A 72,089-nucleotide genomic window follows, 5' to 3' on the forward strand; every position below is an offset into this window, starting at 1 on the left:
GGACGCAAAAGAATTAAGAAGTTGATAAAGAGGCAACCTGGTGCATCATCAGACTGAGCAGTCCCAGAAAACCACCTTGGTGCGATGACCTGAAATCCAGACCGCCAGCCCTAGGCTAGAGGGGAAGCCCAAATCGATGACTGCAGATCCTGAACCATCAGCCAATCCTCAAAGACCAAGGAACAATCTGTCCCAGCCTTATTGAACTGGTATTGCCAGTCTTTTCAGATGAACAGTTCAAATACAGTGATAGGGACCTGTGGATAGCGTGTAGTGAAGCATGTGCAGAAATAGATACCTAGTGTAGATTTGAGACCATTTACTTACATATTTAAGACTGTTTACTGAAGACTTCAGTGAATAAATTGAGAGAGTTCAATTAAAGTACAATAGAGAGTCTGATAAATATTGTTTATCCTTGATAAATCAATAACGCTGTGTTGGGTTTTCACCCGACTCTTGTCCCTTTTGTCTATCTCACCACTTAACGCGCCGGAGTTGAAAAGGGTTACTGCAAACAGGTCAAAGTTAGTCGGGGTACATTTACCCACCTTTCACTTTACAACAGCACAGATCTGAGCAGACCTTTGCTGAAGCCACGGGGATTGCCCCATGTAGAATTGCTAGAAAGAGAAAGTGACCTTCCCACTTGTAACGAATGGCAAAACAGGAAAGCAAAGATGAACAAACCTTGCCATTACAAGGAAGTGGTGATTAGTGTAAATTAATTAATTAGAGTAACCCCATACTGCAGTTTAAGGGTTGGATAAGTTTATTGAAGAGATATTGATCGATTGTTCAACAACACGTACTTTTTCATGAGTTTTAATTTTGAGGTCAAGTAGAAATGCATACTGAACAACAGTACAAATGGCTAAAGTACAAGATCCTTTCTATAAAACAATGCTTCATAATATTATACACAGGTCTTTGATGGAGCAGTGTTAGATGGTTAGGAAAACCCAGCATTATATACAAATAGTACTAAAAAAATGGGGACATCTAACCAAATAATGCAGGAACAAAAATCTTTCTGATAAGAAAAGCTATGAATCTTGAAATAAAAATTAAAAATGCTGGAAATGCACAGTAATTCAGCTGATATGTAGAATTTTCTAAAAAAAAGTATTCAGACATGCAGGAAATTTTTGCATGACAGTTAGAATCTTGGAATCCTTACAGTGCAGAAAGAGGCCATTTGGCCCATCACGTCTGCACCGACCCTCAGAATCAGCACTCTACCTAGGCCAACTCCCCACCCTATCCCCATAATCCCACCTAACCTACGGGTCAGTTTTATCATGGTCAATCCACATAACGGGCACATCTTTGGACTGTGGGAGGAAGCTGGAGCACCCAGAGGAACCCCACGCAGGCATGGGGAGAAAGTGCAAACTCCACACAGTCATCCAAGGCCGGAATTGAACCCGGGTCCCTGGCGCTGTGAGAAAGCAGTGCTAACCACTGTGCCTCCATGCCGCCCACGAGTTCCTGCCACTAAGTCAGCGTGTTCGCTGGGCTGTTGTAATATTCACTTTAATATTGTTCAGGCCAATGACGGGGCTCAGTGGGAATAGAATTCAGCTGCAAAGTTCACAATGTGATGACATCAATAGCAAGCTCATATTTTAACATTAAACCAAGGGAAGCCTTGCACCAGAACCATGGCCAGCAGAGGGCCGGTTATGTTTCAAAATTGCCTTCCTCTTTGCTTCGTGGGCAAGTAGAAGCAGGAATACACTCCCACGCCCCTCGTGAAGTCCTTTGGCCTCCTCAGCATTTTTGAGGCCAAATTTCCAAACTGGTACCCCAGTCAGGTATTAAACCTGATTTGGTGTCAAGCACGTTTCCAGAAAGTTCAATTTAACCAACCTCTCCAGCTAGAGCTTCTGCTACTAGGATTGTGCGCCACAGTCTTTACAACCCCGTAACATTAGAGACCAATGTCTTACATGAGACCCCTCATCTGTTCTGAAGACTGATATAACACAGATGGTAGTAGTCCTATATCAATAGCCCTACTCATATCCAGCATTTTTGTGTTTAATTTTGATTTAATTCAGTGTTTAACCAGCGTTTTAAAAATATTTATAAAACGGACACAGAACATATCTGTTAAAGATCAATTTTGAAAATGCAGAGTCCGGATATTGCTAGTTCCAGAATCCTGAACTAGGAGAGAATGACCCAGTCAGGTTTTCATTCCAGGGTAAGTGGGGTTCCTTGGGAGTCAGGTCGGGCAACCTCAGAATGAGTGTAGATGATCCGGTGTGGAGGCAGATTAGGCAAAAGGCACTGGGAATGTATCGAATAAGTATTAGAAAAACACTAAAACCTAAGCACTCATCCCCTTGACTCTCAAAGTCCCATCCATGCAAACCCATGCCATCAATCCCCCATGGCCCTTCATACATCCAGTGATAACATATGCATCTCTGTCCACTCTCCATGGCCCTTTATTGCTCTATGGTAACTTAGCACAAATTCATGCTAACTCATGCCCCATCCACCACCTATTGCCCTTATACCTACCATGCAGGGGTTGGTTTAGCTCACTTGTTTAGACAACTGGTTCATGAAGCAGAGCAAAGTCAGCAGCGTGGGTTCAATTCCCGTACCAGCTGAGGTTATTCATGAAGGCCCGCCTTGTCAACTTTCCCCCTCACCTGAGGTGTGGTGATCCTCAGGTTAAATCACCACCAGTCAGCTCTCCACCTCAAAGGGTCATCTGGGACTATGGCCTTTAACCTACCATACCTATGCAGTCAGCATCCACCATGGGCAGACCTCTTAACCCACGTGGAGGTTAAATACAGTTCAAAGTTCTAGTGCAGACTTTGTTATTTAAAAAATAAACTATTATTCATAAAACTCATTTACATTCCTGCAACTATGTTATCATTATAACAGCAAACATTTAATTCAATTGCGTAATCTCTTATAAAAACAAGCATTGCAATTCATAGTCCCACTTCAAAGAATCCATTGCCACTTTGAGCTGTCAATCAAACTCAAATGCCAGGCATCCAACTATGCTAAATCAACCATCATAAAATCAGTCATGCAGCACTAATCCAATAATGGCAGCCCTAAGGTTTATGTCAACAGAGTGAAATAATGAATAATTATTTCATTAACTCTCAAGACAGTTTTTTCAAAGAGTTGAAGGATAGGAGTTTCAAATGCCTCGGCAGTAATAATAGCTCCTTTGACAGTTCATCATGACACTTTTTTGAGTTATTTTTGAAAGTTTCAATGAGCTTGTAGTTCCAACTGGTTTCTAAACTTTTTACACACATCCATGCCTACTTTTAGTATCACAAAAGGGCACCTGACCTGCCCAAAAGGGCACCCTGGCTATTCAAAAAAATTCACAAGTTCAGACCTGCTCCTAGTAGATCTAATCTGAGCATGCGCCTCTGCATCATGGATGATGCAAATTGGGATCTCAGGCACCTCTCATCAAAATTACATACAAGTGTGGGTAGCTGCTGATTCTTATGGTCAGCTGCCTCTATGAAATCCACATGCACAAATGCCGATCTGGGCCTGTTACCATTGCTACAAGAATGGATGGTGTGGCGATCTGAGGTGAGACTTCGGGATTCTGATCTGTTTTGCCACTTCTGCAACAAAGAGGCTCTCCATCATTGTAAAATTCCAGACCCACGTTAATTTAATATTACATCACCAATTTAAAAAACTGCATCATATACACAAAGCATCATGGGTTGGATAACCTCAACCACAGTATAGATATTTTTAGCTCTAATTCAGTATATCTTCCAATTATTAAACATAAAAAATGTAAAACCAGTTGTAAATACAATTACATGATGCTATAATATGTGCATTATATGCAAACAATTCTCAATTTTAGAATTTAACATTAAAAACTGCTGTGTACCTTGGTGCCAGATGCAGGCATATTATCCAAAAATCCAAACGTTGAATTAACATTCAAAACAACAGTATAAAAACTGTAAAAGGCATTGGAGGCTAACAAAAAATGCTTCTTTAGCATTAATAAAACTTTTTCAAAGACGATGAACAATTTTACACTGTCACAACTGGTAAATGATTATGATACAACGGCTTGGCCTACTGAATTTTACTGGATCATTTTGCAACAAAAATGTTGCCTTAAGTTCGCATACAAATAATGCAATGAACTATTTTAAATAATTTCAAAACTATGAAAAATTTCAAATGTAATATAATACAATGTTGGTTGATGCATGCATTTCTACATTTATTTAGAAGAAAAAGTATAGATTTATTTGATGTGGTGTATTACAAACATTTGGCTATGAATCCAGAGCACTTAAGGATCAGGCTCGTTCGGAGGGCGGAGTTTGCGTGTGTTGAAGTAGCACACCACTTGCTGAGGCAATTCAGCCAGTACACTTTGTGCAAGAGCTTCTTTTGTTGCCTGTAGAGATACAATGTTAACCTAATTAATGTAACAAGTCAATTTAATTTGAAATCTGACATCAACAATTGGGTAATGTTTAACAAAGTGATGTTTCAAGTTCCCATTCAAACTCATTTGCATTGCCACAAACATAATGGTCAGAATTCTAAGTTTGGGAGACCATGTTCTGTTTGGATTGTTTACTTGCATTTCCCTTCACACTCAAGTGGATTTCAAGGTACCCTCCTGGGAAACTAAACGCAATGTTTATAAACTTCTAGCAATGATTGACAGCTCTTGGACCACAGCAAAACCAGTTAAGTGCTTTCACTTCCTCTTTTTCTCTGTAGAATGTACTTAACAATCCAGACAACTGGCTGTGTGTGCAAGCTGTCAGTCACAGCTCAGTAAAATCAATTTCACATTGATATGGATGAACGCATTGCAGATCAAAAATCTGAGGGGGTTTAAACCCAGCTGATGAGGTTTCCCCTTTCTAGGAATTTACAAGTGGTGCTTTCTCTGCCTGAGCCAGCAGGTGTATTGCCCAGTTGAGTTTTAACTCTTCTTTCTCTGTCTGGACTACTCTCTAACTGGAGGGAGTGAAAAGAGTTTCTGGTGGGTGTCCCTTGTAGGGGGTTTCTGGTGGGGTGCCCGGCGGCACTTCTAGGATGCCAGACTGGTGGTACCAAGGTGCCCTTGTATCAGGGGGTGTGCGAGGGTGCCACCCTGCCCTGTCCCAACCGCCCGGGTGTCAGCAATGGCCTGGGAGACCCCCCCAGGTGCCATTACAACTGGTCCATTTTGTGTGTGCGAAAACTAAACAGCACCCTGGCAAGGTCACCCAGGCACGGTCGGTGAGTCCCACAGTCCGGTGAATCCTGCATCCAGGTATTTAAATTTTCAAATCTGGATCTTGCCCAGATCACGGAGCAAGTCACGTGACTCGTACAAGGTTTTGCGCCTAGCGCAGAGCTCAATTTTGTGCTCGACACGATTCACCCATTGAGCCCAGATCCGCGGCAGGCGCAACAGGGTTGATGAATCATGCCCTATAGCTAGCCTAAGCTTAGGCTATTGTAATGCAAGTTCAAATGTGGTATCCAAACAACAAAATTATCTGAAAACCGAATTTACTTTTTAAATTCATTTGTGGTTGTTGCTGGCTGGGCTAGCATGTATTGCCCTGGAATTGAGTGGCTCAGTCATTTCAGAGGAGGGACATTTAAGAGCCAACCACATTGCTATCGATCTGGACTCACATATAGGCCAGACTAAGTAAAGACAGCAGATTTCTTTCCCTAAAGGACATTAATGAACCAGATGAGCACGATCCTCCACTGTGCCGGAAAAGCAGCTCGCCACAGCACTGCGTGGCCTATGAAAGCTGGTCAACCCCACTCTCGGGATCACCCAGCTTGCAACGCCTCGTGAGATTCAACACAATCTGCCCACATTGGACAGGATGATTTTTTGGCAAATCCGCATATTAGAGCGAGGCAGTAAGCTTTACTCTCATGTGCAGACTCCACAGGTATCGGAGGCTTTGGGATTCAACCACTTTCTCCTCAGAGACCTCGGGTGCGCGCCATTTGGTACATGAAGAACAATGTTTTACGCAGAGAGTAGTGGGTATCTGGAGTTTGCGGCCTGAGGCAGAGACCCTGAACTCTTTTTTAAAAATACCTGGATCTGCACCTTAAATGTTGTAAGATACAGGGCTATGGTCCAGGTGCAGGAAGACGGGGTTAGAAAGGGCACCTGGGTGTGCTCGGGATGGCATGGACAGGGCAATAGGAACATAGGAAATAGATGCAGAAGTAAGCAATTCAGCCCCTCGAGCCTGCTCTGCCTTTAAATCAGATCATGGCTGATCTCTTCATGGTCTCAAAGTTACCGCCTTACCTGTTCCTCATATACCTTTAACATTATTTTTTTTATAACCAAAAATATATCTATCTCCTTCTTGAAACTATTTAATGACTCAGATTACACCGTACTATGGGGCAGCAAGTTCCACAAATTCTCCACCCTCTGCGAGAAGTAGTTCCTCCTCATCTCAGTTCTAAATCTACCGCCTCTCAATCTATATCTGTGACCTCATTCTAGATTTCCCCACAAGGGGGAACAAACATTTGGTCTATGTTTACTTTATCAATCCATTTTAGTATTTTATTGACCGTAATCAGATCCCTTCTCATCCTCCTAAAGTCCAGCGAGTATAAGTCCAAACTTTTTATAATCTCTCATACGTCTGTCCTTTCATCCCCGGAATTGCCTCCAGTGCCACCACATTCTTCCTCAAATAGGGAGACCAAAACTAAACACAATACTCCAGATGTGGTCACACCAACACTCATATACAACACCCAGTTATGAGCCGAATGGCCGCTTTCTGTGCTGCAACAACACTTCTCTACTTTTATGCTCCAGTTTTTTTTGCTAACATTCCATTTGTCTTTTTAATTACATGCTGTATCTGCATACCGTCTTTCTATGATTCATGAACAAAGACACCCAGATCCTTCTGCCCAGACACATTTTGAATCTGCTTTCCATTTAGATATTAATTTGCTTTTCTATTTTTTCGGCCAAAATGGATAACCTCTCAATAAACTCCAGCTGCCAGATTTTAGCCTAATCTCCTAATTTATCTATATCATTCTGCAAAATCTTTATCTCCTCTTCACTGGCAGCTTTCCCACCTATTTTAATATCATCCACAAATTTTGCTATGTTACATTCTGTCCCAGTTATGGGCCGAACGGCCACCTTTTGTTCTGTAACTTTTCGGTCGCTCTACATTTTACAACTTTTTGTAAGGGAGTCAAAGATTATGGGGGGGGGGGGGGGGCAGAGGGAGAGAAACAGACTGTAGACATTGGTATGGTCCTTGAGATATAAATATTTTAATTTATAGTCAAGACGTTGATAGGGGCAGACAGCCGAATACACGCAATGCATAATCAAAGAACACCAAAGGTATAATTGCCCAAACCGAGAAGCAGGACACGCAGTTACCATCCAGCAGTCTCTGAAAAGGAACAGGCCAGTTTTCAGCCACTAAACCTGAAGGCCAGGTTTACAACAAAAAGGGTCCGAGTCTTAGAGCCAAGGCAGTGCAGAAACCCTTAATTTATGAAATAAATTTAGAGTACCCAATTTAGAGTACCCATCGCCCTACTCTTAACATCTTTTGCGTGGAGGGGGGGCGGGGGGGGCGAAACCCACACAAACACGGGGAGAATGTGCAAAATCCACACGAACAGTGGCCCAGGGTCAGGATCAAACATGGGACCTTGGCGCCACGAGACAGCAGTGCTAACCACTGCCCCACTGTGCTGCCCAGCAGAAACCCTTCATAATACCTTCTCTGGACCAGGAAAAAGTCAGTTCCCAGATTTGAGTATCATCCTGTATTGTGTGGTTACTATAGCTGGTTATTCAACTTGGATGTTGTTTGGGGAACAAAGGAAGTCTTAAGTGTTCAAGTATTGTGCAACAAGGGGCATATTCTATAGAAACTGTGTGTTTAATAATTCATACATCTCAATTGCATGAGAGTAGAGTCATCCTGTCTGTGTGTATTTGCCTTTTCCTTACTTTCATAAATAGTGTTTAATAATTGTTACACAACTGAGCTATTTATTCTCATTGAAACCAACATCTATGCTTTGATATTTGACTAATCCAACACTCTCTTGATTAACCTCTCACCTCACATGTGCTGTAAAACTCTCAAGCACCTATCTTACCAGACACTCAATTTCTTATCTCATGTTTACTTTCCTACATTGGCTCCCAGTTCATCAAGCCTTGACCTGGAAATTCTTGTTCTTGTTTTCAACTCACCATGGTCTCACCATTTTCTAGCTTTGTAACCTTCTCCAGTCCTACAACTTTCACAATCCTCTTGAATTTTTCTGATTTTACACCTTTGTACATGCCTAATTTTCATCACTTCATCATTGGTAGCCATTCCTTCAGCTGCCAAGACCCAAGCTCTGAACTTCCCTCTCCGTAACCCTCTCTGTCCTTCAAGATACTCCTTCAAACTTGAATCCCCTGTACTAATATCTTATGTGGCGGAGTGTCAGATTTTGTTTACTAACACTGCTGTGAAGTGCTTTGGAATGTTTTGCAACAATGCTATATAAATATTAGTTATTGCTGTTGTTATACTTGACTAAAACCAGATGATGCCCTGGACTGTGCAAGAGCGCCTATTATAAATATATTTTGATGAATTCTACAGTTGTTTGTTTTTCTAAATTTTCTCAGCTCCAAGAATCTGGAGGTTTAAACTGCAATTTGGGCAACAATAGGACAGAACAAGATAAAAGCTATTGCAGCCAATGTGCTGGCAATATTGGAACAGATAAGTGTAGATATTCGCCAAAAATACCAATAATGTAATCTCACCCTGCGCAAAAATCTTTACATGAAATCAGTTTTTACAATTTTTAAAACACAATGTAAAATTAAATCTTGTAAGTGATGTAATATGTTGCACTGTAACCACGCAAGACTTACATTGTGAAATTTTCTAAACGGCACAAACTGGACAATATCCCGGATTGCTATTTCACCGGTGGGTGATTTCAGGACACAGTCATCACCGTCCAGAAATTCCATGGCACTGAAATCTGCTCCACCAACACCAACAATGATGATGGACATTGGCAACTTCGCAGCATTAACAATGGCCTGTCTTGTATCATCTAAATCTGTTATCACTCCATCTGTGATGATCAGGAGGATGAAATATTGCTGTTAAAGAACAGGAAAATGCAATTCAATATGCTGCAAATGCATTTTATTATCAGGCACATTAAATTTAATGGACACATAGTTTGAGGTACACAGTAAAACTGCATTTAGAGTACAAATGTAGTAACAGTAGAAGATAATTTTGTTTCACATTGCTGCTAACCCCTGTCAGAAGTAAAAATCATGGCTGAAATTTTAAACTTGGGAATAAAGGAATGATAGAGATATAAACAGGTACAGCAGCAGAGTAGGGAACTCGCAGGAATTCTAATGCATCATGTTCAGTTTTGGGTACACCATTTTAAGAAAGACAACAAAGTCATTGGGAAATGCACATGATTTACTCAGATTATGTCACAAAACGAGAGGCTTTAATTACAAGGAGAGATAAGGAAATTGGAATTTGAAAGAGACAAATATTTGGTGAAAATTGAAAAAAACGTATTGCGACAAAGTTGAAGATTGAAACTAATTGGACAACTCTTTTAGAGAGCCAACGCAACCGTGATGGCTGAATGGCCTCATTTTGTGATAATTAAAACTATAATTTCTGATGTACATTTTTAAATAGTTACAAAATAAGTGAAGTCAAAGGGGGGGATTTCTTTCTGTGACCACAACCAAAATCAGGTGACATTGCAGGGGTGTATGCTGAAAAATGCAGGTGAAGAAGCCAAAATTTGCTCGTGCTGACTGGGATGGTCTTCCCCAACGCCCGCTGCGAATGCTGCTGCTTCCCTTCACACTATGTGCAAATGAGCTGACTTCACACCAGATTTTCATCCTTTCCCTCCCCACTACTGCTGTCCGAGGCTGACAGGTAGAAGGTGAGAAGGAGGCCACAGATTGCTTCATTTTAGTAGCTTCCTCCTTCCCTTTGGCCCTTGTTACTTGAATCTTGGCTGCAGCCATCAACAGATGCCTTCATTCTGACCTTCAGGAGAGCTTATGCCTCTTGGGTTTTTCACTGCCAAAAGCTCCTCCCTTATCGTCTCCCCCTCATGAGGAGTCGTGTCATGTACATGCAATGACTCTTAGTTGAGGAAAATGGATCAAGATTGGGAAGACATACTTCTGCCCTGATGAAACTCTGCCTCAACTAGGAGGATTCATCTGCAGATATCCTGCTACCTGTATAGTTCCCAATTAATTTTAAGATTATCTGTTCAAGAAGAAAATCTTTACACAAGGGTTGAATGCCATAGCCTTTCTATCAGCCTCCAGCAGTACAGTGAGAAAGGAATTAACTTGCAAAGGCTCCATGTCGATATCTCTCTCCCTCCTTTAATGCAAGATAACACAGAAATATTGTGCACAACTTTTCTAGATTAAGCACACAGCAATACTTCTAACAGTAATCGAAAATACTCATTTTGAAACATTATTCGGGATTCCTTATCTCAACAAAGGTTTATTTTTCACACTGGCAGGTGAAAATCTCCAACTCTGACAAATAAGAGGCAATGTTAATAGATTCCAGTTTAACCCGCTACGCTCCAGTCCATACCAGCTTTTTGAAATTTCTCATTTGTAATGACATAATAGTCTCGTGGTTGTCAATGATGTCATCATGAAGCTATTCAATCCACAATGCATTTCTTTCATTGATAAAATATTCAAAGCCATAGACAGTAATATTTTGCTTCTGCAAGCATTTACCAGAAACTACATAGTGCTCCTTTGTCCTATTTTTGATTGTATGCACCAACATATATTACAACACAAATTGTGTGTTGTTTTTAAAAAATAAAATCTCATTATTGTAACAGTAGCAGCTTCCTGAGATAAACCTCATCAGACATACAGAGAACAACATTATGATGCCATTTTGATGTAGATTTTTTCTGCAGGCCCCCTGATGGAGCTTGCAGAAAGGAATATGTACATGGAGGAATACTCACTGACGCTATAGGCTGCTGTGCTGCTGCAGCTGCAAATCCCGCCACATGGTTTATAATGGGCGAAAAGTTTGTAGGTCCATGGAGCTTGACTTGAGGCAGACAGTTTCGATAAGCATCAATTATCCCCTCCACTCCTAATAAACACAATTCATAATGAGACATCAAATTTCATGCAAGAAAGAGAACATATCGTGCTCACCACAACGTGGCCCAATAAGTTAACAATTTTGCAGAACAACTTACTCAACACGCAAGCCCGTTTTGAATGTTTCAGGAAATATTTTACACAGATTTACCAGTTGGATAACATTAAACGAAAAAGAACTGCCTGCATTTATATAGCACCTTTAATGACCTCAGATCATCCCAAAGTGCTTTACAACCCATGAAGTATTTTGGAAGTGTACTCAGGATTGTAATGTAGGAAAATTTGTGCACAGCCAGCTCCCACAACCAACAATGCGTTAATTATCAGATTTTCTTTTAGTGATATTGGTTGAGAGAAAATTAATGGTCAGATTATACTGGGGAGAACTCCTTCGACATTTTTCAAAAATGGTACTGTGGGATATTTTATGTCCAATTAAGAGGGGAGTTTTCAATTATTTTAATCAGTAGCCAAAGCATATATAATATTTAAATAGCATCCTCTGTACTGTAAAATCCAATGTTTCCAACACCTACCACAACTTTTATTTCTATAGCACCATGTAGAAAAACATCTGAAGGAGGTTCACAGAGATGTAATCAAAGGCACCAATAGATGCCAAGACAAAGAATAAGATGTTGGGCAGGATGACCAAAAACTGTCAAAGAGATGGATTTTAAGGAGGATCTTAAAGGAAGAAGAGTTCGTAAGATCGGAATTACCTCACATCTTAATTTGAAATTTTACGAACTAGTTTTCCAAACCAGAAAGCACATACAGACAAATTGAATCAGGTTCTATTTACATAAACGGATCCAGGAAAAAATGCGCTTTTAAGCTTTCTCTTAGCATCAGTGCTAGCAGGTCATAAGCAGCAAATGATAGCACCACCACATAATCATTAAAAAAGATGTAAAGGTTAGGTAGATTGGCCATGTTAAATTGCCCCTTAGTGTCCAAAGGTTAGGTGGAGCTACAGGGATGGGGCGATGCAGTGGGCCTGGGTAGGGTCCGCAGACCCGATAGGCCTCCTTCTGCACTGTAGGGATTCTATGATGCCACATCATATGTTATGTTAATTATATTATTTAGCACAACACTGGGCATTTAATTTAAAATTTATTCTGGCATAATGATAACTATATGGCAACTTTTCACAGTGCAATGAAATACATGATACTTTTCCTCTTCCTCTATCCTTTCAAATAGTTCACAGTATTGTTATGCCATTAATAAAACCTTTTATGTTCTTTTCATATGATGCAACATTCCACACAATGTAGAACTGAAGTATATAGAGTGGATCTTCTAAAGTTATGTATTTTGTGTCTTTTAATTAATTAGATTTGACCATCCCCATCTTGAATACTTGATCATGAAACCTCTGTGCTACAAAATACCTCCATCTTACACGATACTGCTAAACACTTTGGGCGCGATTCTCCGCTGCCCATGACGGGTCAGAGAATAGAGGGAGGGCCTTCCCGACAATTTTCACGGCCTCCCGCTATTCTCCCCCCCCCCCTCCGGCCTCCCCCCGACACGAATCGCTGCTCGCCGTTTTTTACAGCGAACAGCGATTCTCCGCAGGCCGATGGGCCGAATACCGCGGAGTTTACGGCCGTTTTCACGGCCGCGATCACACCTGCTTTCAGCGTTCATGAAACGGCCGCAAAGTGCCCGTCCCGGACAACCATGGCACCGATTGGCACGACCGCACCACGGCCGTGCCAAGGGTGGCATGGGCCTGCGATCGGTGGGCACCGATCGCGGACAGCGGGTCCGATACCCGTGCACTATTTGTTCTTCCGCCGACCCGCAGGATCAGTCCGTGGGGCGGCTGAGGGGCATGACGGCCCGCGCATGCGCGGGTTTGACGCATCTGCGTGATGACGTCATCCGCGCATGCGCGGGTTGGAGCTGTCCAACCCGCGCATGCGCGGCTGACTTCATTGTGCGCATCAGCCGCCGTGACTCTTGGCGGGCGGAGTTAGCGACGTTCGCTAACTCCGCGTCGCCGTGATTCCCCAGGCCCCGATACTAGCCCCACCCGGGGGGGAGAATCGGGTCCCGGGACGGAGCTTCGAGGCTGGCGTGAAACACGGCCAGTTTCACGTCAGCCTTCACGGCACGCCGGATTTGCGGAGAATCACGCCCCCTTTGGAAAATGAGTTTATTATTGCCCCTACTGTCATTTTAAAACATGCTAAAAAATGTCAGAGGAGGAGAATGCCATACCTGCACAGAACGGATTGGTAGAGTTGAAATTAAGTGGAAATTCATGTGATACCTGCAGAGGGGAAAAGCCATTAAAGTATAAATTGTACACAAAATATAATATCAAATTAGTAATACCTTTCATTAATTGTTCCATATTTACCTGCCAATTAGGAGGTATCTGTGCACCAAATCCAAATGCCGGGAACAATTTGTCTCTGAAATAATCATAATCAGACATTCACCAGTAAATTGAAAGCAAAGAAAACAATCATAACCAGCAATGTGCTACAACAAATATTCTTCAAAAGCTCGTCCAGTGGTATATCTCCATCATTTGCATGGCAGGCCAAACTGTTCTAGACGTGTTTTAGCTCGTTTATAATGCTAGTTCAAATTGAAATTTTCTTGCCAAGAAAACATGCTGACAGGCAATTAAAGAGCTCCACTTTGATGAAAGAACAGCATTCAGGCGATCCAATAGAACTCAGACATAATCCTCCTGACCTAAAAAAGTTTTAAACTTTCAAGTTCCCAGACCAGCAGGATTGCTGAAGGCAGGGCTATACTCCTTCCAATACAAAGGCCGTAACAGTAAGTTCTTAATTGCACAAGGGAAAAAAACTGACTGTTCAAATTAAATACTGTTCCAACACTAGAATTAGAAATGATAAAGGAAGAGAATGGATTAGAAGTGTATGAATGATAAAGTACAAAATATAAAGATTATTCCAACGGTTATCTTGCTCTGGTTCTCATTTATTCATCACAAAGGGAATGACGGAAGGCCTATAAATGTTGGCCTTGCGCGAGGTGCTCACATCCCAAAAATAAATTTTAAAACGTATGCATAAAGGTATTGCACTGAAGTGACAAATGATGAGGCAGAAAGCAAGGTAACTATAATTTCTTGATAGGTGGGCGAATTTAGCAAAAATGTTAAATTTTATTTTTTAAATTAGTCAGGCCAATTGCTTTTTATAATATATTATAATATATTAATGCCGTAGGGTCCAATATTTGCCACTGAGGCGACAAGCTCCACAAGGACCCAGCTTAGTTTAAAAAGCTCCAAATCATATGATTTCTCACTCTTGAGGAGGCAGGTGCATGATCGAGTCAGGCTCGCCAACCCAGGAAGCAGATCATAGGCTGCCATGTGGGCAGGCATGTGCCAACGTAGGCCGGTTAGAAGGCCCACCTTGGTTCTCTGTGATTCCGGTTGTAATAAAAGTAGTCAGGCGCTGTAGCTGCTACCCTTCGTAGACCCTCACCCTCCCATCAGTCAGCCTCATTATGCATCCTTGGCTGAGGTCTCAAAACATTAAAAGTATAAGCTCAGCAGGGATTCTGTTATGACCAGTGGTGAATTGCCGACTTTGCTTAATTGACATCTTTAAGTGAGTTCAAAAGAGAGAATCTCAGCAGATCTGGCAGCATCTGTACGGAGAGAAAAGAGCTAATGTTTCAAGTCCAGATGACTCTTTGACCAGCTTTGACACTGGGCGGGGCAATCGCTCACGGCATCACCATGCCAACCTCATTCCAGGAGCAACCCTTGTCCCTGTCCGTCTGCCCCACCGATCACCCATAACCCCCACCGACTGCCGAGGACTCTGGCTGCACATCTGAAGGCTACCGCTAATCAGGCACCTCCCCTGGGTGGGCAGGCCACGTAGCATGTGGGGGTCATTGCCTAGCATTCCAATCGCCTAGACACTGTGCCTGAACAGTGCGGGAGGCAACACCACACACGCAGCAGCCAACATCCGAACACCCAGCGGATGGGACACAGGTCCGGGGACACGCCCACAACTGGAGCCTGGGTTAGCGCCATCAGGGGATTTGCCTGGAGAGTTGGGCAAAGGATCCGGGGGTCAACCCATATTGTGGAAGGAAGTGACAGAGTCACCATAATGTTTGTGCAAAATGTTGTTTAATGTGCTGTGCAATACCCCATTCCCGATAGTGCCGCCCCCCAACCCCACAGTTCCCAACCCCACCCCCTCCTCCCATGCCCTCAGTGATCCTCAACATGCTTGGCCCTCCTAGCTCTACCACTACGTCTTGGTGTTTCCCCAGGATGCACATCTGAGGTGGAGGCAGCCAGCTGCTTACCTCGTCCAATGGCCCTCAATGCCCCTGGCAGGCGATCTCTGGGAGCTCTGGAGCCGGAGGACCCTGGCTCACTTGCCGGCAGCACATGTACAGCCGTGCTGCCCTGTCCTGTGTGCTGCCTCAAGATGTGGCCTCATCAGAGGGATGGAACTCTCGGGAGCTGGTGGCCACCGTTGCCACTCCATGCGACAAGTCCAGGTTGGCACACAGGCCACCTCTTCCCGATCGGTGCCCATGGACCCTGGCGTTCATCTTGGGATGGAGGGGCAGCTAGTTCGAGTCCCGGCTACCTCTGCATCGTCTGGCTCTGCCAGCCCTGGTGCTTCCCCATGGTCTGCACCATGGTATCGACGCCCTCAGCAATGCTCCTCAGTGACTGGGGCATGCTCTGCAGTGCCTGAGCCATGCCCACCTATGACTGGGCCAAGCTCCGCAGCGCGACAGCCATGCCCATCTCAGAGTGGGACATGTCCCGCAAAACCTCCTCTAGGTTAGCCTGGTACTGGGTGACATCCCCCAGCGAGTCAGGCATTCTGCCGAGACCCTCAGCCATGGCCGTAATCGAAAGTGCGGTGCCTCTGGCCCCTTCACACAGGGTGCCGACGTCATGCATCAAGCTCTCCACTGCAGTCGCCACCCTAGCAATGTTGGCCTCAGTGCCACTCATTGCCGGTGTCATCTCCTGCGCCCGTAGCCTCTGAGACACCTCCAAGCGGCCTGGGGTCTCCTGGAGTGACGCTGACATCTCCCTCTTAATGTCCCAGCCGCTACCTATCATCCCCATCAGCTCCGGGTAACCCATTTACAGAAGCTCAGCATGCAGGGATCCAGCAGACCTCTGGCTGCTGTCCCTCCTGGGCGTTTCTGCCTCCACCAGATGCACATCAGCAGCATTGTGCTGCTCACCAGATTGTGCCCCAGGAGCCTGACCACTAACATGTCCCACTGAGCTGTGTGTATCTGTGCTGGTGAAGGGTGGGGATGACAGCTGTGCCGTGACCACAGTGGCATCCTCGGAGCTCTCCTCTGAGGTGTTCTCCTTGGAGTCGGAGAGTGGACCACCCGGCACCATCAGCTGGACGACCTGCAGCAGAATGGACATATGGTCAGTGGGAGGGATGGGTCAGTCAATTAAGGCAATTATTACTCACATTTGATAGGTCCTCCAGGTGGATCCCGATAGTTCCTTACCTCTGCGGCGTCCGCCAGCCTCCGCATTGGTGACCGCCCTGTGCTCGGCCACCCCGTCACCTCCAGGGCATGTTCCTCGTAGGTGCGTTGTGGCAGGTCACCATTCTTCAGCTGGTTAGTTCGTATTTCGTTGCAGGCTGATGGAAGGTTAGCTAGCTTCTCTCCAGAGATACTGCCTGACCTGCTGAAAATCTCCAGCTTTTTCTCTTTAGGTTTCAGATTTACAACATCCTCAGTATTTTTAGGGACTGGTTTAGCAGAGGGCTAAATTGCTGGCTTTGAAAGCAGACCAAGGCAGGCCAGCAGCACGGTTCAATTCCTGCAACAGCCTCCACGAAAAGGCGCCGGAATGTGGCGACTAGGGGCTTTTCACAGTAACTTCATTTGAAGCCTACTTGTGACAATAAGCGGTTTTCATTTTGTTTCAGGTGGTGAGGATTCTTATGTCTGGCACTCCTCCGGCAGTCTGGGCCCTCTCCCGCTGATTGTGAGAGAGTTTTTCCTGAGGAGACACAGAGAGAGCATCGTTAGCGACACACGTTGTTCATTGGTGGGAGAGGGGGTGTGAAGGCTAGGGGAAGAGGGAGGGTGGGTGGGGGTCACTTGAAGAGTTGGGGGGTGTGCTCCCTTTGGTGGGAAGTGGGAGGTGGTGGCGTTGGTGTCTACTCACTCTTACTGCCCGGTGTAGGTCGTTGACCTTCTTCCTGCAGTGGGGGCCAGTCCTCTTTGTCATACTGTTGGAGCTAATGGCCGCCGCCACCTTGTCCCAGGCAGCACTCGCTGCCTTGTAGCTCACCCTCCTGGACTCCTGCGGGAACAGGACATCCCTCCTGGCCTCCACCGTGTGCAGGAGCATCCCCAGGTCAGCGTCCCCAAATCTTGGGGCTGGTCTCCTCAGCACCATTACTGCAAGCTGGCTGGGGTTGGCCGAGCAAGGGCAGTTTATGTGCTATTCAATCTTGTTAACAGGGGGGGCTGGCGAGCGCAGTCTCGGCGAATCGGCAGGTGAGGTGTTATTTGCGGTGAGAAGCATGTGAGGCCTCCTTAAGTGGACCAATTAACGTTGAATTGCATTGTCAGTTTCCCTGCACCGAGCGCCGGGTAACGCATGGCAATTTCTGCTTGCTACAAGACTTGGAAATTTTTCAGGAGAATCGCGCCCATAGTGTATACTGGGTGAATAGGGATGGAAGGGTCATGAGTTGGCATTGTGAGTATGAGGGGCCATGCGGAAGGGAGGGGGTGGGGGTATGGGTAAGACCTTTTGAACTTGCCTATCAAAAGGTTGCCAAATTCAGACTATGGTTCAGGTGAACTACAGATCATGGAGAAGCATGACCCAACTCCACAAAAATTGCAGGGTGCTAGGAGATGATACCCTTTGCAATGGAGACAACCATGAGGAGAGTTCAGGGTGAAAGCTTTCTACCCACACCCTTATCTCACACAACAAAAACTGCCACACTGAAAAGGAAACAGGAATCCCAAATCTCCTTATCTCCCATTCTTACATGGCTCAAGCAGCAAAAATGTAGCCCCTGTAGTTGAACGTATAGAGTACTCTTTCAAAAAATTTCCAGATGTTATAAAAATTATAAGTGTAGTAAACAGTGATGTGGATTGTGATAGACTTGGGGGGTTAAGTGGGGAAGGGGGGGGGGGGGGGGGGGGTTGGACAGGATGCTTAGTAGAATGTGTGGTCAGCTGAAAACAAGCTCAGAAATCCAAATGGATACATTTTGCTAGAAAGAAAAATGTCAGGCAATACAAACAAAAGGGTACAATTCTGTAGGGGGTGAAGGAGCACAGATACCTGGGTGTATATATACATTGATTGAAGGTGGCAAGGTACTTAATAATAACAATAATAATCACTTATTGTCACAAGTAGGCTTCAATGAAGTTACTGTAAAAAGTCCCTAGTCGCCACTTTGGTGAAGAATTAAAAACGGTGTACATGATTCTGGTCTTTATAAATAGACAATGGCCAGAATTCCCCCGCCGTTGAGATTCCCTGTTCCCGCCGGCAGCGCATCCCCACCCGTAGGTTTCCTGGTGGTGTGAGGTGGCTTCAACGGGAAATCCCATTGCCAAGCAGCGGGAGTAGAGAATCCTGCTGCCAGTGAATGGCCATGAATCCAGCCCAATGAGTATAAAAGCAAGGAAATGATGATGGACCATTATAAAATACTGGTTCTGCCACAATTATATATTATGTCCAATTTTGGGCACCTCAATTTCAGAAGAATATGAAGGCCATGGAGCGGATGCAGAGTGGATTTGCTAGAATGATTCCAGTTAAGCAGATAAGACTGGAGAATTTGGGGTTGTTCTTCTTAGAGCAGACAATGTTGAGATAGAAGTGTTCAAAACTTTGGGTGGTATATAATGGAGGCAGCAGGGGTCTTGCCAACTGGCAAGGGGGGTTGGCAAGGGACCCACATTGTCTCTATAAAGGAGCTGGAAATGCTGCCCGTCAAGATCTACCCGCCAACCAGAGATGGCAGTTCTTCATGGCTTGGCAGTGCCACCAGTGAGTCAGTGGCTGCTGCCAGTACTGCACCTACACAAGGATCACTCATGGACCCAGACACAGGTGAGTGATGGCAGGACAGGGTCACAGGATGGTTATTGTGGCAGTGGGGGGATTGTTGGAAAGTCAGCAGCAAAGACTGTGGGATGGCTCTCAGCAGACACCCCCTTCCCGATGCCACGGGGTCCGATTGAATGAGAAACCCATCCCAAGAGCTGCCAAGCAGTAATAAGGAGGAAGAGAAGGCAAATTGCCTCAGTCTGATCCTACACTTACCAGACAATTTTTTTTTTTTTAAACAGGAAAATCGCTTGTGAAGGTTTGGGATCAGTTCGTCCATATGCCCTAGGGGCAAGGATCTAGGAGTAGTCCAAAAGGACCAATTGTTATTATTTCTTTTTAAAATTCTTATTTTTAATTTTTTCAATTAAGGAGCAATCTAGCATAGCCAATCCACCTACCCTGCACATCTTTGGGTTGTGGGAGTGAGACCCACAATAAAAATAATATTTTTATTGTCACAAGTAGACTTGTATTAACACTGCAATGGAGTGTTACTGTGAAAAGTCCCTAGTCGCCACATTCCAGCGCCTGTTCGGGTACACAGAGGGAGAATTCAGAATTCTCAGCTGGTACGCATGGGGAGAATGAGTAAACACCAGTCAGTGACCTGGGGCCAGGATTGAACCTGGCTCCTCAGCACCGTGAGGCAGCAGTGCTCCCACTGTGCCACCGTGCAGTCCCTAAAGGAACCAAATAAGGGTGCATAATAAAAGGCAAGAAGCTAGACTGATTTAAAAATAAAACAAGAATGCATTACGTATCGTAGTCTTGAATGATCATTCCAACAGACCAGATTGCCATCAGGTATTCATTAAATCCATTAGGGCTTATATAATGTAGAGAGTCAGGTTTACGAGGGTCTCCATTTGAGCCTGTGAAATCAATACCAACCTGCAATTAAGCAAGAAAACATTTGCTGGAAATGATTACAAAGCACAACACAGATCATCAACATCGCCACATCAATGCTAAATGGAGCTCACGTTGGTTGTATTAAGAGTGGAACCCTTTGCTTTTGTTCTTTAAGTGAAAACTGAAGCTGATTTTTATTTAAGTTTTCCCCTCTAACGAGCATACGTGTCCATTAAGGAAACAAATTAAACAGTTATTTGCTTTATTATCAAATAATAGGGTAATTATTAAATACAAATTCATTTACACTACCATGATTTATAATATGTTTCCGTGGTCCAGAGTGTCCTGTAAGGAGAGCGCCTCTGGAAATTCCAAGTAAGAAGCGAGTGACTTTTCCAAAAGAAAAAATCTTTTTGCTTGCATTTTGCACTCAACTACGAACAAGGTGCACTCACCACGAGCCTAAAAGAAAGCTGCCCGCAAAGGTTTAGCAGGCTCTTGAGTGTCCATTTGAGGAAGTGACAAAGTTAATTGATGAGGGAAGGGCTGTAGATGTCATATGCATGGACTTCAGTAAAGCATTTGATAAAGTTTCCCATGGCAGGTTGATGGAAAAAGTGAAGTTGTATGGGGTTCAGGGTGTACTAGCTAGATGGATAAAGAACTGGCTGGGCAACAGGAGACAGAGAGTAGTGGTGGAAGGGAGTATCTCAAAATGGAGAAAGGTGACTAGTGGTGTTCCACATGGATCCGTGCTCGGACCACTGTTGTTTGTGATATACATAAATGATCTGGACGAAGGTATAAGTGGTCTGATGAGCAAGTTTGCAGATGATACTAAAGTTGATGGAGTTGCAGATAGCGAGGCGGACTGTCAGAGAATACAGCAAAATATAGATAGATTGGAGAGTTGGGCAGAGAAAGGGCAGATGGAGTTCAATCCAGGCAAATGCGAGGAGATGCATTTTGGAAGATCTAACTCAAGAGCAGACTATATGGTCAATGGAAGAGTCCTGGGGAAAATTGATGTACAGAGAGATCTGGGAGTTCAGGTCCATTGTACCCTGAAGGTGGAACACAGGTCGATAGAGTGGTCAAGAAGGCATACAGCATGCTTGCCTTCATCGGACGGGGTATTGAGTACAAGAGTCAGCAGATCATGTTACAGTTGTATCGGACTTTGGTTAAGCCACATTTGGAATACTGCATGCAGTTCTGGTCGCCACATTACCAGAAGGATGTGGATGCTTTAGAGAGGGTGCAGAAGAGGTTCACCAGGATGTTGCCTGGTATGGAGGGTGCTAGCTATGAAGAAAGGTTGAGTAGATTAGGATTGTTTTCATTGGAAAGACGGAGGTTGAAGGGGGACCTGATTGAGGTCTACAAAATTATGAGAGGTATGGACAGGGTGGATAGCAACAAGCTTTTTCCAGAGAGAAGTAAACCTTGGAAAATAGGCAACAGGTTTAGATAAAGGATCTGGATCGGCGCAGGCTGGGAGGGCCGAAGGGCCTGTTCCTGTGCTGTAATTTTCTTTGTTCTTTGTTCATTCTCAACATGACTTTCAATCAGACATGATCTATAGGGGATCCAGGGTGTTCAATATCAGTGAAGTTAACAAGGAGGCTGTACAGGCTCAGATCAAAGAATTCTCACCGACAGAAAATTAGGATGTAAAAAGCACAAATTATAATTCACTTTTTAATTACTTTTCTGAAAGCAAAATAAAGATTGGGACATACACATGGCTTTAAAGAGGAAATTAAAATATCACAAACAAACTTTAAAAACGAATAATTATTTTAAAGATCAGTAAATTATTATGGATTGAAGAGAATGGCATTCTACACAAACAAAGTCAGTTTTTCGTGAGCAGGGATTGTTTAGAACACCATTAAATGTTGATTTACAATTCATTCAAGACTAAGGGCGGTATTCTCCGCTCCCGATAAATATCGGGGTGGCCGTCTTGAAATCGGCCGAGGTTCACGACGGCCTCGGGGCCTGCTCCCCGCACCTAATTCACCCCCACCCAGGGGGCTAGGAGCAGGCCTCCGTCTTTCCCGGACGCACCTTGTTGCGCCGGAAATGATGCGCAAAATGGCGCATTTGTGAGATCATCTGCGCATGCGCGGGTTGCCGATTCCAACCCGCGCATGCACAGATGACTTCATCGTGCAGACAGCGCGAACTGCGCACGCGCGGTGGCCGTCTGTCTCCTCAGCCGCTCAGCAAGACGTGGCGGCTTGATCTTGCCGGGCGGCGGAGGGGAAAGAGTGTGTCCATTTTGGACGCTGGCCCGACGATCGGTGGGCACCGATCGCGGGCCTGTCCCCTCCCGAGCACAGTCGTTGTGCTCCCGTGCCAATCGGGCCCCTAGATGCCCCAAACGGGCATCTGGCGCCAGTTTCACGAATGCAGCGACCAGGTGTGGTTGCTGCCGTGGTGAAACAGGCGTGAAGGGCCGGCCACTCGGGCTCGGAGAATCGCTGTTCGCCGTGAAAAACGCCGAGCGGCGATTTTTCCGAGCGGTGTGGGGGGGGGGGAAGAATCGCTGGGGGCGCCAGTGGGGCGTGAAAAATGTCGGAAAGCCCTCCCACGATTCTCCCACGCCTCGTGGGGAGCGGAGATTTCCGCCCTTAACATTTTCAATGTTTTTTTACAGCAAGAATTAGGCATAAAATGTTGATGTTCATGGGAATTCACCAATTCTCTGCTGCCTTTATCTCTGAAGACTGCAACGGTGCACCCTGTAGAAGAACAGGGATCACTGACAATTTCTGGATTTCTACATTTAACTAAGTTTCTGTTAGTTTTAAACTGTAAGACAGGACTGAATGTTTCACCAACATTACCACTCCCATTTTCAGTGGGCGACAGTGGCGGAGGGGGGGGAGAAACGAGGGGAGAATCCCAAAGTAGCTTTTACGCTGACAGGATTTCCCCACTCAAGTGTCCCCACCCCTCTACAGTGATGTAATGGGTTCTCACCATGAAATGACGTGATCCCCATTTGTATACATTTCAATATAATTAGTGGGCCTCCATACTGTAACATCCCCCCACGTAGGAAAGCTCCCTCCCCCCAGTGGCAAGGTCTGATGGGTTCATGACAGGTTTTTAAAAATGGGGAGCTGGGGAACAGGATCCGTCGGGGGGGGGAGCACAAGTAAGTACTGTCCAGAAGGGAGAGGATCATGCTCAGGCAGTACCCTGGCACTGCTCCATGGGAGTGGGGCGAGTTCAGTGTCCAGCGAGATAAGGGTAGGGGGTGGTCTGTGTCCAGTGGGTGATTCGTTTTTTGTTTCATATCAGAGTGCCCTTCGTTCAGGAGCCAAAGTTGCTGGCTCATTCAGAGCCTGCCCTGCCAACATGACCATAATGGGACCTACCTCCTGTTTTTTGTCCCCAAGTGCTAAAAAAATAAACGAGAAAAGCCAGCAGCCCAGCCAGCAGGCTGCATTACCGCCTTTTCACCAGAGTCGACACTTTGAAAAGGAGAGGAAAACAAAACGGGAGAAATCCACCTCATAATACAAAAGCATAGATATTTAAATTTTAAAAAAGGTAACAAATAGCGTTATACTTTTCAGGAATGGATACTGGAATGTAGAACTATGGCAGATTAAGCTAACAGGTATTTTGCATCTGTCTTCACTACTTTCAAAAATTGGGGAAAATTGGGTTAAAATAAAAAGGGGAATTGATAAGGGCAGCTGTCTGAAGGAGGTTTTGATATGCGAATTAGCATACAGTGAGAAAAGCAAGTGTTTACATATGTGACTAGGGGAAAACAATGGGGTATAGAAGAGATAAGTTAAGTGGTGGGATAAAGAAATTGAGACTTATACGCTAAAAACTATATCCACAGGGTGGGTAACATCAAAGGGAAAGAATGATAGATCCATAGCACAATAACTGGAGAAAGGGACACAGTAGAGGCAGCTACCATCACAGCCATTCCCAGATACAGAGTTGGCCCCTCTGAAAACAAGTTATTACTAAAAGGGCAGCCGGTTAAAATCCAAAACTCAAAATGAGAAGATTATGCCTTCACTGAAACTAAAGACAGTTTTCCCCAAACGTGGACAAATAACCTGTGCATGGTGATTATCTGCTGGATTTAGCTCAGAGTTATGTAATATTAGATGTTGATTGGGAACAAGGGATGTTTCAGTGTTCAGAAGATGTAGATAGTTGGGAACAAAGAGGTAACTTCATACAACACTGTGTGTGTATAGCTATCATAGAATTCCTGCAGTGGAGAAGGAGGCCATTTGGCGCATCAAGTCAACACCGACCCTCCAAAGGAGCATCCTATTTAGGCCCCATCCCTTCCCCATAACCCTATAAACCTATCTAACCTTTGAACACTAAGGGGCAATTTAGCATGGCCAATCTACCTAAACTGCACATTAATGTAGTTAAGTGCACTGTTGTAGCATATTATAGTCCCTCTTGTCATGTGTTTTTCTTTTATGTTCATAAATATTCTTACTATTGATCACAAAAAAGACTGGACTATTCCCCCCCGGTTGTATATCTTTTCTCACATTATACCAATGAAAATATACACCACTACCAACGGTTTCCAAGTTACCCTGCTGGGTTTTGGGATACCCTTGCATTTAACATTAGCGGGGTTCATAACACTATAGAGGACATAAGTAACATCCCAGAAATAGCTGTAAATCAGAAAATGGAAGGGAGGAAGGGAGTCAGGAAAATTATAATCACAAAGGAAGTAGGATTGAGCAAATTATTGGGTGTGCAGGCTGACAAATTCCTGTGTGAACTTCACCCAAAAGGTTTGAAAGAAATGGCTAATGCGATAGTTAATACATTGGTTTCAATTTTCCAAACTTCCCTAAATTCAGGGAAGGTTCCATTATATTCGAAGATAGCAAATGTATCTCCTTTCTTTGAAAAGAGAGGGAGACAGAAAGCAGGAAGCTACAGGCCACTTAGCTTAACATCTGTCATAGTGAAAATGTTAGAAGCCATTATTAAAGATGTTAAAAAAAGACAGTTGGAAAAATTCAAGGCGATCAGGTACACTCTACATGGTTTTGTGAAGGAAATAATGTTTTAAAAAAATATTGGAGTTCTTTTGAAAGAACCACAAATGCTGTGGATTAAATTAAATCACTGGATTTTTATACTTTGACGTGGCACCTTATCAAATGCCTTCTGTTGCACAAAATTAAAGACCATGGTGTAGGGGGATAACACATTGGCATGGATAGGGGATTGGCAAGCTAACAGTAAACAGGTGTGTCTTTTTCTGGTTGGCATGATGTAATGAGTGCTTTGCCATAGCTATCAGTGCTGCGGCCTCAACGTTTTACAATTTCTATAAATGACTTGGATGAAGAAATTTGATGATGACACAAAGATAGGTAGAAAAGTAAATTGTGAAGAGGACACAAGGAGGTTACAAAGGGACATCGTGAGGTGAAGTAAGTGGGTAAAAATCTGATAAATGGAATATAATGTGACAAATTGTCCATTTTGGCAGGAAAAGTAAAAATGGTGAGTCATTTCACAGCTCAGGTGCAGAGGGATCTGAGAGTTCTAGTGCATGAATCACAAGAGGCTAGTATACATGTACAGCAAGTAATCAGGAATGCTACCAAAATGTTATTGTTTATTGCGACGGGAATTGATTACATAATTAGGGAGGTTATGCTCAGTTTTACAGGGCATTGTTGAGACCACATTTGGAATATTCTGGTCTCCGAAAGACATGGGGCAGTATTCTCCGCTCCCGACAAAAATCGGGATGGCCATCATGAAATTGGCCGAGGTTCACGACGGCCTCGGGGCCCGCTCCCCACACCTAATTCACCCGCACCCGGGGGGCTAGGAGCAGGCCTCCGTCTTTCCCGGCCGCGATCTCGTCGTGCCAGAAATGACGCGCAAAACGGCGCATTTGTGAGGTCATCCGCACATGCGCAGGCTGCCGGTTCCAACCCGCACATGTGCGGATGACTTCATCGCGCAGACGGCGCGAACCGTGCATGCGCGGTGGCCGTCTTTCGCCTCAGCCACCTGGCAAGACGTGGTGGCTTGATCTTGCCGACGGCGGAGGGGAAAGAGTGCGTCTGTTTTGGACGCTGGCCCGACGATCGATGGGCACCGATCGTGGGCCTGTCCCCTCCCAAGCACAGTTGTGGTGCTCCCGTGCCAATCGGTCCCCTAGATGCCCCAAACAGGCATCTGGCACCCGTTTCATGAATGCAGCAACCAGGTGTTGTTGTTGCCGTGGTGAAACGGGCGTGAAGGGCCGGCCCCTCGCCGTGAAAAACGGCAAGCGGCGATTTTTCTGAGCGGGGGGGAGAATCGCTGGGGGCGCCAGGCAGGGAGGCCCTCCGGCGATTCTCCCACGCCGCGTGGGGAGCAGAGAATTCAGCCCATGCTGTTAGGTGAATTGGGCATTCAGAATTCTCTCTCTGTGAACCCGAACAGGCGGCAGAATATGGCGACTAGGGGCTTTTCACAGTAACTTCATTGCGGTATTAATGTAAGCCTACTTGTGACAATGAAGATTATTATTTAAGGGAAGATGTAAATGCAGTAGAAGCAGTTCAGAGAAGATTCACTAGAATACCAGAAATGGGTGAGTTGTCTTATGAAAGGTTGGAGAGATTAGGTTGTAATACTACAGTCACCATCTGTGGTATTTCCTTGCAACTATAAGTTTAGAGAAGTAAGAGGTGACTTGATTGAAACCTTTTAGATGCTGAGGGTCTTGACATCAGTGTACCCTAACAGGTGCCATAGTGTGGCAACTAGGGGATTTTCACAGTAACGTCATTGCAGTTTAATGTAGGCCTACTTGTGACACTAAAAGATTTTTATTATTATGTTTCCTCTTGTTAAAGAATCTAGAACTGGGAAGGCCACTGCATAAATATAAGGATCACTTATTTATGAAGAGAGATAAGGAAAGATTTCTTCCTCGGAAGGTCATGAGTTTCTGGAATTCTCTTTCTCAAAAGACAGGAATCAGAGTTTTTGAATATTTTTAAGGCCGAGCTGGATAGATTCTTTATCAACAAAGGGATGAAAGGTTATTGGGGGTAGGCAGGAATGCGGGGCTGAGGTTGCAATCAGATCAGCCATGATCTTATTGACTGGCTGAGCAAGCTCAGGGGGCCAAGTGGTCTATTCCTGCTCTTCATTTATTTGTTTGTGTGTTCATAATATCACATTTTTTGTATTAATATAACTATCGAGACTGGAAACTCCCATCAAAAATCAATGAACTTCCAGATGACTCACCAGATTTTCCGACCAAACCCTGGCTGATGTCATTTGCTTAGTTAATATTAATGTAAGCTTTGTTTTTTAAGAGCACAGTTTATTCCATATTTACATTTAAGACCACTGCTTCCAACAGGCGAAATGGAAGAAAATGAAATTGAGATGATCAATGAGAATAGTGAAAGAAAAATCTAAGGATAGAGGTAAACTCTAAGGATTGAAGGTAATGAGGCCACATCATTAATTTGTTGCAGAAAATAAATTCATTAACTTCAATTCATTAAAGAAATAGGTTGAGTGCTAAAAAAACCCCTACATCCCTCATTTTCATTCCCAAAAAATAGAGCTGACATTCTTGATCAGTTTACATACTTGAGCAATTTACTCACAATGAAGTTCATTTGACAGCCACCCATGATATAGTCCAAGAAAGAGTACTCTTTCACAATCTGTAAATTAAACGTTCAGAAGCATGTCATTTTCTGTGGGCAATAAATTGATCGTCAATTACGCAATCCATCAATTTATATTCTTATCCAAGTATTAATATGCATTAGGGATGGGCACAAAATACTAATATTACCTGCGACACTGACCACCCATGAATGAATTTTGTTTTTTAAACTGTTAGAAAGCAGTCATTCCAATCAGTGAGAAGATTGTGAATCTTAATTTTTAATTAATAAAGGGATCGGCCTGATATGGATTTGACACTAGTTTTCTTCCAAACACAAAACTATATGGATTTTGCAATGGCACTTTTGGTGACCAACAATGCCATCTTGTTTTGAAAGGGATATCTCCTGTTGTCGAAGCCCATGCATTCCTTGTTTTTTAAAAAAGAAAATGGAGTGGTTTTTCAGATGAGGGTGGGAGGTCAAGTTAACTGGTTTATTTAATCTGTGTTCAGCTAAATAGAGGTGAGCATACCAAAGTCAAAATAATCATCAATTGCTCACTGCAAATTTACAATTGATTGCCATTTTTAAAATAGGGAAAATGTTAAAGTTGAAACTGAAATTACCAGTCAATCCAGGCCCTACTGTGTTTGATTCATATCTGCAGAAAATACTGTACTTCTCATGGGACTTGTAAATGACTTTTTAAAATTCATACTCTGCCAAATACAGTGTTAGTCTGGTTAAATAAATATGGTGGTAGACTGGAAGGGGCAGAAGAGTCATTGAAAATATCAGTGCACTAACCATGTTAGAGGTGGAGCTGTATAAAATGTCAAACAGATTTGCAAAAATAAATCTATTCTTGGAAATAAAAACTATGAAGTACTTACCTGGCACAATTTAAAACTCACGATTCCTGAGTTTCTGTATCTTCTCTTTTTTTGCTTCTTCTTTGGATTAATACACTCAAACTCTGCCTGCAAAAGAAACACTGTCAGAAATGTTGTAAAAGGTAAAGTTGCCATAATCCCAGATGACCATAGGGGGGCGGGGGGGGGGGGGGGGGGGTCACCACACTTTAGGCGAAGGCTAAGGCTTAGAAGGTGGAGCCTTCATGTATAACCTCAGCCGGGAATTGAACCCACCCTGTTAGCCTTGCTCTGTATCACAAACCAGGCGTCCAGCCTACTAAGCTAATTTGGCCCCAGATCATGAGAAATGGATACAGCACCACGGTGGCATAGCGGTTCGCACTGCTGCCTCAGGGCCGCACGGTAGCATGGTGGTTAGCATAAATGCTTCACAGCTCCAGGGTCCCAGGTTCGATTCCCGGCTGGGTCACTGTCTGTGTGGAGTCTGCACGTCTTCCCCGTGTGTGCGTGGGTTTCCTCCGGGTGCTCCGGTTTCCTCCCACAGTCCAAAGATGTGCGGGTTAGGTGGATTGGCCATGCTAAATTGCCCGTAGTGTCCTACAAAGTAAGGTTAAGGGGGGGGTTGTTGGGTTACGGGTATAGGATTGAGTCGTGGGTTTGAGTGGGGTGATCATTGCTCGGTACAACATCGAGGGCCGAAGGGCCTGTTCTGTGCTGTACTGTTCTATGTTCTATAGTGCAGGGTTCCAGGTCAATTCTGGCCTCGTGTGACTATGTGGAGTTTGCACTTTCTCCCCGTGTCTGTGTGTATGTCCTCCGGGTTCTCCGGTTTCCTCCCACAGTCCAAAGGTGTGCAGGTTAGGTGGTTTGGCCATACTAAATTGCCCCTTATTTTCCAAAAGGTTAGGTGGGGTTACTGGGTTATGGGGATTGGGTGGAGGTGTACGGTGCTCTTTCCAAGGGATTAAAGGATGCAGACCCAATGGGCTGAATAGCCTCCTTCTGCACTGTAAATTCTATGATTAAACTGATGCATTGTATTCAATGTGTGAACAGACCATTTATATACACAGAGAATGCAAGGAATTTTAGTAGATTTGACTAACTCAACAGTTTTTTTCGCGCAGAATATTTTTGTATTTAGAATTACCCCTATGTTAAGTTTGCCAAGAATGCTTCAAAGCTTCTTTAGAACAGCCGCACCAGTTCATAGGCAGGTTGCCGTGGGTGAAGTGCAATAAGTTTATTCCCAAAACAAAGAGGGCCGGTCATACTTATGGGAATTTAATCATACCAGTGGCCTGTTAGAGTGGTATTATCAGAGACTTATTTTCAGATTGAGTACCTGCCTTTGTGGCCCATAACAGTACCAGGTGCAGAGGAAGTGAAAAGGTGGAGCATCATAGAGAAGGAAAAAAAACTGATTTAGTATTGGAAATATTTATATTAAGTAAATTAAAAATTTTCACAGTAACTTAATTGCAGTGTTAATGTATGCCGACTTGTGACACTAATAATTATTATTAATAAATGGTTCGTCCACACCAATCAAGGGCAAGATTAGATCCTAAATATCTCTGATCAGAATGCGAACCTAGAGGATAACACATTCCTTTTGATGTGACCACCACCTTACAGAACCAATTTCATAGTTTTGTAAATCCTCAGTGGTGAACTTTGAAATTAATTATGTGACAAACTAGGCTAACTTGAAAAGAGTTCTGGCCAATTTAAACATTAATACTGATTTCTACTGGAATACAGTTTAAAAACAATTGGTTACCAAAACTTCACTTGAAAAGACAGTCACTCTTGTTGAATATTATTTTACAATGGCCTTGAATTTCCAGGATAGCACTTACATAGAAATTATGCCAAGAGCTACACTAGGTTCCCCATAGATTTAGTAATGGGAACTTAAACCAATATTTCTGGGCATATCATTTATCTTTTGCTGACACATATAGCAAAGTGTAAAATGGGCACAAATGCAGCATTAATTGTCCATGATTTTGTGTTATACCTCGGGATGGAAGGGGATGGAGTCTATGCCTTCCCTCCTGGCATGTTTGGAGGTGGGGAGATCACTCAAATCAGGTCAGTGGGAGGGTGCTTTGTGAGCATTCCACTGCCTTCCTACCTCTGCCTGAAGTAAGTCCCAAGCAGGTAGGCCTATGGTAAGACTTCCTGCGCTGCTGCCAACTGAGGTCCATCAGTGGCCAATGCCCATTCATGGTATTAACCTAGCTGTGGGCAGGTCTATCTGCATGTGCTGTGCGCAATCACTAAACCTGTCTGAGCTGCCTGTGATTTCTCCCAGTAGATGCCTCATTCAAATGGCACTCAGTGTCTGATAGATGGATCCGATATCAGGAAGGTGGGGGGCAGCTGAGAGCCACCCCTTGCTACTGCCCTCCCTCCGCTCCCCTATCATGACCCCCACCCATGAAACCCATCCCACCATGAATTACCCTGTCTTAGGCCACTACACGATTCTGGTGTAGGCTTACAGCCACACTCTCCCTATGTCTGCGTGGGTTACCTCCGGGTACTCTGGTTTCCTCCCACAAGTCCCGAAAGATGTGCTTGTTAGGTGAATTGAACATTTTGAATTCTCCATCTGTGTACCCGAACAGGCGCTGGAGTGTGGTGACTAGGGGACTTTCACAGTAACTTAATTGCAGTGTTGATGTAAGCCTACTTGTGACACTAATAAAGATTATTAATTAACTAATGTTGTAACTCAATTTATCAACAGGAAACAAGTTAAGAGCAAGGAGCAAGTGAGGTGGTGGGAAGGTCTGAAACATAAATGATCGGTTCTTCCACAGTGTCACTTAAGCTGGGTCAGAAATTTAACTGGACTAGCCAGATAAAAACTGTGGAGACAAGAGCAGGCTCTTTTACTTTACTTGTTTTTTGCATTATTAATTATAATTGTTATATAATTATCATGTTCAATAAAATTGCTGATTTAACACATTACTTGGCATTGTCACTTATTCATGCATGTCCAGAGTATGCCTCAAAACTTAAGTGAGACTCTAAAAGGAATTCTCATACCCTTACACTGGATCTCCAGCAGCGGTCATGCTTGACAGCAGCCATGGCCTCCTGATAAGGAAAAGAGCTTCATTCCTAGCATTTCCTCCTGTCGTCTCAAGTGGTTGACTATTTCACTCCAGATGCTGCAGTGAATCCTGGAAGCAGTGTCCCTTTAAACCAAATTTCTATTTCCAATCCACCCCTTGAAACGTTCTCAAAAGTAAAGTCTGATAAACGGAGGGTGTCATTTTCTGTGCCCACCCCCTGCGGTGTGTTTTGTGGCAACACAGGCAGCCTGCCATTGACTGAAAGATCTTGCCACTGTCAATGGGTTTTCCCGTTGATCCCAACCTCTGCCGCCAGGGAATCTGTAGTGGGAGGGGGTCGCCGTCAGCAGGACTGGAAGATCCCGCCGGTGGGAACGGCTGGAAAATCTCGGCCGAGTCACCATCAAATTCCTCTCGCAAGCATGTCGAAATATTCAAGCTGTTGGCACATGTTTGGCCATCAATCTGGACGTATGTCCATAAATCAAACTCCTGCTCCTGATTTTGTATTATAGTTTACCACCCCGGATGTAAGCTTATTCATTGTCTTGGCTTGTAGTTCAAGGGTCATCAAATGCAGTGAGAAAAATAACTTATGATGAATAAAAGATAACTTTTATTTTAGTATTCCAGTTTAGAAAGGGAATACAAACATGCAGACCATATAGCCATCCATCAATGGTCAATATAAACAACAAAGTCTTGAGAAAACACAATTAGTTATCACTCCTGATTAATTATTTGACTTAATCAAAGCACAATCAAACAAGGTCCACAAAGTAATTTTAAGTATTCAAAATCTCCTTCATAGATCTTGTCCAACCCAAACTTCTGCAGCAGCTGGCAAGTGAACAGAAGCCTGTGCGGTATGCTGTCGTGCAGTTTGTGTAAAATCAAAAGCAAGGCAGAAATAAAATGCAAAAACTCTAAGCTCTTCGGGATTTCTGCCCCCCCCAAGGATCCTTGATCCAGTGAAGGGTTGCAGGCAGCCACTTCTTGACCTGCTGCAGTCCAGATGGTGTAGGTACATCAACGGTGCTTTTAGGGAGGGTGTTGCAGGGTTTTGGCCCCGCAACAATGAATGAATGATAATATAGTTCAAAGTCAACATGGTGTGTGGCTTGGCAGAAAACTTGCATGTGGTAGAGTTCTATACAGCTGCTACCCTTGTTCATTTAGTAGAGTTTGTGGGTTAGGAAGGTGCTGTCAAAGGAGCCTTGGTGAACTGTTGCAATGCATCTCGTAGATTGCACACACAGCTACTACTATGCGTCTATAATATTTAAGGTGACAGAGTACTGCTCAAGTGGGCTGCTTTGTCCTGGATGATGTCAAGCTTCTGGAGTGCTGTTGGAACCAAATGCATCCAGGCAATTGGTGAGTATTCCATCTCACTTCTGAATTGTATTTTATAAATGGTGCACAGACTTTGTGGAGTCAAGAGGTGAGGTATTTGCCATAGAATTCCCAGGTTCTGAGCCTGCCCTTGAACTCACAGCATTTATATGTCTAATCAAGTTAAATTTTGATCGATGCTAACTCCAGATTAAGTGACATCATGAAGCCAATAATTTAACTTTCAGAACATCCCACATCCTCACTGCTCCTCCCTCTTCACTTATTTTCCATAGCCAAATTTGGTTCAACAGAACTTTGTAAGTGCTTAACTACACTATTTGTCAGCCTTCTACGACACTAGATAATCAAGATCAAGTGAAATTTTCAGGTGAGGTTAATAATTGGAGGATGACTGCAGATACAACTTAAAATCCAGTTTTAAAAAGACATACAGTCTCTCATATTTTTATAAAAGGCTTTGATAGCAACTTACTTGGGGGGGGGGGGTGGTCAGTGTGGGATTCATGGCAACAGGTCAGCAGAGATTGATGGCAGTGGCTTGGGGGAAGAGGGGAGGAACATTGCTAAGAATTTTAAATAAATAAACAGCTGCCTTCTAAATCATAGATTTACCAAATTCACTACTAAGGAAAGCTTTCCTCCCATCTCCTGCAAGAATGTGATGGCCCCATTCCATTCTAATTCAGCACATGACACTCGACTCCCGCAGAAAATTAGTAACTTTCTTTCCAATACTCCCATACTCAGTAATCCCAGCCAATGCTCCCGAACTTCAGCAGCTCAGCATTTCTACACCCCCATTTGCTTTCCCACCATTATCACGATCAGTAATTCCCTCCAATCCTGCCCATCTCCTGGGTATTCCAGTCTCAATGATCAGAAACACATTGGGCTGAAAATTAACTTCACAAGAAGCACAATATGAGCAATTAACAAATCAACAGTTTACTTTACACCCTGTCAAATTTTATTTGCAATTGAAGTCCATAGGATGGAAAATTAGGCAGGTTATAGAGCAGGCTGCCAATTTACTATTGTCCAGTTTTGCATTACTGTCAAAATTAAATGTTACCTGCCTTGGCTGTCTTTTCTTGTGCCCCAATATCCCTCAGCATTACCAAACAAACACTCCTAACATTTCACTGCAACTAGGCACAGACCCTGCAGCCTACTACTGAGCTACCAGATACCAGGAAACCATTTGCCACCAACTTCATTGGTATCCTGGGCTTTAAAACAAGGTAAACAGTAAAACTTAAACATAAACATATCACGACTATATTCTGTAATAAAACTAAACATTGACTTGTTCAATGACAATAAATGAATGGCCCTGATAATTCATGCTGCATTTTACAGCACAAAACTATAGCTATAAACTTGTGCTCTCTGGTGATGAGCTTGGAGGCTGCACCTCAACAGTCGACTTTAGCTCACAAATTCTTTCCCACTTCATCATCATAGACCAATACGCTCCACCCTCTGGAATTCTTTTTCAAACGTTCTTGGCCTTAGTTTCACTCTCCCCTACTGCTTTACTGATTTCTCCTGTAACATGATACTAAAAACCATGCAGAAGGTTCCCTACCAAAGAAACAATGAAGTGAAATGTAAAATAAATGCAAATTCTGGCTTGCCCTCGCTCATCTTCTCACAACTGACTGAAAGGAAGGCATTAGCAAAGGCCTAGATACAAAGCACCTCACCAACCTGTCGGACGGTGCAGAATGGGAACTTAATGGCGAAATTATAAATGCAAATTGATACTCTGACAACTTGCCACAATTTAATTTTCTTTGATTCTTTTTTTTAAAGCAGAAGAAAATAGCCGGATGTATTAAACAGGAATATTATAAATAAAACAACAAACTTACTGGTGAACTCTGCGATGCCATTTGCAACATCTGCATATTTGTTTCAAATGTTCCTATTAGATCATGTGATCCATCGTTGTCATAATCGTAGCAGGTTACCTGTAAAAGATACATTAAGTAGGTTGAAGATTATAGAAACTAACTGACGGAGGAGTTTACATCTGTGTAGTACCTAGCTACTTCCCAAAGTACTTCATCACCCACAAAATACTTTTAAGTTCAGTAATTTACAGCCACCACAGGTTTCTCAGTTGGAGCGACCCTCTCTGCCCGCTCCCCCCACCCCAAATCCCACCTCACTCCCCACACAGAAAGGGCTGGATTAAATTCTAACCTATATTCCAGCATGTGACCTTTACAAATGATTAACCGGATGTAACAAATGTGCTAGATAAACAGCAGTCATATTGCAAGCAAATACAATGCTTAATAAAGGCAGCAGTGAACTGGAGTGTTGTTGAACAGATTTAAAATTTGACAAAAGATGCCTGCTCATTTGCTTATTAAAGACATGCTCCAAGATTGTGTTTTTCAAAGTAAAAATGCTTTGTCAGGCTGTTAATTCAGTTTAACGAGAAACATGTGAAAGGGAGAATGAAAGAGGTCAAAACAGAGGGAGCACATGCGGATGAGCTGGAGAGTTCACAACTTTAACTAGACTATAGATACTTTTTCAGTCCAGCAAATCCTCCTTTACTGAAGCTAATACAAGTTTGTTTACATAATAATCTTTTCAATAAGAAAGCTGCAAAGTAAATATTTCTTAACTATTCAGTAAGAAAAATGAGAAATACCTTGATTGGTTTCTGCAAGTCACTATTGCACAGTGACTGCAAAGGAATTTTATACGGTTTCCAAGTGGGGTTTAAATTTCTTTTTATGACCTGAAAATAATTTTTTGAAAACAATAAATGCATTATCGTACCACAAAAGTATTTGCTGTTCAGTATCTTTTGTCATAATAACTGCATTAAGGTATAGTTCAGGAGCTGGACGCAATGGAGGATAGGATCTGGAAATGTCACACGTGTTTAAGGATGTATTCTGATCCCGGACCAGACCCCAACATTGGCTAGGATGCTGGACAGAAACCCCAATATTTTATTTTAACTTTGGAAGTCTGTGAGGAAAGGATAGCTCACTCCAGAAGAACATAAGACATAGGAGCAGAATTAGGCCACTCGGCCTATCGAGTCTGCTCCACCATTCAATCATGCCTGATATTTTCTCATCCCCATTCTCCTGCCTTCTCCCCATAACCCCTGATCCCCTTATTAATCAAGAAGTGATAATCCAGGAGTGACTTCACACAAAATAGGGATATAGTATAATAAAATAAACTTTATTACCAACACAGTATTAAAATATCTTTCACATCACACAAGCAAATAGCTTACAATTACCCCTTTAACACTGCTAATCAATACAGTGACACAATAATTCTTAACTGCGACCAGTGGAGAGGGTGGCATAGTGGTCATGTCATTGCCTAGTAGTCCAGAGCACCAAGCTAGTTACTCTGAGGATGTGCGTTCAAATCCCAACGTGCCAGCTGGTGAAATTTATACTCCGTTAATAAATCTAAATGATGAAAGAGCTACGTTCCGAAAACTCGTGATTCCAAACAAACCTGTTAGACTTTAACCTAGTGGTGTAAGACTTTTTTGATGAACTTAGAGCTTGGATTAGTACTTGGAACTATGATGTTGTTGCCATTACAGAGACCTGGTTGAGGGAAGGACAGGATTGGCAGCTAAACGTTCCAGGATTTAGATGTCAGAGGGGGATGTAAAAGGCGTAGCGAAGTTGCGCTACTGGTTAGGGAGAATATCACAGCTGTACTACGGGAGGACACCTCAGAGGGCAGTGAGGCTATATGGCTAGAGATCAGGAATAAGAAGGGTGCAGTCACAATGTTGGGGGTTTACTACAGACCTCCCAACAGCCAGCGGGAGATAGAGGAGCAGATATGTAGACAGATTTTGGAAAAGAGTAAAAACAACAGGGTTGTTGTGATGGGAGACTTCAACTTCCCCAATATTGACTGGGACTCACTTAGTGCTAGGGGCTTAGATGGGGCATCCCATTGTAAGGAGCATCCAAGAGGGCATCTTAAAACAATATGTAGACAGTCTAACTAGGGAAGGGGCTGTACTGGACCTGGTATTGGGGAATGAGCCCAGCCAGGTGGTAGAAGATCCAGTAGAGGAGCATTTCAGGAACAGTGACCATAATTCAGTAAGTTTTAAAGTGCTGGTGGACAAGGATAAGAGTGGTCCTGGGGTGAATGTGCTAAATTGGGAGAAGGCTAATTATAACAATATTAGGCGGGAACTGAAGAACCTAGATTGGGGGCGGATGTTTGAGGATAAGAACATAAGAACTAGGAGCAGAAGTAGACCGTCCGGCCCTTCGAGCCTGCTCCGCCGTTCTATAAGATCATGGCTGATCTTTTCGTGGTCTCAGAACCACTTACCCGCATTCTCGCCATATCCCGTAATTCCTTTATTTAAAAAAAAACATCTACCCTATCTTTAAATATATTCAATGAAGTAGCGTCTACTACTCCTTTCGGTAGGGAATTCCATACTTTAACCACCCTCTGAGTGAAGAAGTTCCTCCTTGATTCAGTCCTAAATCTGCTCCCCCTAATCTTGAGGCTATGCCCTCTTGTCCTACTTTCACCTACCAGTGGAAACATCCTTTCTACTTCTATCTTATCCATTCCCTTCAAATTTTTATATGTTTCTATTAGATCCCCCTCAACCTTCTGAATTCCATTGAATATAATCCCAATCTACTCAGCCTCTCCTCATATGATAACCCCCTCAACTCCGGAATCAGCCTAGTGAACCTCCTCTGCACCCCCCTCTAGTGCTAGCACATCCTTTCTCAAGTGTGGAGATCAAAACTGCACACAGTACTCCAGGTGTGGCCTCACCAGCACCTTGTACAACTGCAACATTACCTCTCTACTTTTAAACTCAATCCCCTTGGCAATTCCTAATTACTTGTTACACCTGCAGACCAACCTTGTGTGACTCATGCACAAGTACACCCAGGTCCCGCTGCATAGCAGCATGCTGCAGCTTTTTACCATTTAAGTAATAATCCGTTCTATTGTTACTCCTACCAAAATGCACAACTTCACACTTATTGACATTATACTCCATCTGCCAGACCTTTGCCCACTCACTCAATGTGTCAATGTTCCTCTGTAAGGTTTTACAGTCCTCAGTACACTTTGCTCTGCCACACACCTTCGTGTCATCTGCAAACTTGGATACCTTACACGTAGTTCCCAACTCCAAATCGTCTATATAAATTGTAAATAATTGTGGTCCCAACACCGATCCCGGAGGCACACCACTCGTCACTGATTGCCAGCCAGAATAGCACTCATTTATTCCCACTCTTTGTTTCCTGCTAGACAACCAATCCTCTATCCATGTTAGTACTCTACCCTTAACACCATGCATCCTTATCTCATGCAGCAGCCTCTTGTGCGGTACCTTGTCAAAGGCCTTTTGGAAATCTAGGTACACCACATCCACTGGGTCCCCTTTGTCTACCTTGCTCGAAATATCTTCATAGAATTCCAAGAGATTCGTCAAGCATGACCTGCTCTTCATGAATCCATGCTGCGTCCGTTCAATGGGACAATTTCTATCGAGGTGCCCTCCTATCTCTTTCTTGACAATAGACTCAAGCATCTTCCCCACAACAGAGGTTAAGCTAACATGTCTATAATTCCCCATCTTTTGTCTACTTCCCTTTTTAAACAGTGGCATCACATTTGCTGTTTTCCAATCCTCTGGGACTGCCCCAGTGTTCAGCGAATTTTGGAAAATTACCGCCAGTGCATCTGCTATTACTCCAGCCATCGCTTTCAGTACCCTGGGATGCATTCCATCAGGGCCAGGAGACTTATCTATCCTGAGCTCCATTAGCTTGCCCAACACTTGCTCTTTCGTGATAGTAATGGTTTCCAGGTCCTCACCTACCTTCTTCTCTCGGTCAATTGCTGGCATGTTATTAGTGTCCTCCACTGTGAAGACCGATACAAAATATTTATTCAATGCCTCTGCCATTTCATCATATCCCATAACGAAATGACCACTCTCATCCTCTAACGGACCACTGTTTACTTTAGCCACTCTTTTTAGTTTTATATAATTATAAAAACTTTTGCTATCTGTCCTTATATTCTGTGCCAATTTTCTTCCGTGTTCTACCTTACTTTTCTTTATGGCTCTTTTCGTGGCTTTCTGCTGACCTTTAAAGTTTTCCCAATCTTCTAGTTTCCCGCTGATCTTGGTCACTTTGTAAGCCTTCTCTTTCAATTTGACAGCCTCATGTATCTTCTTAGACACCCATGGTAGATTACCTCTTTTCTTACAATTCTTCCTTTTCACTGGAATATACTTTTGTTGAGCACTATGAAAGATTTCTTTGAAAGTACTCCACTGCTCCTCAACTGTCCTACCATAAAATATTTGTTTCCAGTCTACTTTAGTGAGGTCATTCCTCATTCTATCGTAGTCCCCTTTGTTCAAGCATAGGACACTGGTATTGGATTCTATCATCACACTCTCCATCTGTATGCTAAATTCAACCATGCTGTGATCACTCCTCCCAAGAGGATCCCTAACGATGAGGTCATTAGTTATTCCTGCCTCATTACACAGGACCAGATCTAGGATAGCTTGCTCTCTCGTCGGTTCCATTACATATTGTTCCAGAAAACTATCCCAGATACATTCAACAAACTCCTCTTCAAGGCTACCTTGACCGAGCTGATTTGACCAATCTATATGCAGATTAAAATCTCCCATGATAACTGCTGTACCCTTTTCACAGGCATTAGTTATCTCTTCATTTACTGCACGTCCCAGTGTGATGCTATTATTGGTGGCCTATGACTAACGCCTATCAGTGTCTTTTCTTCTTAGAATTTCTCATTTCTACCCAAATGGATTCAACCTCATTCTCCATAGAACCTATATCATCCCTCAATGCCACCCTGATGTCATCCTTGATTATTAGTGCTACTCCACCTCCCTTACATACCTGTCTATCCCTCCGAAACGTCTGGTACCCCTGGATATTTAACTCCCAGTCGTGACCATCCTGGAACCATGTCTCCGTAATGGCTATCAAGTCATATTCATTCGCGATGATTTGTGCCGTTAATTTATCAACTTTGTTACGAATGCTACGAGCATTCAGGTAAAGTGCCTTAATGCTGACTTTCTTATCATTATTAGAGAAATTGGACATCATGAGATGTCCTAAGTTATCCTTCCTTTTTGCTTCATTCCTAGTCTGCCTTGAACTTAAACCCACCTGTACACGTGCTAACCTGCTGCTTATCCTTCCATTTAACTCCCTACTCCCTGTCGTTTTCCCTTCCCCCCGACTCAGAAGTTTGAAGTCCTACTGACCACCTTATTTATCCTTTTCGCTAGAACACTGGTTCCAGATCGGTTCAGGTGGAGGCCGTCCCAACGGTACAGATCCCCCTGGTTACAAAACTGGTGCCAATGCCCCATGAAATGGAATCCTACTTTCCCGCACCAATCCCTTAGCCACGTGTTTACTTCCATAACTTTCTTATCCCTATGCCAATTAGCACGTGGCTCGGGCAGTAATCCGGAGATTATGACCCTCGAGGACCTGTTCTTCAATTTCCTTCCTAGTGCTTGATAATCCCCAAACAGGTCCTCCGCCCTAGCCTTGCCTGTGTTGTTAGTCCCAACGTGGACCACAACAACTGGATCCTCCCCCTCCCACTCCAGTATCCTTTCAAGCCGGTTGGAGATGTCCCGCACCCTGGCACCGGGCAGGCAACACACCATGCGGGACTCCCTATCCGGCTTGCAAAGGATATTATCTGTCCCTCTAATTATAGAATCTCCTATAACAACTACTTGTCTTTTTGCTCCCCCATCTTGAATGGCCTTTTGCACCATGGCGTCTTGGTCAGCTGGTTCATCCTGTCCACAGCCCTTTTCCTCATCCGCACAGGGAGCAAGAATCTCATACCTGTTGGACAAGGTCAAGGGCTGACGCTTCTGCTCCTGAACTCCGAATCCCCCTACCTGCCTCACTTACAATCACACCCTGTTTTTCCTGAACACTTACTGAATTTGAATTACTTAATCTACCGGGTGTGACTGCCTCCTGAAGCAAAACGTCCAGGTAACTCAGATAAATCAACATCTGACATTTGGGAGGCTTTCAAGCGTCAGTTGAAAGGAATTCAGGACCGGCATGTTCCTGTGTGGAAGAAGGATAAATACGGCAAATTTCAGGAACTTTGGATAACAAGAGATATTGCAGGCCTTGTCAAAAAGAAAACTGAGGCATTTGTCAGGGCTAGAAACCTGGGAACAGACAAAGCCTATGTGGAATATAAGGAAAGTAGGAGGGAACTTAAGCAAGGAGTGAGGAGGGCTAGAAGGGGTCACAAAAAGTCATTGGTAAATAGGGTTAAGGAAAATCCCAAGGCTTTTTACACATACATAAAAAGCAGCACGGTAGCATGTGGATAGCACAATCGCTTCACAGCTCCCAGGGTCCCAGGTTCGATTCCGGCTTGGGTCACTGTCTGTGCGGAGTCTGCACATCCTCCCCGTGTGTGCGTGGGTTTCCTCCGGGTGCTCCGGTTTCCTCCCACAGTCCAAAAATGTGCGGGTTAGATGGACTGGCCATGATAAATTGCACTTAATGTCCAAAATTGCCCTTAGTGTTGGGTGGGGTTACTGAGTTATGGGGATAGGGTGGAGGTGTTGATCTTGGGTAGGGGGTAGGGTGCTCTTTCCAAGAGCCGGTGCAGACTCGATGGGCCGAATGGCCTCCTTCTGCGCTGTAAATTCTATGTAAAAAAGAGGGTAGCCAGGAAAAGGGTTGGCCACTGAAGGACAGGTGAGGGAATCTATCTGTGGAGCCAGAGGAAAGGGTGAGGTACTAAATGAATACTTTGCATCAGTATTCACCAAAGAGAAGGAATTGGTGGATGTGAGTCTGGAGAAGGGTGTGTAGATAGCCTGGGTCACATTGAGATCCAAAAAGACGAGGTGTTGGGCATCTTGAAAAATATTAAGGTAAATAAGTCCCCAGGGCCTGATGGGATCTCCCCCAGAATACTGAAGGAGGCTAGAGAGGAAATTGCTGAGGCCTTGACAAAAATCTTTATCCTCAGTCTTCAGGTGATGTCCCAGAGGACTGGAGAATAGCCAGTGTTGTTCGTTTGTTTAAGAAGGGAAGCAAGGATAATCCGGAGAACTACAGGCCAGTGAGCCCTAACATCAGTGGTAGGGAAATTATTGGAGAGAATTCTTCGAGACAGGATCTACTCCCATTTGGAAGCAAATGGACGTATAGTGAGAGGCAGCATGATTTTGTGAAGGGGAGGTCATGTCTCACTAACTTGATAGAGTTTTCCGAAGAGGTCACAAAGATGATTGATGCAGGTAGGGCAGTGGATGTTGTCTATATGGACTTCAGTAAGGCCTTTGACAATGTCCCTCATGGTAGACTGGTACAAAAGGTGAAGTCCACACGGGATCAGGGGTGAGCTGGCAAGGTGGATACAGAACTGGCTAGGTCATAGAAGGCAGAGAGTAGCAATGGAAGGGTGCTTTTCTAATTGGAGGCTATTGACTAGTGGTGTTCCGCAGGGATCAGTGCTGGGACCTTTGCTGTTTGTAGTATATATAAATGATTTGGAGGAAAATTAAACTGGTCTGATTGGTAAGTTTGAAGACGACACAAAGGTTGGTGGAATTGCGGATAGCGATGAGGACTGTCAGAGGATACAGCAGGAGTTAGATCTTTTGGAGACTTGGGAGGAGAGATGGCAGATGGAGATTAATCGAGACAAATGTGAGGTAATGCATTTTGGAAGGTCTAATGCAGGTAGGGAGTATACAGTGAATGGTAGAACCATCAAGAGTATTGAAAGTCAGAGAGATCTAGGTGTACAGGTCCACAGGTCACTGAAAGGGGCAACACAGATGGAGAAGGTAGTCAAGAAGGCATACGGCATGCTTGTCTTCATTGGCCAGGGCATTGAGTATAAAAATTGGCAAGTCATGTTGCAGCTGTTTAGAACCTTAGTTAGGCCATACTTGGAGTATAGTGTTCAATTCTGGTCGCCACACTACCAGAAGGATGTGGAGGCTTTAAAGAGGGTGCAGAAGAGATTTGCCAGGATGTTGCCTGGTATGGCGGGCATTAGCTATGAGGAGCGGTTGAATAAACTCGGTTTGTTCTCACTGGAACGATGGAGGTTGAGGAGCGACCTGATAGTGGTCTACAAAATTATGAGGGGCATAGACAGAGTGGATAGGCAGAGGCTTGTCCCCAGGGTAGAGGGTTCAATTACTAGGGGGCATAGGTTTAAGGTATGAGGGGCAAGATTTAGAGTAGATGTATGAGGCAAGTTTTTTTACACAGAGCGTAGTGGGTGCCTGGAATTCCCTGCCGGAGGAGGAGGTGGAAGCAGGGACGATAGTGACATTTAAGAGGCATCTTGACAAATACATAAATAGGATGGGAATAGAGGGATACGGACCCAGGAAGTGTAGAAGATTGTAGGTTAGTCGGGCAGCATGGTCGGCACAGGCTTGGAAGGGCCGATGGGCCTGTTCTGTGCTGTACTTTTCTTTGTCTTTTGTACTTTATTTTCATTCAATAATAAAACCATCACAGATCCCAATCCACTTTGAAAAACAGTTCGTACTCAGATATACGTACTGTATAGAGGTGTCTTGGATACTTCTTAAATTTTTCTCATAACTTTAACGAATTATAGCTTTGTATATACAATTGTCTCCAATGAATTGTTAGCAACATAAATGTCAAAATGGTGTAACGCCAATTCGAAACTCATTGGGCTGGATTTTCCGCACCCAGACACCAAAATCGCGGCCGGCACCATGGCAGAGATTCCAGTTTGACGCAGAAACGGGACTGGCGCCAGTTCGCCGATTCTGCGTGCAGAAATGGGCTTACTCAGGGAGTACGGTGTGCCGCCTGGGGCCATTGCCAGAGGCCTACTCCGACATCCTCCAACCCCGACCGGCCGAAGTCCCGACGTCATGGCACTAATATGCTCCAGTTGGTCAGGATATTAGCGTGGCAACGGGCGGATCGGAGGCCAGGGGGCCTTTGAAGTTCCTTATCCGTCTCTTTTTTCACCATGTTGTGGCAATTTGATATGTTTTCTAGCTGACTCACCAACCCTAGTTAATCTCTTCCCAATGTTTTGGTAAAGGTGTGATAAAGTCGCCATAGTCCCAGGTGACCATAGGCTGCTTTTATCTTTGAGGGGGAGAGCTGACTGGTGGTGATTTAACCGGAGGATCACCACAGCTCAGGCGAGTTGCAAGGTTGAGAAAGTGAGGCCTTCATGAATAACCTCAGCCGGTACGGGAATTTAACGCACATTTCTGGCCTTGCTCTGCAACATGAACCAGCTGTCTAGCCAAGTGAGCTAAACACCCCAGGATATGCTTCTTGCAACACCTCAGTTGTCTGACTTACCACCGGCTTTTCAACCACAGTAGGCACCACCTACGATTCAGCCAAATCATTACCCAAGATAAATTGTACCCTTAAAAAAGGCAATGTTTCTATTACTCCTACCATCACTTCACCACTTTTCACCAGACTCTCTAACTAAACTTTACATAGTGAGACACTACTTCTCTCACCACTCATTCCACACATTACCTCGTTTTCTGGCAACACTTCTTCCGAATTACATCTAATTATACTCACCAGTAAAGACTGAATTGTCCCTGGACGCCTTAAGATCTTAATTTCCTGACCTACTCCACCTTGCACACGTGAGTAAACCTTCCCATCACAAATAATATATTTAAAAAGATCTGGCACCTGCTTATCCACCAACCTCTGAACAAGCTCTGTCTACACTCTATTGCACCTCTTCCACTGGAACCATGGTTTTTCTTCCAACTTCAATAAACTAGCTTAGCTTGTTTTAATGAGTCTGTCTTTTTTTAAGATACCAACACTGCGACTCCATGGGCGGAATTCTCCGCAAGGCCCGACGCTGTCATGAAACCTGGCGAGGTTCACAACGGCATCGGAAGCCTCTCCCAGCCCCCTATTCTCCCCTACCCGGGGGGGGATAGGCAGGCCATACCGGGACACTCGGCGGCCGGGCCTTGTCCCTGGCTTCAAGGCCCGGAGCGCCAAGAATGACGCCGTGGCGGTGCCTAATGACGTCAGCCGCGCATGCGTGGGTTGGACAGCTCAAACCCGCGCATGCGCGGTTGCCTTCTTTCCCCTCAGCCGCCCATCATGCGGGGCGGCTGAGGGGAAAGAGTGCGTCCCCTTGAGACGCCGGCCCGACGATCGGTGGGCACCGATCGCGGGCCCATCCCCTCCCGAGCACGGTCGTGGTGCTCGATCCCCGATCCGCCCCCCCTAGGCCCCACACTTACCTGGCTCGCCATGTTCACGACGGCAGCAACCAGGTGCGGTTGCTACCGTCGTGAACAGGTCGGGAACGACAGGCCGCTCGGCCCATCCGGGCCGGAGAATCGCGGGCCGCCGGCGTTTCTCCGAACGGTGTGTCGGAAAACCGGACACGCCATTTTGGGTGGGTGGGAGAATAGCAGGAGGTGCGGGAGCGGACCTCCCGCTATTCTCCCACCCATCGTTTTTGCGGAGAATTGCGGCCCATGTGTCCAACCTTATTACAATGAAAACATTTAAGTTTTCTTATCTCTGTTCCTTTTTAACCTGAGACAAACTCTTCTTTATATCTCCATTGCCTTTTCGACCAGTGAATTTCTCATTTCCCCAGTTTTTAACTGACTAAAATTGATGTTATAAACCAAATTTTGTAAACAAATTCAAAATCATCTGCCATTTCTGTTGCCAGTCTAGCAGTTTTAACCCTTTGCTCTTCCACATGAGTTCTCACCACTGCAGGGAGTGAATCTTTATATTTTTCCAAAATAGTTGTTTCCCTAAGAGTGTCATATGTTTGGTCTATTTTTAAAGCTATTATCCACTTAACAGCATTCTTTCAAATTCTATACAAGTCTGACCTGGTTCTTTCCTTAGATATCTAAACTTCTGTCTATAAGCTTCTGGCACGAGCTCATATGCACTTAATATGACCACGAGGCGTTTGACTAGGAAATGTTTTTCTTTCTTCGAGACTTCCTTAGCTGATGCCTTTCAGATTTCCCTTCAGAAATTCTGGCTGTATATCTTCAAAAGCTGTTTCAACTGGCTGTTTTCACCTCCCATTTGTCCTCAGACAGTCTGCACGGCTTTAAATGTTAACTCAACATTTTCTGTAGCTGTTCTCTTGTGCAGTACCAATTTCCCGAGTTAAATTCATTCTCTTTGCTTCTCTCTCTTGCTTCTGATCCCTTCATTCCTTGCCAATCTTTCTATTTCTACCTCAGGTTTCCTCCTTTCCCATTTCTTTTTTAAATTTAGAGTACTCAATAATTTTTTTCAAATTAAGGGGGGCAATTTAGTGTGGCCAATACATCTAACCTGCACAAACTTTGGGTTGTGGGGATGAAACCCGCACAGAAACAGGGAGAATGTGCAAACTCCACATGGACAGTGACCGAGAGTTGTATGCAACAGTGCAACCAATGAGTCACCATGCCACCCTTTCCATCTTCCTTTGAAGACCTCTCTTTTTCCTTCTCTGCCCTCTCTTATTGTTTTTCTTCTGCCATAGTACTCTCTCCTTTTCTTTTCCCCTGCCTAGCCACTCTCTTTTTTCCTGAATCTTTAAGTGTTTCATTCCTAATGAATTCTAGTAATGCCTAATGATTCAAGCTGTATCTCTGACAAATGTAACTGCGGAACTATGTTTGTACTCATCTTCTAAACCCTAATCCATTCAGATAAAGTTAATTGCAGCTTGTCTGCCAAACCCAACAGTTTTCGTTTTTAGTCACCTTCTGTAAACCCGCTCCCCAAGTGATCTCATCCACACCCCAGGAAAATATCTGCAACTGCAAGAGCCTTTCCAGTCCCTCCCTATTTAAACTGTATCACTTGAAAGAGTGCGTGCACGAAGAACTAGGGATATGGTTTATTAAAACAACCTTTATTACGAACACGGTATTAAAATCTTTAACATTACACAGAAAAATAAGTTACAATTACCTCCTTACACAATACTTCTCAATACAATGAATAGAACTTACAGATGCAGAAGGAGGCCATTCGGCCCATCGAGTCTGCACCGACTCACTTAAGCCTTCACTTCCAGCCTAGACCCGTAACCCAATAATCCCTCCTAACCTGTTTGGTCACTCAGGGCAATTTATCATGGCCAATCCACCTAGCGTACACGTCTTTGGACTGTGGGAGGAAGCCGGCGGAATCCCACGCAACACAAGGGAGAACGTGCTGACATTGACCCAGCGGGGAATCGAACGTGGACCTGACGCTGTGAAACCTATCCACTTGGGCAACCGTGCTTCCATAACAATACTCTTAATTGCTAACTTTATTCCACTACTTTAGTATGATACTACTTTACAGAAAAGATCTGACTCCCGTCAGAAATCACCAAAATCTATCCTGGTCCACTCACGTTGACCGCTATCACCAAGAAAGCCAACAAGCGCCTATACTTCCTCAGGAAAACTAAGGAAATTCGGCATGTCCCACATTAACCCGTACCACTTTTACAAATGCACTATAGAGAGCATCCTATCGGGCTGCATCACAGCCTGGTATGGCAAACTGCTCGGCCCAGGACCGCAATGGGAACTTCAGAGAGTCGTGAATACCGCCCAGTCCATCACCGAACCTGCCTCCCATCCATTGATTCCAATCTACACCTCCCGCTGCCGGGGGAAGCGGGCAGCATAATAAGGATCCCTCCCACCCGGCTTACTCACTTTTCCAACTTCTTCCATCGGCAGGAGATTCAGAAGTCTGAGAACACGCACGAACAGACTCAAAAACAGCTTCTTCCCCACTGTCACCAGACTCCTGAAGTGACCTCTTATGGCATGACCTCATTACACTACACCCATGTATGCTTCATCCGATGCCAATGCTTATGTAGTTACATTGTATATTTGGTTGCCCTATTAATGTATTCTCATGTATTTCTTGAATTCTGTTTAATTCCCTTTCTTCCCATGTACTGAATGATCTGTTGAGCTGCTTGCAGAAAAATACTTTTCACTGTACCTCGGTACACGTGACAATAAACAAATCCAATCCAATCCAATCCAATCCAAATTCTGGCTGTATATCTCAAAAGCTGTTCAACTAACCCTCAGACAAGGCTACACTGCTTTAAATACTGTTAATCTCTTTAACTAACCTATAGTGAGAGCAGAACTTCCTCACTTCTGTACACAGCTTCATTCAGCTCAGGGCCTGAACTGAAGGCGGTTGATCAAAAGTCGGTAACTTAGCTCCATCCTGAATGGACATTGTCTCACCAAGCTGAAAATTAATGAACTCCTCTTAAGCAAAACAAAATTGCACCCAGCCCAAACTTTTTCCGGTGCGTTAACTGCACCTATGGCTCTTAAAAGCTTTGTTGCCTTACAAATTAAGAATCTTTTAAAACATTGATTTCATCCAGTCAAACACACACTAACCCAAGGTTTTTAACCCTTACTGCACCAATACGTATAATGCAATACATCTGAAATTCCTATATTCATCCTAGTAGTCTTTTCGCCTATTGATGAAGTATATGGAATCCTGGGTTCTATGAACTGCGCTCTGAACCTGCCATGTCACAATCAATTATGTGTTCACATGGACCCCCTTAACTGGCCATTGAAAGGGCCTCAATTGGCCTCTGGACGGGAAGGCCATCCTCAATGGACAATGATGGCAATGATGGTCACTCAACCTCTTCTTTTCCTCCACCTTTAAGTGCCCTCCCCCCCTCGCGCCTCCCAGCCTACTCTCAAGGATGGAATTGAATTCTGTCCAAGGCGAGTCCTGTCTTCGTAACGGAGGATGTGATGGGAAAGTCCACAGAAAATTAGCCTTCTTATATTTGTCTTTTACAAGAAACCTGATATCACATATCTACTCACCCTTTTGGATTAAAAGACTAGGGTTACAGGAAATCAGTTCAAGATACTGGTAATTCATTTTAAACTGGCTAATGTGAAATTAAGCTCCGACACACTCAAAATCTGTAGCCCAGTTTTAATGTAATGATGAGCAGTAATAACCTCAGTTCTTTAATGCAGCACAAATAAGTGTACTTTGATTTAAAACCTTGACCTGTAATATTGTCACTGCCTCATAATCTTACTATAAGCAGGCCAGTTAGATATGAATTGTGTGAGAAAAAAGTGACCATTACCCTACTATTTATATAGAATCAGAACATTGTATGAAGCAGTACGTCTCTTATGAGTGATATGGAATGGAAAGAATCATTATATCTTTCAGAAAACTTTTCTCACCTCTGTCCTGTGCACCATTTGCCATTTTCCATCTTCCGTCTGTTTGCAGAATTCTAAGTAAGGGTCTGATTTCCCCCAGAAATCCTGTTCATTACAAGTAACAGAAGTAAAACACCCCAGGTTAGTTAAAGAGATTTTTTGTTTTAAATATAACAGTGTAAACTAATAACTTCCAATAAAACAAACCTTGTACAGCAGTAGTGATTTATTTTTAAAAAATATGTTCTACCTTTTTATCCAGCTTGCGTGCTTGAACTTCAAAGTTGACCACTCGGTTATCTTTTACTTCTTCTGCAAAAATCTAGAGTGGATAAAATAAAGAGATGCATTTTACAAAAAGGATGCATTATCTAACAATCCACTTACTTCTCTTCTCCATTAATGATCTTTCTGACCCAGAAACTACCTGCATTTTAGAGTCAGAGGTAACCTGCTCCCAGAAAATCAGCTGTGCTGCTCATATTTGGTTAACCAAGAAAGACTTACAGACAGGGCTATCAAAATCTCCTGCCTTCTGGAAAAGCACATCTCTTCAGCAGGTTTAGCTCAGTGGGCTAGACAGCTGGTTTGTGATGCAGAACAAGGCCAGCAGTCGGATTCAATTCCCGTACCAGCTGAGAATTCGGAATTCTGCCTCTGTGTACCCGAACAGGCGCCGGAATGTGGCGACTAGGGGCTTTTCACAGTAACTTCATTGCAGTGTTAATGTACGCCTACTTGTGACAATAAAGATTATTAATTAAAAAGTCAAGCTGTACCAGATATAAAACTGCATCTATCCAACAATGTGGAAAATGCTCAGTCTGTCCTGCCCACAGGAAGCAGGACAAATCCAACCTGGCCAATTACCACCCAACAGCTCCCTTTCAATCATAGTCAAGTGATGCACGGTTTCGTCATGCAGGGGTTATCAACAGCACTCGGTAGCAGCACTTATAGCAATAACCTGCTCACGGACACTCCGTTTATTTCCCCAGCGTCACTCGGGCTCCTGACCCTATTACAGTCTTTGGTCACAAACATGATCAAAAGAGCTGAACTACAGAGACTGAGGCAAGAGTCACAGCCCTTGATGCCATTTTAACCGACCCGCGGCATTAGGGAGCCCTAGCAACATTGAAGTAATGGGAAATGTGGAATAAATTCAGAGGTCTGCAGCATCTGTGAAAAGAGAAGCATCTGTAGAAATGTCATATGGACTCAACTATGTTTCTCTCCCATGATCCTGCCAGACCTGCTGAGTTTATCCAGTATTTTCTATTTTTATTGCAGATTTCCAGCGTCAGCAGTATTTTCCTTTCATGGAAGTTAATGGGAATCGGGGGGGAAACTGTTCGCTGGTTGGAATCATACCTAGCACAAAGGCAGGTGGTTGTGGTTTCTGTGGGTCAAATCATCTTAGGCCAGAACATCATTGCAGGAGTTCCTCAGGGTATTGTCTTAGGCCGAACCACCTTCAGCTGCTGGGGATGTTCGCTGATCAACAGTGTTCAGAACCATTCCCAACTCCTCAGATGCTGAAGCAGTCCATTTCCATATGCATCAAGATTGGGAAAACATATGGGGCTGTTTAGCACACTGGGCTAAATTGCTGGCTTTGAAAGAAGACCAAGGCAGGCCAGCAGCACGGTTCGATTCCCGTAACAGCCTCCCTGAACAGGCGCCGGAATGTGGCGACTAGGGGCTTTTCACAGTAACTTCATTGAAGCCTACTCGTGACAATAAGCAATTTTCATTTTTCATTTAATTCAAGCTTGGGCTGGGAAGTGGCAAGTTACATCTGCACCACATTAGTGCCAAATTGAACTGGACCAGCCGTATAAATACTGTGGCTACATGAGCAGGTCAGAGGCTGGGAGTTCTGAAATGAGTAACTTAACTCCTATGTCCCCAAAGACTGTTCACCATCTACAAGGCACATGTAGGCATGTGATTTTTTAAAAAATTCTTTCATGGGATGTGAGTGTTCTGGCCAGCAATTGTTTCCCATCCCCTTTAACTCAGAAGCGTGCCAGGCTATTTCAGTGGACAGTTAAGAGACAATCACAATGCTGTAGGATTGTAGTCACATGTAGGCCAGTAACCAGTAGATTTCCTTCCCAACAAAAAACCCCATCTGCTTCCAGTAATGACAATTGATAATAGGTTAATGGTTACCATTATTGAGACTAATTTTTCTATTCGGGGGCAGGATTCCCCATTCGAAAGACTGGATTAGTATCATTATTGGTCTGCCGCCGGCGACAGGAGCATTACCTAGGAGCAATTTCCTCTCCCTTCGACGCAAATTTCTGCATGGTGGGGAGCTCACGGGATTCTGGTATAGAGCCGCCATTTTGAGTAGTGCCAACCTGGCAGTCTCCATTGATGGAGACTGTATTGATTCCCGCTGGCTTCACCGCTGCACCAGCGGGGGCAGAGAATCCCGGGAGCCAGGAGATTCTGGCTAAACCTGGAAATTCATATTTTAAATTAGTTTTAAATACTCATTTAAATATCTGAGTCTGGTTCACGCCCAGCGTGGGATCCGGTGCCACGGGCCGGGAGCATCATGTTCCATTCAGCGCCCAGTGCATACCCAGTTTAGGGGCTCTCCCGCTATTCTCCGGGGATGGCAGGAGGTATGTTGGGTGCAGGACAGGGGAGAACTGCCCCACCCCATTGATTTTACTAACTGAATTCAAATTCCACAAGCTGCCATGGTTGGATTTGAACCCATGTCCTCAGAGCATTAGCCGGAGTTTCCAGATTATTAGTCCAGCAACATTACCCCTACACCATAATCTCCCACAAAGAATGTGCACTAACTCCACTGTAACCCCGAGAACTCAACTCAGCACCTTAGCAGACTGATGCGCTCTCTGCTGCACTAAGTAGACACGCCCTGATGGAATATTCTTCATTTGCCTGGGCGAACAAAACTCAAAAGCCTCAACACCAACCAGGACAAAGCAGCCCACTTGATTGGCACCACATCCATGAACATTCACTCCCCCCACCACCAATGCACAGTGGCAACAATGTGTACCATAGATAGGATTCACTGCAGCTACTCACCAAGGCTCATTTGACAGCACCTTCCAAACCTGCACTACCTACCAGCGGGTACTTGGGAACGCCACCATGTTCTCATCTAAGCTACACACCATCCTAATGTGGAACTATATTGCCTTTCCATCAAAGACACTGGATCAAAATCCTGGGACTCTTCCAAACAGCACCGTGGGTGTATTTTTAAATATATATATATTTTTATTGAACATTTTTTTGAATATATAAATACAAAAACACAAAATTGATAATAACTCCCCAAAACCATCACCCCTATCCCACTCCCCTAACATTTGAAAAATGGCTACCATCCTGTGTAAACCCTCCCAATCTAACCTCTCAACGTGTATTACTTTTCTCAAGGTACAAAAATTCCAGGAGGTCCCCAGCCACCACCGAAGTGCTGGGTGGAGAAGCTGACCTCCTCCCCAACAGAACTCGCCTGCGTGCAATCAGCCAGACAAAGGCTATAACATCTGCCATCTGCAATTCCCGCAGGTCCGACACCTCGAAAAATGGCCTCTTGGGAATCAGGGTTCCAATTACCTTTGTTAAAGTCGCCAACATGATGCTGAAGAAGGAACCCCAAACGTTTGCTAACTCAAGACATGCCCAGAACATATGTACATAATTCACTGGGCCAATCCACACCGCTCAGACTGATCTTCTACCCACTCAAATACCCGACTCATCTGACCTTGTGAACTATGTTCGATGCACCACCCCTTTAGTTGTATAAGCCCGAGCCTTGCACATGACGGGGACATTCACCCTCCACAGGTGTTCACCCCCCATCTCCCACTTCCCCCCCCAGTTCTTCCTCCACTTGGCCCATAATGCCCTCCAGCATTGCTGTGTCCTTTGCCAGAATTCTTCCTAAATTCCTGAAGTACTCCCGTTTTCCACTCCCACCAATGACAGTACCCTCTCCACCAATGATGGCCAATACTAGGAAGGTCAGAAAAATCTTCCGAACAAACTTCTGTACTTGCAAATATCTGAATCCTTTCGACTGCGCTAATCCGTACTTCTCTGCTAACCCCTCAAGACTCACAAACTGCCCCTCCAATAATAAATCCCTCATTACTGCCAATGTAGCCATTTCAAACATGTGATGGTACCCAAGTAAAAATGAAACTTAAACTGGATCGCATGACACAATGTGTGATGTCATGCTGCAACCCCTTAAAAGAATATTACATTGATGTTGGCCTCCCCATCATTGAGAATAATGATGTTTATTGAGTATCTACTTACTGGCGTTTATTTTTCCACTACCATTCATGACTGGATGTGGCAGAACTGATCTGATCCACTGATTGTGGGATTGCTTAGCTCTGTCTTTAGCATGTTGCTATATAATTGCAAAGGATGGTCTGCTTCCGTGACAATGTAAAAGTAACTTTTTATATCTGGAACCAGGCCCAGACCTTACAACAGATGTGATTGAGAGCAATCTCAATTCCCCACCCCTCCCTGATAAAGCAGCCACACAATGGCTGACCTGATTTATAAAAGTCTCGTTCAAAACTTCTGCCTCACTTAACAAATATCTGGATGAAGTGGCACATGATATCTAAAGATCTGAGGGTTGGAAGTCAATCATGCATTCCCTACAGTGCAGAAGGAGGCCATTCAACCCATCGAGTCTGCACCGACCCTCTGAAAGAGCATCCCACTAAATCCACCTAACCTGCACATCTTTGGACTGTGGGAAGAAACTGGAGCACCCGAAGGAAACCCACGCAGACACGGGGAGAAAGTGCAGACTCCACACAGACAGTCTCCCGAGGCCGGATGGTGGTCAATTGACTTTGTGCAGAAGTTCTACTGGTGCAACAAACCATCAGAATTTTAGGGTTCACTTGACCACCATCAAGCTCTAGCAACAACATGAGGCATTTGGGTCTGTACCGTGATTGTTCCTTTCCCTGCCGGCTTCCCATTATGCAGCACAAGGGGTCTGGTCAATTTCTTGCTGGAGACAATCTGCAAAACAATTAAAAAACATGTATTATTATGTTATCATACTAATTAGGATATAAAGAAAAGCTCTGTGCCAATCAGCTGAATTTTCCTTAAGCATTAAACCTAAAATACAAACACTGCACATGCTGAACTTCAAAAAAGTTGCAATGGTGAAGTTCAAAATGACAAAAGCAGATCAATATTAACAAGAGGACAACGGTTATAGTGACCTGTACAACAGAGCCTTAATTTCCCAAACTTCACGGGTGGGATTCTCTACCCACGCAGCAGAGTGTCCACGCCGTCGCATTTTATGACGGCGTCAACGGGCCAACCCCACGACTACTACTGGCCCCTACAGGGGGCCAGCACAGCACAGGAGCGGTTCACGCCGCTCCAGCTACTGATCCCGACATGAACTGGGCGCCACAGGGATCCGCGCATGCACCAGTGGCTTCTGGCCGCCAATGCGCGCAACTGCAGGTGGCTTCCTTCAGCACGCCGGTCCCGATGCAACATTGCGCAGGACAACAGGGGCCGGCACGTAGGAAAGGAAGCCCCCAGCCAGAGAGTCTGGCCCACCGATTGGTGGGCCCCGATCGCGGGCCAGGCCACATTGGACCCCCTCTCCCCAGATCGCCCCCCCCAACCCTTACACGCTGAGGTCCCGCTGGCTGAGAGCAGGTGTGGACAGCGCTGGCAGGACCCGGCATTTTTAACGACGGCTGCTCGGCCCATCCCGGGCCGAGAATCGGCAGGCCAGCCGCGTAGAACAGCCCGTGACCAGCGCCGCGGCAACACGTTGGCATCGATAACACCGACTCTCTGCTCTGCGGAGAATCGCGTTGCCAGCGTCGGGGCAACGTGGCATGATTCGCGACGGTCACGGGGATTCTCCAGCCCGGCCCCAGGCTGAGAGAATCCCGCCCTACATTTACTGTTCTAAACCGCACCTGCCATGCGTTTGCCCACCCAAGAAGCTGTCTTATGGCCCCTTGAAAGCATCCTCAATTTGTTATGGCCTCTTAATTGGTAGGATTTAATATCAGCTTTAATAGCTTTAATATCAGCCAGAGAAGTCTTATCAACTTCAGCAATGTATATGGGAATAAGTTGGATTTCAATGTTTTTCAAAATTCATCAGGATACAGAAATGCCGTGATGATGATCTGTGAGGCAGAGAGTAATGTACAATAAATCGCAACACATTGATATAATGGGCTGGATTTCCCGATCCCGCAGTCCTGTTTTTCTGACGTGCTGCTGTTCGCTGGCAGTGGGATTCTCTACTCCTGCCGCTTGTCAATGAGATTTCCCATTGAAGCCACCCCACACTGCCGGGAAACCCGTGGCATGGATGCGCTACTGGCAGGAACAGTAAATCGCAATGGGCAGAGAATTCTGACCCATAACTTGAAACATTTTTCACCATGCAAGAATTATGCATGAAAATTACTGCAATGCATAATAATTACCACAGAGAAAGAAAAGTTATTTTTTGACTTGAACGATTAAAACACAAAGCAAGCAGCTTTGGCAGAATCAGCTAGAGTACTCAGTCTTAACAATAGAAGAATGAAATATTTATATTTACCTGACCCAGAGTACATTCAAATTCTCCCAGAAAATCATCATCGCCCAGGTCAAAAGTTTCATTGTCAATATCGTAAACTCCAAATTTCAGTTTCTGTACTTGCTCAAAGTAATAATCTATCAGGAATTTCTTTGAAAATTTTGGGTCAAGACAGTTTTTAACCATTTCTGTACGGCCAATCTAGGAAAGATTAAAAGGACAATGAACCTTCAATACAATAATCTCGTCAACCTGTAATAACTAAACCCAATCACAATATAGAGCCATTGGGCAGAACTTTACAGCCCCTCCTGCCAGCAAATCTTCCATTCCCACCAAAGTCAATGGACTTTTGAATGACTTGGTTTGAATGACACCCCACCATGACAGGACTGTAAAGTTCTGCCCATGAAGTCATTACAATGCAGGAGGAGGCCATTCGGTTAATCGAGTCCATGCCAGGGAAATCTTCGAGCCAGGTAGGAGCCAAATTACAATCTTCCGGTCCATAGGAAGACAAAGTAGCCATGGCACACTGGCCCTATTCCAGCAGAACCAAAATCCACAGCTGGAGATAATAAAATATAATGATAAAGAAGTTCCAAACTGGCTTTAATATGTCAATCCATATCTCTTTTATCTGTAACAAAATATTTAGGAAAGTATCAGTCACTTAAGTTTGGTCAATCACAAACATTTCTTAGCAGGTTACCCAATGCATAGTATTAAACTACCCATTCTTTAGCATCAACGGTCAGTCAAAGGCCAAGAATATGGTTGCTGTAAAGAAAAATATGAATGCATACTGGGAGGAGTAAGAAGTAACTCTTCCACCAACATATTCTTCTGTTGAATGATGGAAAAAGTATTACGTATGAAAACAAAATACAAAAAAAGTGATCAATAAATGTAGAAACGAGCAAATAATCATGACCTTTTTTAAACATGTTTCTGTAGAATTGGTCACCGAATTAACTGTGAGGCTACAACCAAGAAACAGTATCACACTGCCCAATTAGCAGTCAATGTCAAGAGACTAGGAGTATAATATAATAATCATGTTTTTTCACATGTATAGGCTAAGTTAAGGTGCTTAAAGATATTCATTACCTCAACCCACTGAGTGCCACCAGTATTTAGAAGGAGTGCACAAAGTGGATCAGATTTAGAGAAGACATCTTTATCTAATAGATTTTCACAGGAAATGCTTAGTTTCCACCTTACTCACACAATCCGCCATCTGCTAATCTGAAAAGCAGATAAAACATGAAATTTAGAATATCAATATTTCTAGTTATGTTTTTATTAATTAAAAAATAGGCTGAATTTAAAACCTTTGTATTAGCCTCAAACATATTAGCATTTTGAGCCTAACTTGAACTCATGTTTGACATTAAGAAAATATGTGATATTGTTACTTCCTTGTTTTTATTAATCACTAGATCAACTGAAGGAAACACATTTTGCAACAGAGCATATAAAATTCAAAATAAATAAGTTCAATTTCTGGTCTGTGTTAGGTTTGTTGTTCTTCGCCAAGTGACAGTATACAATGGTCTTCAGCGTTCCTTGGTTTAGACTGCAGAATTAGCCAGAAATTCCTTTTCTGGTGTAAAAATGTCAGGTAAGGGACCGATTTCAGTCAGTTAGAATGTACACATCTCAAGAGATCTCAATGCAGGACACATTGCCACTGGTCATTTGCAACTGCCTTTGGCACAGATACAAATAAATGCCTTCCAGAGGAGGAGAATAAGTGATACAAACATTGGCAACAAAGTACAATAATGTTTCCTGTGTAGGTTTTTAAAAGCCACTGTGAAATTTCTCTTCACCTCCACATTGCTTTTACTTCTATCAGCAAATTCTGGCCAATGACCAACAATGATGTTATGACTGCAGATTGTCTGTTTGTTGTACAATCATGTTTTTTTTTTGAGGGCGGAGGAGGAAAGGCTATTACAGCACTGTTTGTTTTCAGTGATTTGTACATCAAACAGCAAGAGTGAAATTTCTGTCACCAGACAGATGTCATCAACAAACAAGCCCATGAATTTGTGGAATGAAATCCTCTCCAGGCCATCCAGAAAATCATCACAATTCTTGCTATACTTTTTTTTAAAAGGCGGTCTTCGGTATGTGTAATGCAGCCAAGGCCACATTTATTAGCTATTCCTCCTTGCAGACACTCTGGTGATCGTGCTCCCACAATGGTATCACACGGACAAGTCTTACAACACCAGGTTAAAGTCCAACAGGTTTGTTTCGAATCACTAGGTTTCAGAGCGCAGCCCCTTGATCAGGTAAGACTCCGTACTGTGCCCACCACAGTCCAACGTTGGCATCTCCACATCATCATTGCACTATGAATGGAAGGTTAATAATAATAATGATCTTTATTAGTGTCACAAGTAGGCTTACATTAACACTGCAATGAAGTTACTGTGAAATCCCGCAGTCGATACACTACGGCGCCTGATTGGGTACACTGAGGGAGAATTCAGAATGTCCAATTCACCTAACAAGCATGTATTTCGCGTCTTGTGAGAGGAAACTGGAGCATCCGGAGGAAACCCACACAGACATGGGGAGGAATGTGCAAACTCCGCACAGACTGTGACCCAAGCCAGGAATTGAACTTGGGTTCCTGGTGCTGTGAAGCAACAGTGCCAACCACTGTGCTAACCATTGTGCTGCCGTGCCACCCGAGATGGCAATCCTTAAGTTTGTCATATATGTGGTATTGTTCAGAAGAAAGGTTCAGGTTCATTAACACGAGAGTTGCCTTTAAGTGTCTGGGGAGGGACATTAGTGCATTCTGGAAATTGCTTGCCACATGCTCAAACCTTTTCATTTGAGACACTGATGGTTAAGAGTGGAAACTATGAGCAGCCTTTTAATCTCAAACGGAGAAAGGAGTTTGACTGGCCAACATTTACACCCCATCAAATAGATTGAGTGGTTGGTTATCTTATTGCTGTTTGCGGGATCTTACTGTTAACCCAAACTGATTGTAATAATCAGCAATAACATCTAATCTGCAATAACAGTAATTCACTGCCGCTGTGAAGCAATTTCAGACATCAAGAAAATAAAAAGCTCTATTAAAAACACAGGGGCGAGATTCTCCATCCAGCGATGCCGGAATCAGGAAATGTGATTGGGCGGAGAATCGTGCGCGAGCCGAAAATTGTGGCAGGCACCTGATGGAATGCCATGTCCCGGTGCGGCATCAGCGGCATCAATGCATTCTACTCCGCAAGTAAACGCTTGTGGCACATCATTAACAGGCCCGACCCGCTATCCACGATGCTCCGCCTCCACCAACTGGAATTACCGACAGCGAGTTTCACTTAAGGTTTCAAAAATCGGGAAACGGACGCCGGAGGACACAGACTACAACAAAGCCCATGCGGTCAGAGGCGTAATCGAGCGGTGCTTCGGCATCCTGAAGATTCAGTTCAGGTGCCTGGACCGCTCTGGAGGGGTCCTCAGTATAGCACTAGGAGAGTCTCCCATATTGTTGTGACCTGCTGCGTACTCCACAACAGCGTGAAACAGAGAGGCAATATGTGGGAGGAGGGGGATGAATGCCAGGCCTCGTCCGGCAAGGGTGATGCGGAGGAGGGACAGGATGGCCAGGATCTAGGGCCCAGGCAGGCGTCGCAAGCCACACAGGTGCGCCTGGGCCAATGCGCATAGGATGTTCTAATCGCGTCCAGGTTCACCAACTAGGGGGGAGGCGCGAAACATTCTGTCCTGTCCCCCCTCCCCGCCGGACAAACCCCGCCTATGACCAGCCGACCACCCCGGTTGATTCCTACCTGCCTCATTACGGGGTGCGGGCCCTGGGTTGGCAGCAACAGTGGGCCTTGTCCATGGGATGGAGGGTGTTGAGCTCTGTGATAAGCTCTGTTGCTCAAGGGAGGAGAAGAGGTACCGGGGCGCTGCGTGGGGTGTCCGACCTGGAGGCACTGGTCCACGACCACCATCACCGTCTGTCCATCATCTGCCACCCCGACTCCTGCCCCCCCAGCCAGCCCAGCCCTCACACCCTGCTGACTGAGCGCTGATGCACTTTGAAACCTTTATTTATTTGTTTATTTTACAAAGAACCTGTGAACATCCCTATAATGTTTGTGCCCTAGCTCCTATCCCATGCCCTGCATCCGTGCATCTTACCTGGTGCTTAGCTTTCTGGCCTTACGAGCCCTAACGCTACGTCTAGGTGGATCTGAGGTGGTACATCAGGGTTGGAGACGGCCTGCTGCGAATATCACCCTGTGATGTGGGTCTCCTTTGGCTGGCATCCACTTGAGCAACCAGGCCTGGATTAGCCTGGCTGCTGCTCGGGTGCCTAAGTGGTGCGGTGTTCTGCCCACTGCCATCAGATGCACTAAGGACAGGAGGATTGAGGGGAGGAATAGTCTGAGGCACTGTAGTGTTCTAAAACCTCCCCTGCGAGAGTCACCAGCACAGCCCATCACCTCCTCCTCCCTCGGGGTACCCGATAGCCCCCGGGCTACTCTGTGAGATGTGGGTGCAATCAGAACTAACTCCCGGGGCTCCCGCCACCTGGTGATGGCTGTCCTGGAGGCCTGCTCTCGTCTCGACATGGGTTTCAATGCCCGCGGCATGGAGCACAGGGACTGGGCCACCTCCCACTGGGACTGGCTCAGGTCAGCCAGCTCCCAGGCATACCAATACCAGTAATGTTCTCAGCCATAATTCAGAATGTCCAATTCACCTAACAAGCACGTCTTTAGGGACATGTCGGAGGAAACCGGAGCGCCCGGATGAAATCCATGCAGACACGGGCCGACAGTGACTCAAGCCAGGAAACAAACCTGGGACCCTGACGCTGCGAAGCAACAGTGCTAACCACTATGCAACATTGCTGTCCATGACATGACGCATGATTGGATCGTGGGTTGGAGTGATGGGGAGTGGTTGGTGTGTGGGAGAGGGTGGGCTCCCATGCCAAGCATGCCATGGGAAATCACACAGGGGTGGAGCAACTGATGGCCTTTGTGACAGGGCACCCGCCATGGAGGACGGTATGGGTGCTGGTATGTGGTGCAGGGTGGGGAAGGAGCATACTGATGGCAGATGGGGTTCATTCACTCTCCGGGCTGGGGGGGGGGGTGGGGGGTTAACTGGGAGTGGTGCCAGTGTCACAGTGCCACCTACTCACTGCCCTGAGGAGGTCTTGCACCTTCTTTCGGCACTGCTGGCTAGTCCTGGCAGCAGTGCCCATGATGCTCACGGCCTATGCCATCTGCGACCAGGCCCAGTGTATGGTGGCGAGTGGCGGAAAGTAGCCGCTATCCTCCTCCACGGCGTCCAACAAAGTCTCCAGCTCGGTGTCTGTAAACTGGGTTGCCGCCCTCCGTGCTGCTACCTTGTCGGCCGAGTTCAATTTGTGTGGGGAGTTGAGTACTAAAATGCAGCTGCAACTGGTCAGCTTCAGTGACAATCCCGACCCCAGCAAATCAGACACTGTAGGCGCGATTCTCCGCAACGGCGGAGAATCGGGAAGGCTGCCGTGGAAGAGGCCGTCACCCACGGCAACCTCCGCGCCCTCTCCCGGGACCCGATTCTCCCCCCCATCGGGGCTAGGAGCGGGGCCCCGGGGGTCTCGGCAGCGCAGCCTTGACGACGGTCGTCAAGGCCGCGCGGCAAGAATGACGCGTGGCTGGCGCCTGTATGACATCAGCCGCGCATACGCAGGTTGGACGGCTCCAACCCGCGCATGCGCGGATGATGTCATCACGCAGACGGCTCCGACCCCGCGCATGCGCGGAGTCGTCTTTTCCCTCAGCCACCCCGCAAGACGTGGCGGCTTGATTTGCAGGGCGGCGGAGGGAAAATAGTGCGTCCGTTACGGACGTAGGTCCGACGATCGGTGGGCACCGATCGCGGGCCTTTGCCCTCATTAGCACGGCCGTGGTACTGCCATGCCAATCGGGCGCCTAGAAGCCCCAAACGGGCATCTGGCGCCCATTCCACGACGGTGGCGACCAGGTGTGGTTGCCGCCGTCATGAAAAGGTCGAAAACGGCCGGCCACTCGGCCTCGGAGAATCGCCATTCGCCGTGAAAAACAGCAAGCGGCGGTTCGGGGAGCGGGGTGAGCATGCGGGGGGGGGGGGGGATTAGCGGGGGGTCGTAAAAAATGTCGGGAGGCCCTCCCGCTATTCTCCCAGGCATCGTGGGGAGCGGAGAATCGCGCCCTGTTTCTCATTGGAATCGACCACATTCCATTTGCCGCCGGTGCTCACCCATTAACTGATCCTGAATTACTCCAGGATCAATTTAGTTGTCTTAGAAGTCCAGTAATTCAGTCCCAGTGTCAACACATGTTTCTGAAACGGAGAATCCCGTCAAAGATCTTTTATTCTATTTGGTTAATGCAATAAGACCGAATTACCCCATGGATCAACAGTTTCAAAAGGATTTGCTATTCTGGGACAAAATTCTCCGACCCACGCAGGGTCGGAGAATAGGCGGGAAGCGGCGTTATTTCCGCTCCCGCAGGTTTTTCAATTCTCCCGCCGGTCATAAACCAGCGTTGTGCAAATCCCGCCGGCAGCCTGTGAAAACAGCTGGCGCCGGCGGGATTTCATTTTTTTTGCACTGACCTTAAATCTCCGGCCCGGATGGGCCGAAGTCCCGCCGACGTGGCCATGGGTCACGTCGGCGAAAATCACAGTTGATTTAAACGGCGTCAACCTTCCGTTCAGTGTCGGGGGTGGGTTGCGGCATTGGGGGGGGGGGGTGGGTTCCGGCATCGGGGGGGGTGGGTTGCGGCATGGGGGGGGGGGGTGGGTTGCGGCATGGGGGGGGGGGGGGGGTGGGTTGCGGCGGGGGGGGGTGGGTTGCGGCATGGGGGGGGGGGGGTTCGGGCATGGGGGGGGGGGGGGTTCCGGCATGGGGGGGGTGGGTTGCGGCATCGGGGGAGTGGGTTGCGGCATGGGGGGGGCATCGGGGGGGGTGGGTTGCGGCATCGGGGGGGGTGGGTTGCGGCATCGGGGGGGTGGGTTTGCGGCATCGGGGGAGTGGGTTGCGGCATCGGGGGGGTGGTTTGCGGCATCAGGGGGGTGGTTTGCGGCATCGGGGGGGTGGGTTGCGGCATCGGGGGGCATCGGGGGGGTGGGTTGCAGCATTGGGGGGGTTTGGGGGCAGCGGCGTGCAGAGAGGGGGTCGACGGATGCCTGGGGCCAACACACCGTCGCCCCCCCCTCTGTACCCCAACCAGCCCCCCTCACCACCCCTACCTCCCTCCACGCCCCTACCCCGCTCCCCACCACCCCTACCCCCTCCCCACCACCCCTATCCCCCTCCAACGCCGCCCCCCATCTCTCGCAACGCCGGGTCCCCCCCCCTCAACGCCGGGTCCCCCCACCCCTCAACGCCGGGTGACCCCCCCCCAACGCCGGGTCCCCCCCCCCAACAACGCCGGGTCCCCCCCCCCCTCAACGCCGGGTCCCCCCCCCCTCAACGCCGGGTCCCCCCCCCCCCTCACCGCCGGGTCCCCCACCCCCCCCTCAACGCCGGGTCCCCCCCCCTCTCAACGCTGGGTCCCCCCCCCTCAACGCCGGGTCCCCCCCCCCCCCACAACGCCGGGCCCCCCCCCCCCACAACGCCGGGTCCCCCCCCCCCCACAACGCCGGGTCCCCCCCCCCCTCAACGCCGGTACCCACACCCCGTCCCCCTCCCTCTGAAGGCCGGTACCCACACCCCCCCCTCTCTCCTCCTCCCTCCCTCCTTCCTCCTCCCCCCCTCCTTCCTCCCCCCCCTTCCTTGCTCCCTTCCTTCCTCCGTCCCCCCCCTTCCTTCCTCCCCCCTTCCTTCCTCCGTTAGTGGGGGGGGTGCGGCGTTGGAGGGGGTAGGGGTGGTGAAGGGGGTAGGGGTGGTGAGGGGAGGGGGTTAGGGTAGGGGCAGCGGCGTGCAGAGGAGGGGGGCGACGGATGCCCGGGGCCAACGCACCGTCGCCCCCCCTCTGCACCCAGCTGCCCCTACCCCAACCCCCTCCCCTCACCACCACTACCCCCTTCACCACCCCTACCCCCCACTAACGCCGCAACCCCCCCCCCCACTAACGGAGGAAGGAAGGGGGGGGGGAGGAGGGAGGGAGGGGGGGGGAGGAGGAGAGAGGGGGGGGGGAGGAGGAGAGGGGGGGGTGGTACCGGCCTTCAGAGGGAGGGGGACGGGGTGTGGATACCAGCGTTGATGGGGGGGGGACCCGGTGTTGAGGGGGGGGGGGACCCGGCGTTGGAGGGGGGGAGGTGTGGTGGGGAGGGAGGTAGGGGTGGTGGGGAGGGAGGTAGGGGTGGTGAGGGGGGGGGGGTTTGAGGTAGGGGTGGTGAGGGGGGGGTTGGGGTAGGGGGCAGCGGCGTACAGAGGGGGGGGGGGCAACGGTGCGTTGGCCCCGGGCATCCGTCGCCCCCCCCTCTCTGCCCGCCGCTGCCCCCAAACCCCCCCCCCCCCAAATGCCAGAACACACACCCCCCCCCCCCAAATGCCGGAACACCCCCCCCCCCCCAAATGCCGGAACACACCACCAACCCCCCCAAAATGCCGGAACACACACCAACCCCCCCAAAATGCCGGAACACACCACCAACCCACCCCCCCCCAAAATGCCGGAACACACCACCAACCCCCCCAAAATGCCGGAACACACCCCCCCCCCCCCAAATGCCGGGTCTGTCTCTCTCTTCCTCCTCCTCCTCCAAAATACGCCGGGTCTCACCACTTCCGCAGCTGGAGAAACTGACACGTATAGCGTCAGTCAGCTGCTGGCCCCTCCGGGAACGGAGAATAGCGACCTTAAAGAAGGCCCCGACGCCGGAGTGATTAACACCAATTTTCTTCGCAGGCAACCCGCGTACGAGGGCTACGGAGAATCCAGCCCCTGATGTTAAATAGTTAAAGACATCCAGGAGTGCTAAGCACAGTTTTGTCAGTTATCGGATTTATCTTACTTCTGCATGTATTTTTCTGAAAATAAACAAGCTATATTTGAACTTGCAACATTTGAGCATCAATTTAGACTTTGGCTGGCTGGCTGCCTGCTCAGACATCGTAAAGGCGCCACAATTTTGTGGGCCTTATTTAAATTTTATACGCAAGGTATCATTTGCTAAACTGACATCCAATGTAGCTTGCCCAATTGAGACCTCAAGGTTGGACCTGCGTGTTGCCAGCATTGAAAGTAATGGGGTAAGGGGATGTGAGCATTAACAAAGGGCCCCAGGTTATTTTTGAAGGCCTTAGATCATCCAGGGATACAAAGAAATCATAAAATCCCAAATTTCCAGAAAATCAGGCCTATCGCATGTAACAGGCAAAAGCTTTGAACACCTTAATTTTAAAATGGAGTCAACCAGATAACTGTCGCCATTAACAGGCTGGTGTGGCTTAACTAAAAAAAAAAGCCAGCCCCATTCTATTTCCATCTGATGAACACCAGGCCAAAGCCAGTAAAAGTAGACCTTGGTCTGTGTAATCTCTGCGGTATCTTTCTACCCTTTAGAGATCAGGAATGCCCCAGTGTCTTCAGGTGAGAAACTAAACCAACATCCAGTCAGATTATGTCAGTGGATGTAAAGATCTCAGGTCACTGTTTTCCCAGTGGTCTGCTAATAATCAGCTGTCATCTAAAACCAACAGCAGATTGGCAAGTCATTCATCTAATTTGCTGTTCATAGGATTTTGCCGTGTGCCTTTTAGCTGCCACATTTGCAGGTATATAACAATCCTTACCCTTCAGAGATAGTTTGACTCAAAATACTTGGGACATCATGGGAATGTGAAAGCCACTATGCAGTGTCCACCATCAGTCCTGAGGCAACTTACATTATACTTGTTACACATTTTAGGAGCCTCGATAAAACTACATTTCAAGGTTAGCACAGGAATTTGTTTGTTTGTTTTTTAAAACTGTATATATTTCCATGGCTCAATGTCAATAGCCTTGTGTCCCCTACAAACCAAAGTGTGTTGTTATGTACTACATTTATCGAGATATTGGGTAAAACCAAAGGGCCAAACCAATAACTCTTCACTGTGCTCTATTTACTCATCTTCAGGCGGCTGAAGAACATACACGGCTTCAAAACATTGAATAAATGTTTTCAACATCAAACCAGAAAATTACACCACACTAGTAATTGAAGACCTTACAATTTTCTCATGTCAAAAAGAACACATATTCATCTTTGGAAAAACCCTCAAAATCAAATTGCAGTTTGCAGCAAGAACACTTTCTTAAGAGCCTTTAAAGAAACCGCAGAACAAATAGACATGAAGAACTGCGTGTCAAAATAATTTGGCATAGCTAAATCTCACCTGTGTCTCTTAACCCTTTTCCTCGGGCATCTTCTCCTTCCTCAAATACTTCCCTTCCTCAGATCTCCTTTAAATCCTTAATGTCTGCTAATCCTCACCAAGCTGTTGGGGGAGGGGGTTATTCCTGTATTATGTGTTCTTGTTTGGTAGGGTTTTTTTTAATAAACTTTGCACAGAAATTGTGAAAATTTCAGTAAAATTTTTTCCCCCAAAAATTATTCCTCCTTGACTTCTCACCAGGCTTGGACAAGGTCAACGACAGCAACCTCTGCCAATGTTTTTCGCCATTGTCCAGCTCAATGGAACTTCTTTTGCTTTTTTCCCCTCTTGCCTACCCAATTATTCACAGAACATCTCCATGAAGAACTTATTTTCTCACGTCAAACAGTTACCTCTTGAGCCCTTTGCTTTCCTTACTGCATGTAAGGCCTTACAAGAATATATCCTTGGCCCAAACTCTTTCTGATCTGCATCCTGCCCTTGGTGCCATCAGCTGCAGACAGGAAGGCATCTTGCACATGTTCACTGATGACCTAGGGACCCAACCTCTCCAATCTGTCTCAATTCTGCCACTCTCTGCATGCTGTCCAATCAGCTACATGCCCCTTTCTGTTGCATATGTAGTAATGCCAATGGACTAGTGAACCAAAGGCCCAGGCTGAAGCTCTTGGACATGGGTTCAAATCCCACCATGACAGCTGGTGGAATTTAAATTCACTTAATAAAATCTGGAATTGAAAGCTACTCTCAACAATGGTTAAATATCATCAATTGTCATAAACACTAACGTCCTTTCAGTAAGGAAATCTGCCATCCTTTACTATGTCTGGCCTATGTGTGACTGAAGGCTAACAATGTATTTGACTCTTAACTACCCTCTGAAATAGCCGAGCAAGCCACTCAGTTTACGGGCATTAGGGATGGGCAACAAATACTCACCTTGCCAACAACACCCACAACCCATGAAGAAGGGAAGTTACAAAAGGTAAGACAAGGGCTCAAGGAGTTGGGTAATAGACTGGCATGGTTGGATTGATTGAGAATTGGTTCATGGACAGGAATCAAAGAGATGGGATAAATGGAATATTTAAACTTGGCAGGCTGTAACTAGTGATGTGCTGCAAAGGTCGGGACTGGAGCCTTGGCTATTTACATTTATAACTGAGACAAATAGACAAGGAATAATTATTGGAGTTTTTCCATTTTTACAAAGAATTCAATGCACCCTCAAAACTGATGCAGGAAAGCATGATCACAATCAGAAGGAAGCCAGTGCAGTTGGTTCAGTAAACCCGGCGTTTCCAAAGGTACAGAGGACAAGTAATAGAGCGGCAAGAGGGAAAGGATAAAGCCATGAAAGCCCCAAATCCAGTTATCAGAGGCAGACCCACATAACCTATGGAAAACCTTGCAGGAGTAAGTCAGAGGCTACAGGGCCTGAGTATTTGAGATAGTGGCCCCATACTTTTTGGAATGCAAGATATTTAGATCAGAGTATACAGGTTAGAAATGCCATTGGGATGCAATCCATAATGATTTCATGCCAATTCTGAACAGGAGGCTAATCGTTAATCCAGGAACAAATTATATTCTTTCATGCTGCAAATGTTAAAATATCGTACAAGCTTTTCTCGTTGGCACCAATTATCTTTTTGTTGAGCTCCAGAACCAAGAACAAAGGATCAAACTCTGGAGCCATATCAAATATGTTCTCTAGCTCTTTAAGTATGCCCAACTAGTAGGACTCCATTTTGAAACAGGACGGCCGCGATTTAACACCCAAAAAAAGTCTGGCACATGCAGTGGTCAGACCAACCCCGCTATCTGTTTTCTTTGGCCTCGGCGAGAAATGCCCGACCGACGTCACACTTGCCTCACTTCCTGCAGGAATAGATTGGGGTGCCATTTTTAAATGCCACCTCAATCACTCAACCCTCTCTTGCTCCCCACTGCAGCCTCTGGACCTCCCAACTTACCTTTCAGGGGGTCCTGGAGCCCCCCTTCGCCCCACCTCTTAAGGACAGGGTCCCCCAGGACCGATCCCTGGCACAGGTAACCTGGCACCCAGGCATGAAAGCAAATTACTGCGGATGCTGGAATCTGAAACGAAAGGGAAAATGCTGGAAAATCTCAGCAAGTCTGGCAGCATCTGTAGGGAGAGAATACAGCTAACGTTTCGAGTCCGATGACTCTTTGTCAAAGCTGACACCCAGGCACCTTGGCACTGCCATGGTGCACAGGTAGCACTGCTAGGGTGCCCGGGTGTCAGCGGGAGTGCCACAGCATTACCCTGCCAATGCCTGACCACCCAAAGGCCTCCATTGGCATGGGAGATCTCCTAGGTGCCGTTATGCCTGGTTCAAGTTTGTGTGGACCAGTGCTAAACGGCGCCATGACAAGGTTTCCCAGGCGCAGGTGTTTGTTCCCGGCCTCTGGCAAATCAGGCACCGACATATTTAAATGAGCCTAATGGCTCACTGAAGTATGTAAATTTCGATCTCGCACAGCGAAAGCGAGATCCAGATTGCAACGTCTCACGAGGTCCCGTTAGATCTCACAAGGCCCCGTTAGATCTCACAAGGCCCCGTTAGATCTCACAAGGCCCCGTTAGATCTCACAAAGCGTTCCGAGCATCGCAAATGTCATGAGATTTAACTGCCTCATCGCGTCACCAATTTGGGTACTGCGCGTCCGTTCGATCACGGCCATTGTGTATAGTCCCCTCTCACTAGTTAGCATTTTGGCATGGTGAGCATATAATGGGATCTATCCTCCGTCTTAAGCTTGATGTGACATGGTGCAATACTTTACATGGGTCTCTTTCGTTGTATTACAGACTGAGATTCTACTGGTATTTCCTCAGAAAGTGCCCCAGGACATCTAAGTTTTCTGATGACCCAAAGCAAGGTGGGAAACCAAGCTTGGCAAAGCACACAAAGAGGGTGCAAAGTGATATAAACAGGTTAGGTGAAAGAGCAACAAGGTGAAAAAGTATAATGTGGGGAAGTGAGTGGTTATTCACATTGTTCACGAGAATAAAGTAGCAGAATTTTAAATGGTGCGAAACTTGTAAATGTTGATGCTGAATGGCAGGTCAGAATAATATACTCCTGTTCCTATTTGATATGTTCATAGAATTTACAATGCAGATGGAGGCCATTCACCCCATTGAGTCTGTGCTGGCCCTTGGGAAAAAAGCACCCTACTTAAGCCTATGCCTCCACTCTATCCCCGTAACCCAGTAACCCCACCTAACCTTTTTGGAAACTAAGCGGCAATTTAGCATGGCCAATACACCTAACCTGCACATCTTTGACTGTGGAGGAATCCGGAGCACCCGGAGGAAATCCACGCAGACAAGGGGGGAAAATGCAAACTCCGCAGAGAGTTACCAGAGGCTGGAATTGAACCCAGGTCCCTGGAGCTGTGGGACAGCACTGCTAACCACTGAGCAACTCGCTGCCCCGAATACCTGTAAGGTCAAAGCAACCAACATGAATGCCCACAAGTTCCATATCTTTGGTGAAAATTCCATCCCACTTCCTAACTACTGCTCAAGCGGCAGCAGTTTGACGCGGTTTTCGAGTCTTTGCACCCTCCGAAATGATGCATGCCGTTGAAACGGCATTGGCGTGTCATTGGAAGACCCTCCCGTGATGCTACCGCTCCCGATGGGCCGTGTTCCAGACCGCGATGTGTGGTCTGAGCAGTCGGGAAACCAGTGTGTGACTGTGGACTGTGTCCATCGCCGCCACAGTTGACCAGGATCCGTGCCGCTGGCCAGGGGGCTTCCGCGAGGACTGGGGGGGGACTAGTGGGGGGGTGGCCAGTGGGGTCGCATTTGGCAGGTCGGGGCCACACACGGCTGGCGCCATGTTGTATGGCATGACTGCTGCAAGTAGTCATGGGGGATGAGGGGCCTCACGGTAGCATGGTGGTTAGCATCAATGCTTCACAGCTAAAGGGTCCCAGGTTCGATTCCCGGCTGGGTCACTGTCTGTGTGGAGTCTGCACGTCCTCCCCGTGTGTGCGTGGGTTTCCTCCGGGTGCTCCGGTTTCCTCCCACAGTCCAAAGATGTGCGGGTTAGGTGGATTGGCCATGCTAAATTGCCCGTAGTGTAAGGTTTAATGGGGGGATTGTTGGGTTACAGTATGTGGGTTTAAGTAGGGTGATCATTGCTCGGCACAACATTGAGGGCCGAAGGGCCTGTTCTGTGCTGTACTGTTCTATCTATCTATCTAAGTCATTGGTGTGCGCATGAGCGGCCAGGGATTCGGCCATATTGGCACGTGAGTCGTGGGTTTCACTGTTGTGGTTTTGTTGTTATTGCACTTGATGTGAAACATGCACACACTAATCGGTTGCAGTTGGGTGGTTTTTGCACAGGGTGGTGGGATATTTGGGTGGGTTGAAGAGGGGGCGTTATGGAGCAAGTAGAGTGGGGGGAGGGTGGGTCTTTTGTTTGGACCTCCAGGTGTGGGCCACCATGCTGACAGGGTTTCTAGCAAACGGAAGAAGTATGGGGCTGGGATCTGCAGAGGGCAGTCCGCGGGGGATGATTTTGGGTGATTATGGAGGGCGTGGCTATTTTGAACAGGCCCAGGTTAGTGAGGGGATGGACTGTTGGGCATGGTGTGGGGTCAATGACAATGGCAGACTTAGCAGAAGAGTAGGTCGGAGACCCCTGGTAAGGATTGTAATGTGGAATGTGCGTAGTTAAATGGTGCGATTAAATAGTCTTGGGTTTGCACACCTAGGGGCGCGATTCTCCGCTGCCCACGACGGGTCGGAGAATAGCGGGAGGGCCTTCCTGACATTTTTCCCGCCCTCCCCCTAGTCTACCCCCCCCCCCCCCCCCCCCCCCCCCCCCCCACGGCCGCCCCACGACACGAATCACTGCTCGCCGTTTTTTACGGCGAACAGCAATTCGCCCCAGGCCGATGGGCCGAGTTCCCAGGCCTTTACGGCCGTTTTCACAAACGCAATCACACCTGCTCTCACCGTTCGTGAAAACGGCCGCAAAGTGCCGTCCCGGACAACCATGCCAAGGGTGGCATGGACCGGTGATCGGTGGGCACCAATCGCGGGCAGCGGGTCCGATACCCGCGCACTATTTGTTCTTCCGCCGCCCCGCAGGATCAGTCCGCAGGGCGGCTGAGGGGCATGACGGCCCGCGCATGCGCGGGTTTGACGCGTCTGCGTGATGACGTCATCCGCGCATGCGCGGGTTGGAGCCGTCCAACCCGACCATGCGCGGCTGACGTCATCGTGCGCATTAGCCGGCGTGACGCTTGGCGCGCGGACTTAGCGACGGTCGCTAAGCCCGCGATGCCGTGCTTCACGGGGCCGCGCTGCTAGCCCCGCCCGGGGGGGGAGAATCGGGTCCTGGGAGGGGGCGCGGAGGCTGCCGTGAAACACGGCCAGCTTTGCGGCAGCCTTTACGACTCGCTGCATTTGCGGAGAATCGCGCCCCTAGAGTTTGAGGGCAGATCCGGTTTTCCTGCAGGAGGCACATCTGCGGTTGAAGGCTCAGTTGTGGTTCAGGAAAGGATGGGGGTTTAGACAGTATGGTGGCGCAGTGGGTTAGCCCTGCTGCCTCAAGGCGCTGA

General features: G+C 46.0%; 1 pseudogene; it reads right to left on the bottom strand.

Moving 5' to 3' along the window:
* Positions 1-749: 749 nt before the first annotated feature.
* Positions 750-57,368, bottom strand: LOC119972431 (annotated as a pseudogene).
* Between the last annotated feature and the right edge of the window lie 14,721 nt (positions 57,369-72,089).

Source organism: Scyliorhinus canicula, chromosome 10 (genome assembly GCF_902713615.1).
Source record: "Scyliorhinus canicula chromosome 10, sScyCan1.1, whole genome shotgun sequence".
Lineage (NCBI taxonomy): Eukaryota > Metazoa > Chordata > Chondrichthyes > Carcharhiniformes > Scyliorhinidae > Scyliorhinus > Scyliorhinus canicula.